Genomic DNA, 72,089 nt, shown 5'->3' with positions numbered 1-72,089 from the left:
ACCTCCACAGCAATACCCACTTTAAAAATTCAAAATAAAACCTAACACATAGAAGGCTGGATGTCACTCACAGTCACAAGTCCCCAGGTTCAGTAGCTGGGAACACATACTCAGGGAAAAATTCTGGTTCTGGAGCAGATTTTCCTACCTTCCTTCATCCCCTCCTTTCCCACACTACACGAACTCCTCTCTGTTCCTTTCTTCTTACACAGGAAATCTGTTCATGCCTTCTACTGATATGCATACACGCCTGCATGTGGTACTTGGCACCCGTGCAAAAGTCTTTGTCATCAAAGCCCTAACCTCACTCAACATACACTTTTTCGAACACTGTCTTCAGTGAATAAACTATAGAAATTATGTGATTAGTACTTTTACCTCTGCTCTAAAACATGAATTATATGTACATATAAATACTCTACTTTAAGGGATTTAAAAATGTGGGTTTAAAAGGCACATTCTCATGAATATTGTCCTTTATAACATTACTTTGGCCTCCCTCATTTCAACTAGAAACGTGTCATCTAATCATCATCATTATAAGAGCTTATTTACCTGTTATTCATTTATTGTAAGGGTCTGGATATAATAAAGGAGTTTTATTATGGTTGAAGAGGATGCCAACAATGATTTTGATTACAGGCAATATTAAATGGTGGTTTGTAAATTTTATGTAACTTGTAAATACACTTTAATGACTTTATTGTGTGGAAGTAGCTGGTAATTTTGGAAAATACCATCAGTAAAATGAAGCCCAGAGTAGACAGTACAACTGGTGTCTAAAATCTCACACTTCAAATTTAAAGGCATTTATGATAAGCAGATATCTTAGATGTCCACTTTCCTGTACCTTGGACAACAAACCCATCAAACTCAATGGAAAGAAGTAGGGTTTAGGTTGCCTCAATCTTTCAGTTCCTGTTCTCCTTGTTCCAGGTTTGGAGTGGCATGACAAGGTGGGAATGGAGGAAAAGCAACTCAAACCATGGCAGCCAGAAACAAGATGTGGAACTAGGACAGACAGGAATACACATTTCTAGGCCATGACCCTGTTAAGCCATCTCGAAAGCCTCCACCTGCTAGGAGCACATTCTGATACTGAACTCAACTGTCACTGCATCCACTAAGACAGAGCCCACACAAACCATTCAGTTTTCACACTTAGGAGACATTTAGGTATGCAGTAGATATAAATGATAATATTTAGTGTGATGCTGGGAGAAAAACTGACACAGAACACAGCCCACTCTCACCCACGCAGAAACTTCACCCAAGTCGGGTGTCTCCCCTCAACCCTTCTGCCCACTGCAAACATTGTGAGAGGAGGCACTGCAGGCAGTGACCTGGAAAACTCAGGGCTCTAGCCTCAGTAAAATCACTTCTCTCATACAAGACAAGGTGCTGAGTCCCTGGGAAAAGCCTCAGCCCCATCCTGAGGGTCAGAAAAGACCTAACATGCACCAGAGAGTGTAGATTCAGTGTGGCCCAAATCTTGCCAAAGCTGGTCTGCTCATTTTCCACAAGAGCATATGGATCCAACAGACCCATACTATTGTCTCTGACCATTTGGTCCTGCACAATCACCTGCTTGGGGACTGAGGTCTGCTATTTCCTTTCATGCAACACATCAGTAGGAGCCACAGAGTGAGCCAGCATGCTTCAGTTTGGGAGTTGCTCAGTAACACTTCGTGAGCTCTTGACTTAGCTCTGTATAAAGGAAGATTCTACTCTCTGTCAGCAGATCTGAGCTGACCCTTCATTCAACCTAAACTCTTCTTCCCTGCTGCAAGGCTGCCCACGTTCTGCCCACTGAGCCAGAGTGACAACAAAGCTTAATACACTATCTGCCTGAGTATAGCCCTGATGACAGACTGAAAACAAAACTCTTCTAAGTTAAGGGTACTTCCCATGATACGGACCTGAAGTAACCCACTGGATCACTGATTTGAAGCAAGATTTGTTTTGAGGTTTGTATGTTTGTTTCTGCTTCTTTTCTGTACTCTGTGGGCTCTGTTGTCAGTGATGATGGGATCCACACCTGTCACTGCATGTTCAGATGGAATGATACATAGGGACAAACACCTAACCTGATGAAGATGCTAGGTCCATTCAATGGTAGAACTTCTAGGAACAGAAGGAAATCACGAAGGCTGTTAGAGGGCAGCAAACTGAATGAGACACTTGGCTTCATGGCAGAGACTTTCTAACCCATTATATCTCAATCATAGCATTTACCCTAAGGAAGATAAAAGCAGGCTAGATGACAATTTGGTATAGAAAAAAGAACAAATGACTATAGTTTCCAAAATTATGTAAAGTAATTAAGATGAATTTAAAATTTTCCAGTGCCTCAGAAGGCAACTATTTCAACCAAAGTCATTAGGAAATTCAGAATTCTAACAACTAATAGCAGGAAAGCCAGAATGACAGCTGCAATGCAGCCTGACCCTGCATCACTTCTCTGTAATGAGGCAGGGACCACTTTTTCCATGATACTCTCCTTCTACCCCTGTGTGAATGGTTTTCCATTTTGACATATTAATTTCTCCAAAGTAATATTCCTACCTTGAGTCAAGTGATGGTCAGACTTACGCTGCCACATTTGTTAGTTTGAGAGATGCCTAGGATATTCAGAAAGCTCATGTCTGAGTGTGTCCAAGTGAGGCAAATGTAATGGTCAATACCAGAAACTATTTTTACATCTTCTGGAGCTTGGTACCTTCCTCTCAGGGTCTTTACCTGCTGATGAATCTTCATTGAAAGGATGAACAATTGATGCTGGAAGCCTGAAATAAAAACTTGACACCAAAATCCCAAAGCAATGGCAAACACCGGGATCACCCACAGAAAAATGGGGAGGATCCTTTTATTCCATTGAGGGTACAAGTTTATTGGTTATAAGTGACATACAGAGTGGGCCATCTCTCCTGAGCTTGTGCCTACAAGCCAGTCACCCACAAAAAAACACCAAGCTTTACAAATGGGATAAGTTGTTCTCATTTACCAATGGGCTGCAGCACAATTCATGTTCACAGACACAGAATAAGGCTTTTTCAATCAAAATATGCCCTTCATATTCTTCATAGGTAATATTTATTTCCTGATTCCATTAAACCCTGTTAGATGAAAACTATTTTCTAGAAAGAGCCCTATGGCTCAAAGTCGTAATCACATTCTCAGAAAGAAAAAACACATAAAATAGTCACTATGTGAAACAGCTTGCTTTCCTACACTCTGCAGCTTGTTATAGTCAAAGAGTACTTTATGCTGCACATGCCCTAAGGTCACATGCTCCTGGGGTGTGATTGCATCGTTCAATTTAAGTTATCTATTTGAAGCTGTGTAACAGGGCATGTGGTGATGGTTTAGGTCAATAGTAGTGACTTTTCTTTATTATCTGTCAAGTGACAGAAGGTAGGAAAACATACAAAGAATATTAAATTACTGGATCATAGCCTAGAGACTGTGACCTATAAACTTCTAAGACACTTGAGATCTCTCTAGGGAAAATCCTGTTGAGAGGACAGTATAACTGACATGCACAAAGACAAAGAAATGTTTAAAAGTGAAATGTTAAAACCATTAAGTGTGTAGCTATTCAGATCATCCCACTTGATGTGTGTAAGGGGAAAAAGAGAACTGACAATAACTTAAACACAAAGAGTTCATTAAATTTGTAATAAACAGAGACTTTATCAAAAATCCTTAAACAATGTTTTACCCAAAACTTTCGAGTTGCTTAATCCTGATAGCCACAAATATTTGGAGATTTCCAGACAGAAAAACTGAGATCTAAACTGTTCTTCAAGAAATACATTCAAAAATGCAAAAACATCGATTCCTATGACTCATTCCAGCAATTCCAATAAAAAAACAAGAGGGTAGATTGTGAGAATGTCTCTTTGGCCATGCTGGGTAAAGGAAGATGATAGAGGAACACAAATTTGAGTAGTCTAAGATCTAAACAAGTTCTAGTAGAATTGCACAAGCACAACTATGATCTCAGAACGTACCTTGAGATGTCAGAATTCAGCGGAATTATTAGAGCTTTAGTTCCAAGCTGAAATGCTTGTTTCAGTAGGCACAGAAAGAAATTGCAGTACACATTTGCGGGACATGCTATGAGTAAAATCAGTGCTATTCATCTCTCCTTGTGTGTGAAATTTTGCAGTTTACCAGAGTTCAGGCCAAATATACCACCACACTACAAATTTCTGGGTCTGCCCCAAAACCTGTGATCCTCAGAGTGCGTATTTTAATCAGCTAGGACAAACTGAATACAAAGAGACATCTGGTCATGAAGTTGTACTTAACCTCACTGCTGTATACACCTGCTAAATTTTTCACAATATGTATGTCAACTGACGGGAACTTTATCAGTACCAGTGACACTTGTAGTTATACTAAATGAGTCCATAAGGATTACCTGCAAGATTATCTAGATGTTCAAAAGAGCACATTATCCAAAAGAATAAATTACCTCTGAAAGAGTTGACATTGTAATATTAAACAAATTCCAACTGAATAATTTGGTTTTCAAATTGGAATTTTTTGTCTTCTGAGCTCTGGAGGCTTCTCACTGCATCCTTTATTTCTTCAACCTTCCTAAGCCAGCCCATGAAGACTCTTTGGCTCTTTGAACACAGTGCTCTTGGTGAATGCACCAGAATTCATTCTTTCTGACCAGCAATAAGCAATGGGCACAGACTGCCAATGAGGACATATGATAAGTAAAGGAGTCACAGTGTCCCTGTAGAATGGACAGCACGTTACAGGAACCCAGTTCTGTACCTGAGGTGTGTCTCAGGTGTGTCTTTTGTCCCATTTTAGCTGTGCGAAATGAGAATTTTTATTACATTTCTCTATTGGGTGATTCACCAAGAGTACCATTCAAATACAAGTGGAGCTCATGAGGTCATTATGAATATCTAGCGCACAATATGTCCTGCACATGAGAACTGCATTCTTTCTAAGGGTAGGACAACAGACCACAGATACAGGCTTGGAAGTAAACTGCTTGCAGGAGGAATAATTCCAGTATTGGAAGGCAGATGATAATGAAGTTTAAAACAGTAAAAAAGAGTGCTTATAATCAGCATAAATTAAAAGTGGAAATGGAAATGTTTTCCCTTCAACCTTGCATGTGCTTTGTGTCGTGCTTTAACTACTCAGCCCTATAACTTTCATTGAAAATTTCCATCCTATCCCATTGTCCTACTGATGTAATCCAAAGAATGTGACTCCAAGTGAGGCAGCTCTTTATAAAATGAGAAAGGAAAAAAAAAAAAAAAAAAAAAAAAAAAAAGAAAGGAAGAAAGCAAATCAAAGCAAAGCAAAGAAAAAACATAAAGCAAAGCATATTTCCCCCTTTCCAATTATTCTCTTTTCCTAATTTGGTGGCTCAGGATAAATGATTAATGAACATTCAAAACAAGAAACAGCCTGATGAATGTCATGCTCAACTGTACACTATACAAAGAGTTACAAGGATGCTTTTACAGATGCTACTTGACTTAGAAAGGGGAAATATTTTCATCAACCTAAAGGCAACTGAAAATAAAATGTACTGAAAAGGTACAGAATATAAGCAAACATCAGTGTTAAACCTTGGATCTTTTAAAACCTGTCTTGATGATCATTTGGGGAATGTTATGTAACAGAAAGCAATATTGATAATAAAACACTATATATCTCATGCGTGTTATTTCACAGAGTACACTTCTGTTTCTGATTAAGCAAGACTCATTACTGCTATCCACCACCAAGAGGGAGTACTATAGTATGTACCACTAGTTTGAACAGTGAGTATACAGCAACATTAAAAGTAAGATTGGCACTAAATATTTTTCATTTGCCCTGCATCACTGGAGACGTCACTCGGGTTTCTCACACATTATACCAGTTTAGAGTTGAGGCACACCCCCAAAACATTCCATTTTGAAAAATGGTCTTGGTCACTTATTCAGCTTGGTGAGTTCATACTCTTGTCTAAGTTTCCCAGGCAGCTGGAATTAAAGGTGTGCACTACCAGGCCTACTGATGTTTACTGAGATCTAGGCTAAATCATGGTGATTTAAGAACATCAGCCTCAAACTAGCAAGGTGACACATGTCTGTGCTCCCAACAGGAAAGGAGGTGTAAACTATTAAAATGTCTTGCAAACCTTGGCAGCTTAATAAGATCTGGACGCCCCCCCCCAAAAAAAAAAACACAAAAAACGAAAACAAAAAAAGGAAAAGGAGAAGAACGACTTGGTGGGGATACAGCTCAGGTAAAACTATTGAGCTCACTTTGTACAATGAAAAAGCTCAAACACACATTGCAAGCTTTTACATCCAAAAGAATACCCTTCTCATTCTACATCAGTGATGATGTCTACCGCTGCCCTTTTTTTTTGCTATTGGGGATAGAACTCCTGACCTTGCATTTGCCAGGCAGATGCTTATACCACTGAGCTAAATCCCCAGCCCTGTTTACCCTATTTTAAAAAGTATAACAAGACTAATTCACTAATTTCTAATTTTGCCTCAAAAATGATTAGGAGGGTTGAATAGTAGCCACAGAAGAAATATTTACCTGTTTCTAAACTGTTTTTTTAAGCCTCTGACCTTTGACCTAATCTTAGAACAGAAAAACCCTTCATTTATTATCACTCTGAGAATAATGTCACTTCTGAGAAATATACAGTTGTAAAGCTGCTCATTTTGCCACCTTTGCAAATTCCCACTCTCCCAATTCTGTTTCACGTTTATTTGCTATTGCCTATTCAAAAAACTTTCATTCTAGTAATTAAAATGCCAACAGATTAAACTACATGAATTTACCCCTACTTCAGTAATTGTGTGTGTGTGTGTGTGCGTGTGTGTGTTTAAAACAAGGTTTCATTACTCAGCTCAGGCTGGCCTTGAAGTCACTCTGTAGCCCAGGCTGGCCTGGAACTCAGACATCCTCATATCTCAGCTTCCCAAGTGATGGAATTATAAGGCATAGGCCACAGCTGACCAAGTACTTCTTTTATATAAATACCTGATTTGGTGTTTCAAATTTTAAAAGTGTCTACAAACAGCCCTCAGACTATGAAGCAGGTGTTTCAGACTTGACTTTCCCCTTTCCCTTTCCCATCATACCAAGGTCACAATTGCACATTCCTGTAGATGCCTCAGTTCAAAGCATTTCTCAGTGTGAGTCTAAGGGGCAGCCCCTTTCAGAAGTTCTTAGCAGAAATATTTGCCATTCTCTTGGAAGGAGAGTAACATCTTTGTCTTCATGCTAAACTCTATGAAAAGTCTCATTTAAATAGTATACATGTGAAGAAATTGTTTTATTAACATATAAATAAGGCATCCCGCAAGAGAAGGCCCTGAGATACAATTGGGAAATTAGCTATTTTGCAACGAGTTAAAAAGAGAATAGAATGTTGAACCAACAGTGAACTAGCTGCCTAACAAGGAATGCAGATCCTCTACTAAAAGGAGTTGCAGCCATGCCTTATTAAGCTCCTGAGTTTCCAGGAACTAAAAATGCAAAATAACCAGTGTTTCCCTAAAACCTGTTTCTTTTCACAGTGCATGCTGAGTTACATCGCCCGAGTTTAAACCTGTTGCTTTAAATCCAGCGAGGCATGTGTGACAGGTGCCCACTAAACAACTGAAAATGTATTTATAATGCTATACTTATCTATAGGAATCTCTAGATAGCATGGCTATCTAGAGATAGGGCCACTCAAGAAAATTTCGAAAATCAAGGAGCTTCCTACTTATTTCCAATAAGATCTCTCCTAACATCTTTTTCTTTTTGTTCACATCATTCCAGAACGTTGTTAGACCACGAGCTCTGTTTATGCAACAATCACAAATGCAAATAGAGGTCTCACGTAAAAACATTTCATTGCTGAGTATGAAAATCCTTGTCTTCCCAAAACTGCGGCACTCTGCAGTGTGGTGGAGACACAGCGGTGTCCAAGACAGACCAAGAAGGCAGGGTCGCTTGTGGCAGCGCACGCCTGTCATCACAGCAGTTGGAAGGCTGAGGCAGGAAGAGTACTGCGAGTTCAAGCCTAGTTTGGTAATGTAACGAGTTCAGAACCAGCCTGAACTACACAGCGAGCCCCTGTTTTAAAATACTGATAAATAAAGAAACTGCACAGTCACTGTACACTTCCTTATGCTGGAGACTCAGAACTCTCTCTGCCTGAACAGACAACAACGGCACACAGGAACACGCAGCCCCAAAGACGAGGAAGACCCCGTGTCGGACGGAGTTCAGCAGGGAGGCTGCAGGCTGCCACAGCTCTTTCTGACACTTCCATCCGGAAAGCACCCCATCCCATCCCACCCCCAGCGCCCGTCCCACAGCATCACCATTGCGTGGCTTGAAGGTCTCCCGGGATCCTTCTGTGCACGCTGCAGCCAGAACAAGAGACGGCAGTTCAGAACGTCAAAAATAAACTAATAGAAAAGACGGTCCACACAACTGTGGTCTCTCAGCAACGAACTCACAGAACTCACTGCAGCGCCATGACACAGGAAGTGCCCGCCCCCTAGCCCCACCTGATTGGGTACTTCGCAGAGCCCGCCTCCATCGCTGATTGCTTATTGCCAATCAGCGGGGCTGAGAGTGAGGGGAGAAATAAACTTCTGAGAGCAGGGTAGACTTAACTGATAGCTCCTAGCCCCGGAAACTCAGGACCAGTCGTTTTCCTTAGATTCCCCTGTCACCTTGTGTGAGCAATGCTTGCCTTTAAGGGCTTTGCTCTTGGCTTTTCAGAGCGCCCTGGTTTTCGTAATGGACTCAGTGGACTCTTCTGGAAAATGGGTCATAAATGTTCTCAGAAGCTTCCAGGGTCAATGTCCTATGGGAGAATCCCACCCCTGATGACCAATAATATCATGAAGGTAGGCCAGGATTAAATGGAACAGAGGGAGGCCTTGCTGTTAGGAATGAGGCAGTCAATTTCGTTGGCAAGAGTTCCACCCTGTCTCTCAATCTACTCATTTTCATCCAGGAAAATGTATATATGGCCCTGGAGAGGACATCGCATAAATAAAGAAATTAGAGTGGCATGATAGCAAGACTCTGCAAGAGTAAAAATGAAAGAGTAGCAAGCATTCCACCTTCCTCAGACAACATTCACAGTTATCCATGTTTGTAAAAAGTACTTCACTTCTGAAGATAAACCTAATTCCCAGCATGAAGGTCAACAAGATTGGAGAAACAGCCTCACATTTGATCCATGTGATCACTGCCTGGTGATGAGACTGGTTTACAAAAAGGACTTTTAGTGGTAAGCTCCCCATTCTGTGTCGTGGGGCATGAGGTTGAAATTCTCTACCTTGTAACAGTCGTATTTCTCGAACAAAAATACATGGAGTCAGGATACAGTTGTGTGACTAGCTTATTTTACTTGACAGATACATGATATATCAGTAAAGCACACTTCTTGAGGGTCTGGCTGAGGCATGATAGTGTGACCTAAGGGACCAAATGTAGACTCTGGGCCCTCCCTCTCTGTCTGTTTCCCTTCTCTCTGGATCTTGGGTCTCTGAAAAGCCAGTATCTTTGTGCTTTATGTCTATTTACTGTGACATTTCAGGAATAGAAGATTGTTGTCTTAGAAATAATGAAACAATAAAAATTTTCATTTGCTTGTCCTTATTGTTGTTTTTCTCCTCCTCCTCCTCCTCCTCCTCCTCCTCCTCCTGGTCCTTTTCCTCTCTTTTTTTTGGAACTGTGTTGGGGTTTTTTGGTACAGAAATCAAACTCATGATTGCCAGGCTAGTGCTGCAATGCTGAGCTATATCCCTGGTGTCATTTGAGAGTCAGGAAGTTTTCCTTGTGACAAGAGTAACAATGACAAAAATTTAATAAAACTCCTATTAGGTATTTGTTATCAACTAACTTTCTAATACATCAATTTTTTCTTCAGAAAAGCATACAAGTCAATGTTTCTATGTGAATATTGTAAACCAATTTCTTTCATGTGCACATATTTTTTGTTTGAATGCTTCAATTCTTTGCATATCACAGTGACTTTGTCCCTGTACTATCTACCTAAAAAAAAAAAAAAAACTCCCTACATACAGACATCTGGCCCTAAACACATGCTTAATACCAACACATGGCTTCAGACACCTCGTATTTTATTGCAGATCATTATGCATGACTCTTATTGCAAAGCATTATGCATGACTATATGTATTTTTCTTTAAGGAATATTGACGTTAAAAGATGGGGAATTTAAACTTCTGATGAGTCATAGTAGGGCACTGGTAGCTTACAGTTAAAAGTCCTTTTGTATCTCAGTCTCATCACCAGGAAGTATTCAAGTAGATCAAATGTGGGGATATTTCTGCAATCTTTCTGGCCCTCATGCTGGGAAATAGGTTTATCTCCAGAACTGAAGTATTTTTTGTGAGCATGGATAACTGTGAATATTGTCTGAGGGAGCTGGAATGCTTGCTTTTCTTTTTTCTTTCATTTTTACATTTTGCAGAGCATTGCTACCAAGCAACTCTAATTTTTCTTTCTTTTTGTTTATTTATTTATTTTTTTTTGTATTTTGGTATTAGGGATTGAACTCACTGATAGAACTGTGGGGGATAGGCGGCAGCTGAAAAGATTAGAAGTATGAAACATAAATGACCTTTATTTTGAGAATGCGGGGAGAGCCACCAATCCCCTGGGGCGTGGCATCTGTACCCTTGGGTCAGCGATCTTTCTGTGAAACACATGGAGTGAGACACATAAGTAGCTTCGGTTTGGGGTGGAAGCTAAGAGGGCATTAGTGATGCACAGGTAGCCCATTGGTCTTTGTTTGGCGGCATATGTAAATTCCTAGGGGTGGGGGAGATAGAAGCTCCTTGGTTGCACCTGAGGCTTTTCCAGCTACAGTGTCCAGCCTGGGCTCAAACTCTTTCACTCACCACTTTTGGTTACAAATCAGGCACTTGTGACTCTGAGCTAAATCCCTGGCCCTCTTATGTATTTATTTACACCATGATTGCATTCTTCTCAGTGGCCATATATTCATTTTCATGGATGAAAATGAGTAGATTGAGAGACAGTGTGAAAGTCTTGCCAATGACATTGACTGCCTCGTTTCTAACAGCAGGACCTCACTGTGTTCCATGCTATCCTGGCCTGGCCGCCTATATTTTCAATCATCAGGGTCGGGATTCTTCCATACGACATTGACCCTGGAACATTCTGAGAACATTTGTAATCCATTTTCTGGAAGAGTCCACTGAGTCCATTAGGAAAATGAGTGCAGCTCTTAAAAGTCAAGCAAGAAGCCCTTAAATGCAAGGATTCCTCAGGCCAGGTGAGGTTGTCATCTAGGAAAGCCACCTGTCCAGAATTTCCTGGGTTACAAGCTAACAGTGGAGGCCACCCCTGGTCCTGTTGTGTGATTTCTACTGGCTGCGTGGTGAACTCCAAGGATCCTTGGAAACTGTCAAGCCAAGCAATTGTGACCTTGTGGGATGGTGGTGGGGGTGTGTTCCAGATGCATGCAGTTGGAAACAGCCCTGGAGATCTTTAGCCTCCCTGCTGAGCTCCGGACACTGGGGCTTGTGATTCTCTGTTCCTTCATCTTCATCTGTAATGTGTTCACCTCTGCTCAAGAGCGGAGAGCTCTGGGTCTCCAGCAAACAGTGTCCTGTGACATTACTATTCTTACTGGTTGACTTACTTTGGTTTGTTTTGAGACAAGGTCTTACTGTGTAGTTTAGAGTGATTCTAAACTCACTATGTAAGGTAGGCTGGCCTTGAACTTGCAGTAATCCTCCTGCCTCAACCTCCCAACAGCTGTGATTTGAATAATGTGGCTCCATACCCTTCCAATCCAGAATACATTCTTCCTGGTTCCCCAGATACAATTGGATGTCCAGCGGTCTACAGAGAGCAGGCACTTGGGAAAAGAAGTGATTTCATACTCAGTTGCGAATAAGTCATCACTGTAGTTTCTTAAATGAGACCTCTACTTGCAGTTGAGATTACTGCATGAACAGAGCTCGTGCTCTAACAACATCTTGGAATGATTTCCTGAACCAAAAAATGAGTTAGGTTTTTAGGCGCAGTTGAGAGACAAAGAGAGATAAGGAAAAGCCTTTATTGCCTGCATGGGAAGGCTGCAGGAGATGGTAAGGACCCTCGGAGAGCGAAAGCTGGGAGTCTCCTTTTAGGGAGTTGGGCTCAGGGTAGTGACTGTGTCTTAGTGTCAGGAGAGGACTGGAGGATCTTTGGCGCCTGCGGAAGAAGAGCAGGAGATTCATGTTTGGATGAGAAGGGAACCAGGGGCTTAGGGTTAGGGTTAGCATTAGGGTTAGGGTTAGCTGGACTTGAGGTTGGAGGCCTCCTTTTGAATCACCACAGTGATGGTTCAGGCAGAGTCTCATCCATGCGGAATCCTTATAAAATGATGTTAAGAGAGATTTTATTGGCAAGAAGGATAGCCTGTTGATTTTGGGAAGTGTCCCAAGTGAGTAGCTCCATAGCCATGGTACCACAGTTAACTACCGGTAAGTGGAGCATAAGAAAAAAAATACTCTGTTGTTTAGTAGGCACCTATCACAGGTGTCTCTGTGGATTTAAAACAACTGCTTTAAACAGAGACAGTGTGAAACATTTCAGCACACATCGTTTAAAAGAAAAAGATATCAAATGAAAACTGATTATTTTGCACTTAAATTCCTGGAAACTCAGGAGTTTAGGATGAAAGGGCCAAAACTCCCTGTAGTTGGAAAGGGTCTGCATTCTTGGTTAGGCAGAAAGTTCACAATTGGTCCAACAGTCTAGTCATTTTAACTCTTACCAAAATGGTTCACAAAAACAATTGAATCTCAGGTCCTACCCTTGCTAGATGCGTTATTTATATGCTAAAAATTAGTGAAATAGGGATAAATTCTCATAGTTGTCAGCAGGCAATTGAATGAATAGAATAAAAATATTTTTTGAATAGGCAAAAACACATGGGTGTGAAATGAAAAGGCCAGAGGGAGCATTTGGAAAAGTGGCAGAAGTCGGCATCCACAGAATTAAATTTCTCCAGAAATCAAATTGTTCTCAGTGTGATGATGAATGCAGAATTCTTTGATGGCTTGTTCTGAGATTAGATCAGAGGTCACAGGTCTAAAGAAAGGCAGAGATCTTGGTAACTAAATATTTCTTCTGTGATTACTTATCAGGTTACCTAATGACTTTTGAGGCAAAATGAGCAGCTAGGAAACTTGTCTTAAGTTTAAAAATGGGGCAGACATTATTACTGATGTACAGTGGGAAGGCGTTTCTCTTGGCAACAAAAGATTTCAAGGTGTGTTTGAGCTGTTTCATTGTATAAAGAGTGAACTCAGGAATTTTACCCTGAGCTACCTTCCTTCCTTCCTTCCTTCCTTCCTTCCTTCCTTCCTTCCTTCCTTCCTTTCTCTTTCTTTCTTTCTTTCTTTCTTTCTTTCTTTCTTTCTTTCTTTCTTTCTTTCTTTCTTTCTTTCTTTCTTTTCTTTCTCTTTCTCTCTTTCCTTACTCCCTCCCTCCATTCTTTCCTTCCTTCCTTTCTTCCTTCCTTCCTGCCTTCTCGCCTTCCTTTCTCTCTGCCTTCCTTTCTTCCTTCCTTAAATTTTTGAGTCAACATCTTTTTAAGTTACCCAGGCTCTGGAGGAATTTTAATGGTTTACACACATCTCATTGACTATTGGGAACAGACATGTGTCACTTTGCTAGGCTAAGATTGTGCTTCTTTAGTCAGCATGATTCAGCAAGATCCCAGTATTTGGGGCAAGTAAACATCACTAGGCAAGGTGGTACACACCTTTAATGCCAGCTGCTTGGGAAACTTAAGAGGGTAAATCACCAAGGCCAGTCTGGATACCTGTGCAAGACCCATTTTCAATATGAAATGTGGGGGTATAACTCGAGACTAAAGTAACTTGTTTAATATACATGAAATGCTGAATGAACTGTCCAATAATGAAGGGAAAATGAAAAATACTGCCAATCCTACCTTTAATTTTGCTGTATATTCATTGTTCAGAAAATGGTACAGGGTACAATACTTCCTCATGGTGGTGGGTAGCAGTAGTGAGTCCCTGTTCAATCAGAAGCAGGACACTGAGTGTGCAGAAGCAGTTATTTACAATGTACACCGTTAAATAACACATGAGGCATATAGTGTGTTATTACCAATTTTTCTTTCTGTTATAATGTCCCCAAATGAATATGAAGATGTAGTGATTGCCAGGTTTAAAAGATCCAAGGCTTAGCAGTGACATTTGCTTATACTGTGTACCTTTTCAGTACATTTTATTTTCAATTACCTTTGGGGTGAGGAATATATTTTCCCTTTTGAACTCAAGTATCCTCTGTAGAGGTGTTGATGGAACTCTTCATATAGTCCTCTGTTGAACATGACACTCATCAGGGAGTTTCTTGTTTTGAATGCTTATTACTTATTTATCCTGAGCAACCAAATTAGAACAGTATAAGAATTGAAAAAGGGGAAAAACAGTCTGCTTTTTTTTTGCTTTCTTGTTTTTCTTATAAGGCGCCGTCTCACTTTGGTCACATTCTTTGGATTACATCACCATCACAAGGAGTTAGGATGCAAATTTTCAATGAAAGTTTATAGCACTGAGAAGTTAGAACAAAAGACACCAAGCATGTGCAGGTTTAAAGGGTAAACATTTCCATTTCCACTTTTAATTTATGCTGATTATGAAAACTCTTCTTGCTATTTCGAACTTTGTTATCATCTGCTTTCCAACACTGGAATTATTCCTCCTGCATGCAGTTTAAGTTTGAATCCTGAATTATAGTCTATTGTCTTAACCTTAGAAAGTTTAGAAAGAATGTAGTTCTTATGTGCAGGACATATTGTGCACTGGATACTTTTATTTTCATAATGACCTCATTAGTTCAACTTGTACTTGAATTGGTACTCTTGTTGAATCACCTGATAGAGAAATGTAATAAACATTCTCATATCACAAGCTAAAATGGAACAAAACACACACATATGCCTTCACATACAGGACTGGATTCCTGCAGTGTGCTGTCCACTCTACTAGGACACTGTGGCTTCTTTATTTATCATATGTCTTCATTGGCAATCTGTGCCCGGTACTTACTGTTGGTCAGGAGGACTGAATTTTGGTGCACTTACCAAAAGTGGTGTGGCAAAGAGCCATGTGTTCATGGGTTGGCTTAGGAAGTGTGAAGAAATAAAGGATGCAGTGAGAAACCAGTGCTTAGAAGACAAGAAATTCCAATATGAAGACTAAATGTTTTTAATATATTCAGGTGGAATCTGTGTAACATTACGCTGTGTAAACATTTTTAGAGATAATTTTTTTGGATGTAGTGCTCTATGGAATATGTACATAATCTTTCAGGTAATCCTAATGCACTCAATTGGTTCTATGCCTACAACTGTCATAGGTAAGTTCCCATTAGTTTAGATACATACTGTGAAAATTTAGCAGGTGTGTGCAGCAGTGATGTTATGTTTGACTTCATAACCAGATGTCTAATCATACAGAGTTTTTCTTAGCTGTTTAAAAAGCACACTCCAAGGGACAGAGGATTTGGGGAGACCCACAAATTTGTTCAGCATGGTATGTTCAGCCTGAACTCAGGTGAATTGCCAAATTTGGGACTAATATGGAATCAAGCATGGACAGTGTAAGGAGAGAGAATAGCAATGATTTTACTCAACATTTCCAGAAAATTTGTATTGGACATGAGTTCTATGATTACAGCAGCCTCTTCAGCTTTGGAGATAGGAACTATGTCTCTATTAATTCCATTGCATTCTCACCTGATCTCGGTTACAGTCTGAGATCACAGGTGTGCTTGTGCAGTTCTACCAGAACCTTTTAGATCTTAGGTTAGTTAACTTTGTGTTCTTATATTACCTTCTTTTACCCAGCATGGCCAAAGAGACATTCTCACAATCTACCTTCCTATTTTTTTGTTCTACTGTCTTGAATGAATCATAGGACTCAGGGCAACAGTGAAATTTGTTTTGCATATTTCAAGGTATAGTTGAAGAATATTTTGAATCTCTAATATTGTATCTAGAAATCTCAAAATCTTTATGGCTCTCAGAAGAGAGCAACTTTATAAAGTTTTTGTTAAAACATTGTTTAGAGATTTTTGAAGAGTTTGTCACAAACTGAATTAAATCTTTGTCTTTAATTAACTTGTCAGTTTTCTTTTTCCCTTTTCATAGGTCAATTGCAATGATTGGATAACCACAAAAGAAATTGCTTTTAACATTTCACCTTTTAAACATTTCTTTGACTTTTTGCATGTCAATTATAAGCCATCCAGAAGTTCGAGAGTTACCCAACCTCTGAGCATACTATTAGGATACAAAACAGAATTGTTTCTTGGGATCTGAAGCACTTTAGAAGTTGGTAAGTCACAGTCTTTAGAGTGTGATCCAGTAATTTTATGTTTTATATATATATATATATATATATATATATATATATATGTGTGTGTGTGTGTGTGTGTGTGTGTGTGTGTGTGTGTGTGTATTTTTTAATAGTTTCTGTTGCATGACAACCCATAAAGAAATGTTACAAAAATGTCACCAGTATGCAGTGGGGGGTTACCTCAGCCGCACAAGTGCCTACTTGGCAAGCATAAAGTCCTCAGTTAGATCGCCAATATAAAAAAACCCAACCAAACAAAATAAAAAACTAAAAACAAAAGTCATTAGTGTGGATTTCAATCATCACCACATGCTCTGTTACACAGTTTCACACAGGTAACTTAAATTGAAAGAAGCAATCACTTAGGAGCATACAACATTACAACAATTCCAATTTTGAAAAGTAGAAGAAATTCTAAAATGCTAAGCATTTTTCAAAGACATGACTAAATAGGTCAGATTAGTGTGAAGGAGTCAAGATACAGTTTTTAAAAAGGTAAACCAAACATGTAAAATCCTAGGCAGAGCATCTTGTCACAAGACTGAACTCGAATGGTGAGAGAATCGCCAATACATAGGTGATGGATAACTGATTATTTGATCAATATATTTTCTCAGTTGAAAGAAGCTTTCTGGCATTTTTGTTTCCTTTTTTTAATTCCAGTATGAGGGAGAGTTGATTCCAGGGCTTCATGCACGCCCGGCAAGCACTGTCCTATGGTGCTGCCATCCCCAGTTCTCTTTTCTGATACCTCACAATGTGTTCTCCTTCATGTGTGAACTCAGGAGCAAAGCAATGTTACCACTTCCTTGCAGATTTGGATGGATAATCTTTGTGTCATTCAACTTAGGAATGTTGGCTTGATACAGGTGAATATCATGGGCTTAGAAACAGGAACTTCAGGCTGGTGACTGTAGAAAGAAGTCCATTTTGAAAAGCAAATGTATGGCAATGTACTTGTTGTCACATCCTGGGCCGCAGACCATCCTTGTTGTACTCTCTGTGCACAGAACAGCTCTAGAAGGACCGCTATCTGTAAGACACTGGAGAGTGATGGGAAGAAGGAATCTCATGTGCAGATGGTTTGAGGCTTTTGCTTTGCTAATATGTTGGTCATCTCTCAAGCCACTCAAGCCTGCATGGCAAGTGTAAGGTTCTGAGTCCTGTTCCCTGTAACAAAGTACACAAAATAAAAGGAAAAAAAATAAAGAAAAGACTATTCAAGGTTTGTGTTGAACAGCCTAGTAGATGTAGAATCATTTTGAAGTTAGTATTTCAGACACATCACTCCCCTACTCCACTGCCTCTGGGCTTGTGTTATTTCAAATTGGTTTCTGTTATTTATTACCTATCAGATATTTAAAAATATTAATGGTGATTTTCTGTGCAATGGACAGTGAAGTAGTTTTGCTAGAAGAAAAATACTCATGAGCAGGTAATAATAAATTCAACATTTGTACAAATATTCATATATAAACGCAAACAAACTTAAGCAAGTTAATATGCACATTATTGGTAATTTGTTATTTATATATTGTGTGTCAAATTTATTCTCAAATTTTGCTGAGGTTTAATGTTAACAACCAGATAAATATCCTTGGTGTGCTCAAAACACTTCATCATTGTGTAGTGGGCAGTGGATAACAGTTTATATGTGATAAATTCCCTACTTGAGTCAGTCTTTTTTTGTCTTATTTTTGACCACTCTCAGACTTTGGCAATGTTTCCTCAGTTTACCTTGTGTGATTTTTACATGAGTTGTGTTGTTTTCGTTTCCCTCTATATATTTTTGATGAAATATTATAGAAGATGCACAGGGATATACTTGGGAAATTCTTTATCTCATTCACAAATCTTGATGTCTGGATGAAAGGAAAAATGTTTACTCAACTGCATTGATCATGAGAGTCAACATTTTTCAAGTTTACTTAACATTAATCATGTGTCTAGAAGTGCAATAGCACAGTGCATTCTCTTGACACTGGAAAGAAGTTACTGGTCTGTTAATTTTAGCAAACTCTAAAAAGGAGATGACTGTGGAGAGTACCACTCAGATGCTTCTCCCTCCTTGTGTAACTCTCAGTTTTTCTTTCGCGCCTCAGTGTTCTTTGATTTTTCGCAATAACTGGCATTTTATATTCAATGTTTCTTTTAAGTCAGATATAGTTTATATATTTTAGATATTTCCGTTCATTGGTCTTTACACTGTATGCAATATCTTTGACTCGTGTACACAGCAAATATTTTAGTTTTGTTTATTTCCCATAGCTTTCATAGATTTCATTTTCTCTTTGAAATCTGCTGGCTACTTGTATCTTCTGAGAAATTCTTTTTTGTTATTTAATTATATAATACTAAAGTTTCAAATTTATCTTTCCCTTTTCAATATGCAACTTTGGAGATAAAATAGAGTATATTTCATCTATATATTCAATTGCATACCTATTTGTCTCTTAACAAAAATGAAACATATCTGATTTCTTTAAAATGTTTTTAACATGAGCTGCAGCATGATTTACTGTTGTATGTACAAGTAGAATTGTAAAAGCTGCCTTTCTTTTCCGGTATCCCTTTGTCATTCCTGTATGGGTCACAAACTGGAACAAAGATATAACATGAATGTGTTTTATGAGCAGTGCAGTGTGCACTTATCACCTTGATCACAAAGTGGTGAAAGCTGTCAGTCTTCTGTTACCCTGCACTGTTGTCATTTTTTGAGCAGATCAAAGGAGTGACTTGTAAGTGGCACAGTATTTTCTTTCAGGTTTCCTTTACTGGGGTTTGTCCCTCTCAGGGTCTCACTTTGAAATCTTTACTGGCCTTGAACGTACCTCGAAACTTCAGCAGGACTTTGAACTCCTGGCGGTCTTCAGACTCATGGAAATCCTTGCACAGCAGGCACTCAAGTGCTGGGAATGCAGGCAGTTATAATCACACCTGGCTGAAGTTTTCTTTTTGTATTTACTGCCTATTCACTTTGTGATATCTTCATTTTTAATGTGTTTCATATATATTCTACATATGCTTCCCCTCACTACATCAGACAGTGGTAGGGTTTCTTTTATGTGATAGAAGGGTGATCATTTGGCTTCTCTGTGCTATAAGCTAATCAGCCACTTGGCTCCTATTTGATTATCCATAGACTTGCTCCAAGTATACTGGTTTTCTATTGGTATTTTAATATTATTCATAAACCTCTTTTTTTTTTACTGCTACATACTGATAACATTCATCTTGGGAGTTTGTACATGGTATATCTAGCTGCTTCTTTTTCTTCCACCCTCTTTGCTTCCCTTCAGACTCTCTTCCCCTCTATGTTTATAAAACATTTCTTTTTTGTCTTCCTATGCCATTTACTTGTCCCTGCTTTCTTCCCCTACAACCTCATGGTTCCCTTATCATTTACATATTTTGTCAGGCATCTCAAAACACAAAATCTTGAAGGTCCAATCATGCACTTAATCCCTTTCTTTGTCTTTTCACAAAAGAATTAAAAGCATCACACCACACTGATATATACACACTCATGTTTATACAGGAACAGTTTGAAATAGATAAACCTTGAAAGCAGTCCATAGGTTCATACACTGTTGAATGGATGAAGAAAATATGTTTTCATTTTTTTTTAAGAATGGAAGACTATTGTGCCACAAAGGATGATTTGAGAAATTACTTGTTAGACGTTTATACCTTGAGATGACACTGTAAAGCGAAGTAGACACACATGTGGAAATATCACTTGGTTAGTCTAGTATGAGAATCCAAGAGTAAATAAGAAAAGCCATGTGTGCTGGTGCTCACCTGTAATCCCAGCCCTTAGAAGGCTAAAGCAGAATTGTTACATGTTCAAGACCAGCCCAGGCTACAAAATGAGTTCACGGCCAGCTCAAACTGTGTAAGAAGTCCCTGTCTCAAAACACAAACACACACACACACACAAATCAAATGTGAAATGTGTGTATTTTACATAATGTCCAGTTAAGATTTTTCCAAAGAAAGAAATTCAGTTTTCAGAAAGCTGCTTATGTGCAGTATAAGAAAGAATGTCTCAATTACATGAAAAATCAGATTTACAAAAAGATGTCATGTATTGTCTGTCACAGCCTTTCATTAGATACTTTTCTGCCTCCTTGTTTTGGAAATTATGATTTGTAAGATACTTCTATGAGCTTGACTTTAGAAACATTCTGCAAGTACAACTTCTGTGACTCGGCAACAAGTGCTTCTGTTTTGTTGGGGCTGTAGCAGATAGAAGCAACCTAGACATGGAGTGTTTATTTGAAGGAATAAATGCAATTTAGCCTTTACACGAGGAGTTCAAGTTCTCAGGGTACGAGTGTGAACTTTCTTCAGGAAATACGTATGTGGTATTTTAGGAGACAGTGATTGGGGGATGTAATTATGAACTTCACCATGGAGGAGTGGGCTCTGCTGAATCCATCTGAGAAGAAGCTCTACAGAGATGTGATCAGGGAAACACTGATGAATATAAATGCTTTAGGTAAGGATGACATCATATGCTCATATAGTCAGTGGAGAATTATAGTTCATTATGATGTGTACAAATTCATTAGAACAGGAAAACATTTTGAACAATATCTCGGTTTTGTTAACACTATACAATGAATCTAACTGCTAGCTGCTAATTTTTATATAATGATACGGTGACTGTTTGTATTTGTTTGGCTACAATTCAGGAAGGACTTAGGACAGCCTGCAAATGGAAGAAGGGTTAAGAAATTGTTCAAGAAGGCTGAGGTAAGCGGCATTCATAAGGAAAAGCAGTACTTCTCAAGAGGGTGTGTGATCAAACATATTACAAGAAATCTTTACACATAAGGTCATATTTTTTTTTGAAAGAGTGTCTCATTATGCAGTTTAGGGTATTCTTGAGCTCACTTTGTAGCCCAGGCTGGTCTTGAACTTGCAACAATGCTCCAGCCTCCACCTCCCAAGTGCTGAGATTACAGGCGTGTTCCAATGCACCTGGATCTTCAATTTCTTTAATACTATATACTTTATTGATACAAACACAGGTTAAATTTGTGTAACCTGATAATTGAATACAAAGATATTCCATATCAGGAAACTAAATTAGTAGTGATGTGCAACAAGAGACAGTATCTCATACATTTGTATAAAGTGTTCTTTCATGATCAACATCATAAAAATATATTAAATGGCATTTAGATATTATATATAGGCATATATGAAAAGAATAAATCTTAACTTAGGAAGGAACTCATATATACACATATATATAAATATTAGATATACATTATGTAAACAATTGCTTACCTGAAAGCAACGTACAAAATGCACACGAATGGTAGTGTATTAATAGAAGCTGAAAACAAACTTCAGAGGACTGTGATCACTCATGTTTTAAAATTCTTACAAACGCCCTTATGCGTCACTGGTAGGAATATAAAACAGAACCAATTTTATATTCAGTATATACATAGCAAAAAGTAAACCTGAAAGTTTGTATCTCATCCAGTCAAAACTCCTTGCACATATCCTGAAAGCATTTCAATGTATGATATCTTAATTATACATATGTACATACATACATACATACATACATACTTGTGTTCAAAGCAGGATCTACATGTGTATTCACAGTAGGTGACTTCTGCAAATAATTCACAATGTATAAACTCTGGTAAGAATCTAGGTGTCAGTCACTGTGTTCTTTGAAAGTGAAGAGGTGCAATAGGCTCAAGGTGCCTTCTTATACTCCGAGCACTCTGCTGAGCTGGAAGGGTGACTACATAAAGTTCACCTAGATTGTCAGATGAGTGATCAATGAAAATTTCTCTCAAAATAATAAGTGAAAAACATAGAAATGTATTTCATTTCAGACCTTTTATCCTCCACACTAAAGAAATTTTATGCTATATGTACTATGTACTCATTGAAACAAGAAACATAACTTTGGGGGGGGGAATTCCACCGAACAAAGTTAAGTGCAAAAAAAAATAAAAGGACAAACAAAGTCAATTATCAAATATTTCTTGGCATATCAGATAGTAAAACATAAATTAGGGTGCAAAATTTAGAAGTGATAGAAGGGCATAGAATTGGGGTAAGGCCTCCAAAATGAACAATATGTTATACACAGATGAATCAACAACTTAAATGAAACTCGATCTTATTTATTGCAAAACCACACCAATTTTGTATGCCCAAAGAATATCATCTGTTGGGAAGGGTGCAGCTCTCCAGGGTTTTCAGCCAGGTTTTCCAGAAAATTTCTGAGCAGGCATCAATCCAGAACTTGTGCTGCTAAATTATTGATATGGAGAGATTCTTTTATCATGATTAATGTTTTGTTTCTTTACAGAAATGAAGAGGTACCAACATGGTATCAATGCAAAACTTCCATTGAACTTAAAAACATATAACTTTGGACTTCAGAAGTGAATGTGGACATGAGTCAATCTGCTTTAGAGCCAGTCCGAAGTCTCGTTTGTAGAGAGCCCTTTCTTGGGCACTCATCATTAAATGGGCCCAACTTATCTAATCGTGGAGAGAAGCCACATGAGTATTGGAGATCTGATGACAAGCTAAGTAAATGTAATGAACATGGAAAACCCTGCAGTGATGTTCAGGCCTTTCAGAAGCATGCAAGGATAGAGAATGGAGAGAACCCTATCAACATGAGCAATGCATGAAATCCTACTCTGAATTTATTGAAAGAGCTCACTCTGAAAAGAAGACCATTGTTGATCAGGAAAAAGTGAAGGCCTCCAGCACCCACAATGTTTTTCAAATCCATGAAACTTCTCACACTGGGAAGACACGATATGATAGTGAGCAATATGAAAAAAGCTTCAAAACAGAAAGTTTTAAAGTTTTAAAGAATTCATGTGGAGGAGAAATGTTATGTGTGCAAGCAATGTAGGAAGACATTCACTACAAAACAATCTTGTGAGGTACATGAAAGAAGTCACACTGGGGAGAGCCTTATCTCTGCAACTAATGTGGAGAAGCATTCACTAGAAAGAGTTGTTCAAAAATTCATGAAAGAAGAATTCACACAGTACTGAAACCTTATGTGTGCAAACAATGTCTGAAGCCATTCACTACACATTACGCTTGTCAACAACATGAAAGAAATCACACTGGAGTGAAATGTTATATGTGCAAACAGTGTGGAAAGGCATTCACTGAAAACAAAGATTGTCAAAGACATGAAAGAACTCACACTGGGGAGAAATTTTATAAGTGTACACAATGTGGGAAGACATTCATTACACAGTGGTATTGTCAAGAGCATGAAAGAACTCACTGGGGAGAAACCTTATGTGTGCAAGCAGTGTGGACAAGCATTCACTATTAGGAAAGCTTAAAAAAACACAAAAAAATCACACATGGGAGAAACCTTTTATGTGCAAGAAATGTGGAAAGGCATCCATTAAAAACACTAATTGTCAAAGGCACTAAAGAATTTACATTGAGGAGAAACCTTATGTGTGCAAGCAATGTGGGAAACAATTCGCTACACATGAGTCTTGTCAAGTACATGAAAGAACTCACACAGGAGAATAACCTTACGTGTGAATGCAGGGTGGAAATGCCCTCACTAAATCTTGCCAATAAAATATGAATATTATGAATAATTTTTAAGTGGGATTTCCTACTAGCTTTGATTTTAATTTTCTTGGTGTGCACACTTCATATTATGTATACAAAAATAACTTTAATATGTTGGCAAATATGTGAATGTATGGGTATTCAGAGGTGCAAGCATGTTTTGTGTGTGTGTGTGTACCAGGGATAAAACTCAGGAGCTTGTGCCTGTCAGGCACTAATACTGCAGAGCCAAATTGCTGACCAATTAAGCACTTATTGGTAAAAATTTGTTCTTTTACACACAACTTGTGGATCACCAAATGTTGTATTTTTCATGTCCTAGACACCTGCTTATATCCCCATTATATAAAGCATATCATTTCACCTCCTCTGCTTTCATGCTGAAATCAGTATCATGATTTACAGAAAAACTTTTCTTACCATCAACATTTTACATTTCATGTTTGTATTATATAACTTGAATTTGGTGGTTATTTTACCATAATTTATACAGCAAATGATACTGCTGTATTTTTCTGCTTGAAACACATGAGTTGGACTGCACCCTGTGTCATAACGGATGTCATGAACTGTAATAGTTTGTCAGTCATTGCTTCTTAGAGAAGCAGTTTTAATGCGAGATATACCATCATATAAGCATGTACAAGATTCTCTTGCAATGTCAGCACACACACTCAGATGTGGAAGGGTGCAATCTGTCTGTGCAATGGATATCCAAACAATCTGGTTCCGGTCCTGAAGCCCAAGGTTGTGCCTCCAGAGATCAAAGTGTCTGTGCCATAAGTCTGTATGGTGTGGCGTACATGCTGAAAAGTCAGTGCTGGAAGCCGTGAGATGGCTTCCAATGTGACAGTGAACACTGGAGGTCCTCCACAAAGACACATGGGAAGTCTTCGTTGTCTTTTTGTGACTGTCAACAATCTTTTCTAGCGTAGGTCTTCCCCATCCATGATTTGCTGGGCAAATTTAGTTCTCCATGTGGTACATAGCTTGGCAGTCAGTGAACTGACACTATCCATCCCCACCCCCGTAATCATCACAACTACACACATTTCTTCAGAGTTGTCTCTAGACAGCAAGAGGAGTTCACAATTATACTTTACATACTTTCGTGTCTACAAGTGGAAATGCACTAGCTCTTCTGCCCAGAATAGGGCAATTTTCTGTGAATGTTTCTTCTGACATTTCATAATTTGAACACTATAACACAGTTAATAAGAAACAACTAATGTAAAAGACTGTCAACGTATTACATCGTAAGTATGTTAGGAAACAACTGTCCCAGTACTCATTCCTGTAGCTGATCATGGTGCCATTATTTGTATTTAGAACTGCTCATAACATGCATTCTATATTCCTTTTCTTTGAAAAACAACTCAGTTGGTCTTGGTTCTTTCCCTGATATGGGGACTCTTCTCTTCATTCCTGAAGTCTGTGAACCATTTGATCTTCTGCCTGGATTGGATAGTTATACTTTCCCATGGACTTTAATAACAGCATGACAATCTGAGGTGATATACTAAGAAACTTCTTTCACTCGAAGTATCTTTTTTCTTTCCTCCATTCTGGAGAAATAGGCCAGATATGCAACTATATCAGTTGAATGATCTGATCTATTCTGTACGTTGTAGTCAACTTCTTAATTTGTGTGCCCAATGGGCTGACGAACAGCGTGGGCATTTTGATAGGAATGGAGGTTATTTGTGCTCAGTGACATGGACGCCCACTCACCAAGGTCACTCTGGTGACAGTCACTGCTCTAGGACCCATATGCAAGCAACATAGATCATCTTTTTCCACCACATGGCATCATTCCTTGTGGTGATCAGCATTCAACCTGGTGAGAGTTTGATTATATTCAACTGCTTCCAGTTGAAAGGATGTTTTGTTCTTACTGAAACAGATACTTTTACTGGAGGTAAATATACCTTTCCTGTATGCCATACTTCTTGAAAAAATGCCACCCATGGATTCAAATAATGTGGTTTCCACAATTAAGAAATTCTACACAGTATTGTCTCAGACATTAAGAAATACATTTGATGCCCAAAGAAGTGGTGTGATGGGTGTCACGCTCATGGAATTCATTGTTCTTACCATGTTTCTTGTCATCCAGAAGAAGCTGCATTAATTGAAAGTTTTGAAGGGCTTCTACAGACACAGTTGCAGCATGAGTTAGTTAGTAGTAGCTTTCAGGGATGGGCAAGGATCTTCAAAAGCAGTGTTTATGCTTTCAGTCAGCAACCTATCTTTAAAAATTTTTTTCATTTTAAAGAGGGTACAATTAACCATGACAAAACAGAACAAAAGACATCCTAAGAAAGCAACTTAAGAAACACAGATTTCAAAGCAAGACCACCAGAGATCTTCACAGTCTATCATATTGTCTCGTTTTCTTCCAAATAGTTATCCATATCTTCACACACAGTGAGTACATACTGAATAATAATATAGTACTAAACTGATCAGAAAAGCATGATTGAGGCCTTTTAGGTCTTCAAGGCCAGGCTATAGGGGAGTCAACAATGGCTGCCATAATGTCTCTCAGTCTCTTCAAAATAGCTGTGCACATCTTTATGAATGTTGACATTAAACAAAAGAAAATAGACTAATATCACTCTGACCACAGAATAATAGTATTGCTAGTATTAGCTTTGGGTATCTTAGTGTGTCTTCTTCTTCAGTGTATCTGTTCATTACATTGTGCATTATATAATCTATTCTCGTAAACCATTTAGAAGTTATACACATGTGAATCTCTACATGTATACCTATCCTTTCAGTATTATAGGGAGAAACAGATCAAAACAAGACAACAAAACAAATTCCTAGAAAAATATGAAATGAAAAAGACATAAAACCACAATACTAGGTGATCTACAGAGTTACTATAATATCTCTTGTTATTTTCAATAGAATTGTCTATTTCATCAGGCATAATATTATTGAACATAGCACTATATAGCAATATTAATAAAAACAACATGGGAGATATTGTAGGACTTCAAAAGCAGATAATAATCAAAATGGAATGGGTGTCATATTGCATCTTGTCATCTTCAGAGTAGTTGTCTGTATTCTTAGACTTGATTCTATCAAGCATACCAAATTCGAATAAAATCAGTCAAGGCAAAATGGTGATCTAACAAACCACATTCAAATAAGTTCAGTCAGCATGCCCAGTGACCTTCTTTCAAACTGGGAAACTCAGCTGGAGGCTGGGATGAGTCCGCATGCCACCTGGGCTATGGGATACTTTAAGATCATCACTCTCAGAGCTCAAGGACCCACCCAGAGCCCAGCCACACTAGGCTGCACTGGGTAGGTTTCAGGCCTGCTCAGGCCATGCCCAGTGACCTTCTTTCAAACCGGGAAACTCAGCTGGCAGCTGGGGTGAGTGTGCGCACAATCCAGAGCCCTGGGAGACTTTAAGATCATCATTCCCAGTGCTTAAGGACCTGCCCAAATTCCACCCACACTTGACTAGTCTTGGGAGGTTTTGTGGACTGACTATATTATGCCCAGCACCCTTCTTCAATCACGGGAGTTGAGAGAAGGTGAAGTGAGTTTCAGAGCATTGGTCTTTGCCCAGGGAGAGCTTTATTCCATCATCTACAGTGGTTAGATGCCAGCTCAGCTACCTGGAACACTGAAGGTGGCATGGGAGGGCCTGTGGGCCTGACTGGACCATGCTCAGCAACCTTCATTCAATTCCAGGATCCCAGAGAATAGGAGACGATTTCCAATACATCCAGGGGAAGCCTTGGAACAACACTTGAAATACCGAAATATAGGAAAATGACAAAACAAAAGACCAAAAAGCAATCTCAAACCTGCAGCCCATCCCAAGAAAGCCTAGGAGCCATGTACATAGAGGAAAATATATTCCAAATACCTGAAATACCTGTAATAATAGCAACTGAAAGGAAGAAGCAATTCCAGGAAGCTTTAAAGGAATTAAATCTAGAAATAATCTCCCAGCAAAAGAAGAAATGATAAAAGTAATGAAAGAGATGATGAACATACCTAAAGAAGACACAGTTAAAAATTAGAGGAACAAAACAAAAATATAGAATCCCTGGGGGAACAATTTAAGAAACAAACAGAATGCATGAAGCAGATTCAAAAAGATATACAAGAAATCAAAAATTCCATGGAAAGCTGTCAAAACCATCTCAATGAAAGTGAAGATAGAATTTCAGACCTTGAAGACAAGATTGCAGTGAACAGGAAAGATCTTTTACAAATAACAAGGAATCAGGAAATAACATTTCAACAGTGTCAAGATGATACAGAATAAAACAACATAAGACTGATAGGGATAAATGAAAAAGAAAGAGACAACACAAATGACATCAAGAGGCTATTTACAGAAGTAATACCTGAAAATATCCCAAACATGAGAATTGAAACTGACATTGGATTAGTGAAGCATATAGAACTCCAAACAGCAATAACCAAAATAAAACTACACCCAGATATATAATAATCACCATCCCAGAAATCCAACATAAGAATAAAATACTAAAAGCTTTCAGAGAGAAAAGACAGATCACCTATAAAAGAAAGCCTTTCAGAATCACAGAGACATCTCAATGCAAACAATGAAGTAAGAAGAGCATGGGGTGAAATATTTCCGATCCTAAAGGAAACTGGTTTTCAACCTAGACTGCTGTACTTTGCAAAACTGTCCTTTAAAATGGATGGATAAGTAAGATACTTCTATGACAAATAACAGCTGAAGAACATCATGAACACCAAGCCAACCCTGCAAAGAATACTGAAAGACAGTCTACATACACATAGGAAAAAACCACTAAGCAAGGTAGACAACTAAAGAGAATGGAAAGATAAAGATGCAATAACAGAAAGGTACCATGTCAACAATAAGCCAATATATAACAGTTATAACCATTAATGTAAATTGTCTCAATTCACCAAGTAAATGAAACAGACTGGCAGAATGGATTAAGAAACAACATCCAACCATATGCTGCCTACAAGAAACCCATCTAACGCAAAAGGAAATTCACAGACTGAAAGTCAAAGGATGGAAAACAATATTTCATGCAACAAGAACCCAAAAAAAGTGGGGGTAGCTAATCTGTTTGCAGATAATGTGAACTTCAAACCAAGAATGATCCTAAGAGAGAAAGAAAGTCACTACATACTGGTTAGGGGAAAATTTCAAGAGGAAGAGATGACTATCTTAAATATATATGCACCAAATTACAGAGCACCCAGTTATACAAAGCAAGTCTTAATAGAAATGAAAAATCAACTTAGCAATAATACAATTTTAACAGGAGACCTTAACACACCATTGACACCAAAGGACAGATCAGCCAGACAGAAAATCAGGAAAGAAATAACAGAACTAAATCACACCTATGGACAAGTGGACTTGATAGACATATACAGAGTGTTCCATCCAACATCAGAATGCACATTCTTCTCAGCAGTACAGGGGTCATTCTCTAAAATAGACCATATATTACCTCACAGAACATATTTAAATAAATGCAAAAGAGTTCAAATTTTCCCTTGCATGTTATTGGATCATAGTGCCATGAAATTAGAAATTAATGAGAAAAGATACTGCAAAAGCCCACAAACACATGGAAACTGAATAACACACTCTTGAGTAATCAGTGGGTCACAGGGGAAATTAAAGAAGAAATTAAACAACACCTATAAACAAATGAAAATACAAATACAACTTACTGGAATCTGTGGGATGTAATGAAAACTGTCCTCAGAGGAAAATTTATTGCACTGAGTTCCCATATCAGGAAAACAGAACGAATACACATAAGCCACCTGAGGGTACACTTCAAACATCTAGAAAAAGAAGAGCAAGTCAGGCCCAAAGCCAAAAGAAGAGAGGAAATTATAAAAATCAGAGCAGAAATGAATGCAACAGAGACTAAGAAAAGAATCAATGAATCAAAGAATTGGTTCTTTGAAAATTGATAAAATTTTGAAAAGGGAAGAAAACGCTCAAATTCATACAATAAAGAATAAAAACGGTGAAATCACTACACTCTGTAGAAATACAGAAGATCATCAACACCAATTTCAAAAACCTCTACTCTCATAGGATCGATAACAAAAGAAATCAACAGATTCCTAGAAACATATGAAGCACCAAAGCTGGGTCAAGAAGATGTAAAACTGGGGGATGGGGATTTAGCTCAGCGGCATAAGCGCCTGCCTTGCAAGCAGGCAGTTGTGAGTTCGATCCCTGGTACCGATAAAAAGGAAAAACAAACACACACAAAAAAAGATATAAAACTGCTGAATAACCCAATTTCTATTAATGGAATTGAAAATGTAATTAAGTCCCTACCTACAAAGAAGGGCCCAGGCCCAGACGGATCCACTATTGAATTCTACAAGAAATACAAACAAGACTTCATGCCAGCACTCCTCAAACTCTTTAATGAAATCGAAAAGGAAGCAATTCTTCCTAGTCATTCCTGGAAGCAAACATTACTCTAGTACCAAAACCTGAGCAAGACCCAACTAAAAAAAGAGAACTACAGGCTAATCCCCCTAATGAACACAGATGCAAAAATCCTCAATAAAATATTGGCAAATAGGATGCAGCAAATCATCAAGAAGATTATACACAATGACCAAGTCAGGTTCATCCCAGGCATGCAAGGGTGGTTCAACATACGTAAGTCAATAAATGTAATCCACCATATCAATAAAACAAAAGTAAGAATCACATGATCATCTCTATAGATGCAGAAAAAGCTTTTGATAAGGTCCAACACTCATTCATGCTATGAACCTTACAGAAAATTGGAATAGATGGTCTTTATGTGAATATGATAAAGGCCATCTATGACAAACCAACAGCCAGCATCATATTAAATGCACAAAATCTGAGAGCCTTTTCGTTAAAATCAGGCACAAGACAAGGATGTCACTTATCACCGCTCCCATTCAACATAGTACTGGAAATACTAGCCAGAGCCATAAAACAAGACAGAGAAATAAAAGGGGTAAAGAGAGGAAAAGAGGAAGTCAAATTATCATTATTTGTGGATGACATGATACTCTACATAGAAGACCCCGAAAACTCCATTGAAAGACTCCTAGATATAATAAATACTGCAGTGTAGCTGGATACAAAATCAGTACTCAAAAATCAATAGCATTCCTATACACTAACAACAAAATCACTGACAGAGAAATAAAAGAAGCCATACCCTTCACACTGACATCCAAAAAATGAAATACTTAGGAATTAATCTGACAAAAGAAGTAAAAGATCTATACAGGGAAAATTATAATATCCTGAAAAAAGAAATTGAAGACTATTTCAGAAAGTGGAAAGACATCCCTTGTTCATGGATAGGAAGAACAAATAATGTGAAAATGGCCATTCTCCCAAAACTGCTATACAGAGTCAATTGAATCCCAATGAAAAATACCATCAACATACCTCATACATCTAGAGAAATCAATCCTAAACTTCATCTGGAATCAGAAGAGACCTAGAATGGCAAAGGCAATTCTAAGCAGCAAAGGCAAGGCAGGAGGCATCACAATCCCTGAGTTGAAGTTATACTACAAAGCAACTGTAATAAAAACAAATCTGAAGATCAATGGAATAGATTAGAAGATACAACCACAACTACCAACACACTCAACCACCTTATCTTTGATAAAGGGGCCAAATATATTCACTGGAAGAGTAGTCTCTTTAATAAATAGTGCTGGAAAAACTTGCTCTCCACATGCCGAAAACTAAAAGTAGACCCATGCATATCAGTATATACTAAACTAAAATCTAAATAGATCGAAGATCTGAATATTAAAACAGAAACACTAAATCTGTTGGAAGACAAAGTAGGTAAAAATCTTGAAGACACAGGTAGGTAGAGAATTCATGAACAGGAATCACACCACACGGGAAATACTTACCAGAATCAATAGCTGGGATCTCGTCTTATTAAAAAGTTTCTGCATGTCAAAAGAAATCTCCAGTATAGTGAAAAGAAAACCCACAAATTGGGAAAAAAATTTGTGAACTGTCCCTCAGTTCTGTCTAAAACATATAAAGAATTAAAAAAATCAGACCCCCGAAATTCAAAGAACCAAAACAAAAATGGGCATCTGAGATGAATACACAGTTCTCAGATCAAGAAATACAAATGGAGAATAAATACATGACAAAAAGTTTATCATCATTACTCATTAGAGAATTGCAAATTAAAATCACACTGAGATTTCATTTCACTGCTGAAAGAATGGCCAGGATCAAGAAAACTACCAAAAACAAATCCTGGAGAGCCTGTGGGGAAAAAGGAACTTTCCTGCACTGTTGGTGGGAATGTAGACTGGTACAACCATTGTGGATGTCAGTCTGGAGATTTCTCAAAAAGCTGGGATTGGAAGTCCCATTTGTACCAGCTATTCCACTTCTAGGCATATTCCCAGAAGAACTAAAAGTGTCATACCACAGTGATATATGTGCACCTATGTTTATAGCAGCACAATTTGTAATAGCCAGATCTTGGAAACAATCTAAGTGTCCATCAAATTAGGAATGGATAAAAAAAGTTGTCGTATTTTTGTATAATGGAGTACTACTCAGCTATAAAGAATGATCACATTGAGATATTTTTAAATAAATGGACACAACGTGAAACCATACTCATAAGCAAAACAAATCAAACTCACATGTACAGATACTGTATAGTCTCCCTAGTGTAAAAAATGGTAAGAGTACATAAGCGTTTATAGTAATCATGATTCCCCATTACATTGCTTTGAAGCCTTATAAGGTCTGCATTCATTAGTTGGAATGGTTTTATTGTAGTTTGTTTGATTTTATTATCTGTGATAGTATGAACAACTATTTTGAAGAAAACAACACATAAGAATACCCAATGCTGATTTAGTATCATGTTACTCTGAAGTCCTACTATGTTTTTGGTTTTCTGTTTCCGTTGGTTCTTTCATGTTATATCTTATTGGATAGTATTATGTGTGATAATATAAACAAATTTTCTATGGAAAATAGGATAAGATAGTAGCCATTGTTTGTTCTCTGCTATTTGTTTCTGAAAGCCCTGTAATGCTCTCATTCTCTTGAATGGTTTTATACTGTTTTGTTATGTTTGATACTATTGTATATGAAGCTATGCTCAACTATTTCAAAGAAAGAGACATTATGGTAGTTACTGTTAATTATGGGTTGTCTTGTAGTAAAGTGGTGTATTGCTTGCATTGTACTGATCTGATCTGCTTTGTTGTGTCCTCTTTTGTCTTAATCTCCTTAAAATAAAAATAAAAAATAAGATCAGTTATAGTAAGACAATGTAAGTAATATAGGGCTTCAGTTTAAGTTAATAGGAAATTAAGGATAGTTATCATAGTATATCCTGCTATTTTGGGGATAGCTGTCTGTGTCTTCAAATCTAGTACAAGTAGACAGACTGGAACAGAATAAAATCAAACTAAACAGAGTGATAAGACTAATTGGCTTTTAAATCCTGATACACTATTAACAATGTCCTCTGCCTTCTTTCTTTAGACAGTTCCTCCCCTTTTCCTTTCTCAGGGTGCTTTGTACATTTTGGGTCCCACAACTCCTTTAGTTTTTAGTTGGGGGGGGGCAACGCACCATCTACTTAAGGGGTACTGAACCTCTTTACCCCTCAGCTTGATCTTTAGCTGTATTCCATTACCTACTAAAGCCTTAAGGTTTTCTTTCCTTATAGCTGAGTAATTTTCCAATGCACGAAAGTGTCAATTTTCCAACCTATCTGCAGCTGCTGGATGAGCTGTCCCTATTTCTCTCTGGTTCCCTGTCACATAGTGCACTGTTTTCTGATCTCTGACTTTTGGTTTATTAACCCTCTTTCAGGTTGAGAATATTTCCTATCCATCGCATCTCGATGGACCCTATCTCCTGATCTACTCTGCCTGTGTTTCTTTTTGTTAGTGTATCAAGGCTATCTATATTAGAGATTATAGCCAACCTTCTCTGCCTTACCTCTGTATGCATTTTTCTGCTATTGATTGTCTACTTTTCTCCTTTATTCCACTGTCTGTCCCATTCACTGAGGCCTCTTTGTCACTGTTGCTGGCATTCTGGTATTTTTTTTCTTTGTCTAGAATGTCCTTCAGTATTTTTTGTAGGACTGGATTGGTGGTCATGAACTCCCACAGTTCCTCTTTGTCATGGAAACACCTTGTTTCTTCCTTAATTTTTTTTTGTCTTTTTCCTTTTTATTGGTAGCGGGGATCAAACTCATGACTGCCTGTTTGCAAGGCAGGCGCTTATGCTGCTGAGCTAAATTCCCAGCCCCTTCTTCCTTAATTTTGAGAGACGGTTTTGCAGGGTACATCAATCGTGGTTGGAGGTTATTTTCTTTCAGGGCTTAGAATACTTCATTCAAAGCTCTTCTTGATTTGATAGTTTGTGTGTCAAGAAGTCTGTCATGATTTTGATGGGTTTTCCTTTATAGGTGATCTGTTTCTTTTCTCTGATGCCTTATAATATTCTGTTCTTGTGATGAATTTCTGGGATCTTGATTATTATATGTCTGGGTGTAGATCTGTTTTGGTTGTAGCTGGCTGGAGTTCTATATGCCTCATTTATCTGGATATCATTCCTTTTCCTATGCTTTGGAAGTTTTCCTTAATCATTTCTGTGAATAGCCTTTGAAATTCACTCGTGTTTACTCCTGCTTCTTCACTCATGTTTTTTATTTTTAAGTTATAGATTCTCTTGTCATCTTCTAGCCTTTGTATTGTGACTTCCTGGTTCCTTGTTATTTTTAAGAGATCTTTTCTTCTATCATCACACATTGTAAATCTATCTTCAGGCTTTGAAAGTGTAACTTTAATTTCTGTCAGGGAATTTTACCAGCTTTCAATGGAGTTTTTTTAATTTTCTGGTAATCTCATTGGATTTGTTTCATGTATTCTAGATTTTCTTCATATTTTTCATCAAGCGTTTGTCTTCTTTTTCCACTCTTTCATCTCCATCTTCTTCAGAGGTGCTCAGCATTCCTTTTAATAATCTTTTTATATCTTGCCTCAGTTGAATTAGAATTTCAATTTTAAGTTTGTCTATGAGGTCATGAAGGTATTTCTTTATGTCTGCTGATGCTGTGGCTGATATTGTATGTTTGCTGCCCTTGATCTCTTCTGTATTTACCTCTTCTGGACTTATTTTCTCTGGGTCAGCTGCTGGAGGCTATTTCACTTTCTTCTCTTGTCATGTTTCTGGTTTCTTTCAGACAGGTGTATGGTGGAGATCTGAGACCATTTCCATATTGCTTACAGTTTTTCTGAGGCGTGCTGTCTGGGGAATTGTTCCCTTCTCCAGTTTACTATCTGAGGTACACACAGGGATGATGTGGGCTGGCCCCTCTACTCTGAGCGAGTCAACAGGTGAGTGTCTTCAGCACATTATTCTGTGCTGTGCAGAAGTCACAGGTTCGGGGCAGTTTCATCCCTATCTATTGGGTCCCGACTGGGGGCGTGTCCCCAATGAAGCACATCCCACCAGTCCTCTTTGGGCCAGGGACGGCTGGCTGATGCCACTGTGGTTCTGGGTTCAGGCCAGTTCTGCCAAACTCCAATAGGTCATCCAGACTGTCACCCACCTCCATGGGACATAATTGCTAGCACTCACCATGGATTAATGCAGCTCTCCACATTGGTTCCGGTCTCCATTGTGTTGAATCCTCCCACCAAGGGCTCTGGATTTGCCAACTCCCGATTTTGGTGGTGTAATTTCAGCATGACTCTGAGTCGTCGGACTCCAAGGTATGTGCCCAGCACAGCATGGGACCGGCCCTAATGAGAGCATCTGGTTCCAGCCTTTTCTGTTATTTTTCTTTTTTCTCATTTTCTTTTGGGGTCGTGACAATTTATCTCCTTTCATCTGGTCTTCTCCATGGTGTTAAATTCTAGCATCTGAGTTGTTTTTCTCACAAAGACTCTCTACCCTGCTACCTATCAAGCGGCTGTCCTCAGACCCTTTCCCAGCAACCATTATGTACTACCATGTCTCCCAAATCCAGGATTCATGGCTCTAGAAATGAAAGAGGGGGACTGAGAATGGTACCACTCACTGTTACCTATAATGGTATATTAGCAAAAATTTGCATCGTGTTCTCATGACCATAAGTTCTGGATGCTCAGAAAGAAGTCTTACTTCTAGAAGTGGGAGGATTTGCACCAGGAAGAACAGTGATACCTATGAGCTGGAAGTGAAGTTATCCCTGGTTGCTTTGGTCTCATGAATTGAGGAAAGAAACTAAAATGGGAGTGACACTGTTGAAAGTAGTGACTGACCCAGACTGTCAAGGGAAAATTAGACTATTACTTCAGAATGGAGAAAAGAAAAAAGATACTTGGGGTGAAAGAAGTTTCTTAGTATATCACGTCAGACTGTCATGCTGTTATTAAAGTCAATGGGAAAGTATAATTATCCAATCCAGGCAGAAGGTCAAAAGGTTCACAGATTTCAGGAATGAAGGGAAGGTCCCTGTATCAGGGAAAGAACCAAGACCAACTGAGTTGTTTTTCAAAGAAAAGGAATATAGAATGCATCTTACGAGCAGTTCTAAATACAAGTTATGGCACCATGATCAGCTACAGAAATGAGGACTGGGCAGTTGTTTTCTAACATCCTTACAATGTAATATGTTGACAGTCTTTAACATTGGTTGTTTCTTATTAACTGAAATGTTAGAACAAACACTCACAGAAAATTGCCCTATTCTGGGCAGAGGAGTTAGTGCATTTCCACTTGTAGACAGGACAGTATGTATAGTATAATTATGAACTCATTTTTGTGTCTAGAGACAACTCCTAAAGAAATGTGTGTAGTTGTGGTGTTTACGGGGGGTGGATAGTGCCAGTTCAGACTGCCAAACTGTGGAGAACTAAATTTGCCCAGCAAATTATGGACAGGGAAGACCTACACTAGAAAAAAGATTCTTGACAGAGTGTCACAAAAAAACAACAAAGACTTCCCATATGTTTTTGTGGAGGAACTCCAGGGTTCACTATCACATTGGAAGCCACGTCCCAACTTCTAGACTTTGGTACAACACATCATTCTGTTTTATGGCATAGACATTTTGATCTCTGGGGGCACAATAGTGGGCTTCAGGACTGGAATGTGATTGTTTGGATATCCAGTGCAGACACACTGTTTGCTTTCATCCACATCTGAGTGTGTGTGCTGACACTGAAAGACACTCTTGTACATGCTTATGTAATGATATATCTCACATTAAAACTGCTTCTCTAAGAAACAATGACTGACAATCTATTACAGTTCATGATATCTTTATTACAAGGGCACAGTTCATCCCATGTGTCTCAATTAGAAACACACAGCAGTATCATTTGCTGTATAAATTGTGGTAAACTAACAATCAAATTCAAGTTATACAACATAAACATGAATATAAAATATTGATGGTAAGAAAAAATTTCCTGTAAATCATGACATTGTTTTCAGTATGAAAGCAGAATAGGTGAAATGATATGCTTTATATAATTATGTTGGAATGTAAGCAGGTATCTAATTAGGACATTAAAGATACAACATTTGGTGATCCACAAGTTGTGTGCAAAAAAATGAGTTTTTAAAAATAAATTCTTCATTGGTTGGTATTTGGCTCAGTGGTATAAGCACATGCCTGAGAAGTGCAAGTTCCCAAGTTTGATCCCCAGTATATACACACATACAAAAAATGCTTGCATATCTAAATTCCCAGACATTTACATATATATCAATGAATTTAGGTTTCTAGTTAGGTCATGAAATATACATTTGGTGATCTGCAAGTTGTGTGGAAATATATGAAGTTTTAAAAATATATGTACATATCTCTAAATATGCATATTTACATATATATCAGGAAGTTAAAGCTATCATTGTGTATACAGAATATGAATTGTACACAAGAAATTTAAATTAAAACTAGTAGGACATCCCAGTTGAAAACTATTAATAAAATGGATGGGAGACCTCCTGGGAATACCGGGTGCTGTAGGCTTAAAAAAAAAACTATTAATAAAGTTTATTTTTTTATCAGAGTATACCTCACCATACTAAAAAAAAAATTCAAAACTGCTTATATAGTAATTCCACTTGGAAATGACAAATATTTCATTTCAACTCATCTCATTAGAAAATACTATATACTAGCATGGAAGACTGGCTTACACAAAAATATTGTTTTATTTTAATTTTAATTTTTTAAAATCAGTACCTGGATAGAACTCACGACCGTGTGCTTGTAAGGCAGGTTATGCCAGTGACCTAAACCCCCTGCCCTGGATATTGTTTATTTTGTTAATTGGGTTATTCTTTGAGAGGAGGGGTTACCAGGGATCAACTATTGATTGCATGCTTGCCAGGCAGGCACTTGTGTCACTAAGCTACATCTCCTGTCCACCAAATTATATTATATGAATGTTGTTTGTAGTAATGACTATAGATAAATATTTCAGTTTTAAAGTGATTTTTCTGAAAAACAGACAGAATACTTTCCAGGACATGTGTATCTAGCAATGTATTTTCTGTAAAGACCATGAAAATATACTGACATCAAATTTTATATTTCAATGTGTACAAGTCTCACTATAGGAGGAATTTTCGCCCTTTTTTCCACATAGGTTTACATAGATAGGGTCAGTTTCCAGTGAATTCTTTCATGTAGCTGATCAAAAATGTGTTCACGGAATTCTTTCCTCACATTGTTGATATACATAAGGTTCCTTCTCAGAGTGAGTTATGTATATGAATTGAAGAACTACTAGCAAATCTTTTTCTGAAAGAGCTCACATGCATATGGTCCCATCTGTGAGTTCTTTCATGGATTTGACAAGATGTGTGTGTAGTAAATTTCTCCATATTGCTCTAACAGATAAGATTTTATCCTAGTGTGAGTACATTCATGTCTTTTACAGCTATACTTTCAGTGAATGCCTTCCTGCATTGCTTGCACACAAGGTTTCTCTCCAGTGTGAATTCTTTCATTTGTTTGCCTCTTACTGTGTTTAAGTAGTGCCTTCCCACACTGCTTGCACACATTAGGTTTCTCCCGAGTGATTTCTTTCATGACGCTGACAATGACTGTTTGAAATGAATGCCTTTGCACAGTACTTGCATACATTAGGTTTTTCCCCCAGTATGAAATCTTTCATGTACGTTACAAGAATTCATGGTAGCGAATCCTTTTCCACATTGCTTACACACATAAGGTTTCACCCCAGTGTGAGTGAGTTCGTGTCTTTGACAAGAGTGGTGTGTAGTGAATGCTTTCCCACACTGCTTGCACTCATAAGGTTTTTCCCCAGTGTGAGTTCTTCCATGTACTTGACACTCATTCCGAGTAGAGAATGCCTTCCCACATTGTTTGCATACATAAGGTTTCACCCCACTGTGAAGTCTTTCGTGTTTTTGACAATAATTGTGTGTACTGAATGCCTTTCCACAGTGCTTGCATGCATAAGGTTTCATTCCTGTGTGAATTCTTTCATGTATCTTGCAATAACCCTTTCTAGTGAATGCTTTTCCACTGGTCACACACATAAGGTTTCTCAACAGTGTGAGTTCTTACATGTGTTTGTCTTTTACAGGGTGTAAGGAATGTCTTCCCACACTTCTTGCACATATAAGTTTTCTCCTGAGTGTGAGTTCTTTCATGACTTTGCCAATTACTGTTCATAGTGAATACCATTGCACAGTACTTACATACATAAAGGTTTTCCCAAGTATGAAATCTTTCGTGTATGTTACAAGAACTCTTGGTAGTGAATCTTTTTCCACATTGCCTGCATACATAAGGTTTCACCCCAGTGTGACTACGTTCATGTCTTTTGTAAGAGTAGTGTGCATTGAATGCCTTTCCACAGTGCTTGCATGCATAAGGTTTCAGTCCTGTGTGAATTCTTTCATGTACCTTGGAATAACTCTTTGAAGTGAATGTTTTTCCACATTGCTTGCACACATAAGGTTTCATTCCCATGTGATTTCTTTCATGTACTTGACAAGATTTGTGGGTAGTGAATGTCTTCCCACACTGCTTGTACACACAATGTTTCTCTTCCATGTGACTCTTTTCAAGAATTTTATACCTTTGAGCGTGGAAGGAATTTTCATATTGCTTGCTTTCATATGGTTTCTTTCCAGCGTGAATTCTTTCAGCAATTTGAAGACCAGTGGGGGTGCTGGAAGCTTTCACATTTTCCTGATCAACAACCATCTTCTCTTCAAAATGAGTTCTTTCACTAAATTCAGAGTAGGATTTCATGCACTGCTCATGTTGATAGGGTTTCTCTCCATTCTTTGTCCTTGTATGCTTCTGAAAGTACTGGAAATTACTGCAGGGTTTTCCATGTTCATTACATTTATTCAGCTTGTCTTCAAATCCCAAATACTCACGTGGCTTTCCTCCAGGGTGAGGTAAGATGGGCATATTCAATGATAAATGAACAATCATGGGCTCTCCACAAACGAAACTTTCAGCTGGCTTTAAAGCGGATTTTGTCTTGTCTGCATTAACATCTGAAGGCCAAAGGTACATGTTTTTATGTTGATTGTAAGTTTTATGTTCATACCACATTGCTTCCTTATCATTTCTGTACAGAAACAAAACATTAATCGTGCTAAAAATATCTCCGTATCAATAATGTAGCAGCCCAAGTTCCGGCTCACTGCCTTCTAAGAAATTTTCAGAAAAATTTGGCTGATAACCCTGGAGAATGATTGCACAACACACACTTCCCAAGGATGATATTCATTGGGAAATTTAAATGGGTTTTGCAATAAGTGAGATAAAGTTTCATTTAAGTCACTGATTCATATGTGTATAACAAATTGCTTATTTTTAAAAAAATTTTTTTGGTCTTTTTTTCCTTTTTATTGGTACCAGGGATCGAACTCACGACTGCCTGCTTGCAAGGCAGGCGCTTATGCCGCTGAGATAAATCCCCAGCCCCACAAATTGCTCATTTTTGAAGCCTTATCGCAACACTCTCCCCTTTCTATCTCTTCTTAATTTTACTCCCTATTTTATAGTTTAGTATTCTATATAATAGTGTCCATCAAATGAGGAATGGATTAAAAAAGTTGTCGTATTTTTGTATAATGGAGTACTACTCCGCTATAAAGAATGATCACATTGAGATATTTTTAATTAAATGGACACAACGTGAAACCATACTCATAAGCAAAAGAAATCAAACTCACATGTACAGATACTGTATAGTCTCCCTAGTGTAAAAAATGGTAAGAGTACATAAGCGTTTATAGTAATCATGATTCCCCATTACATTGTTTTGAAGCCTTATAAGGTCTGCATTCATTAGTTGGAATGGTTTTATTGTAGTTTATTTGATTTTATTATCTGTGATAGTATGAACAGCTATTTTGAAGAAAACAACACATAAGAATACCCAATGCTGATTTAGTATTGTGTTACTCTGAAGTTCTACTATGGTTTTGCTTTTCTGTTTCCTTTGGTTCTTTCATGTTGTATCTAATTGGATATTATTATGTGTGATAATATAAACAGATTTTCTATGGAAAATAGGATAAGATAGTAGCCATTGTTCATTCTCTGCTATTTGTTTCTGAAAGCCCTGTAATGCTCTCATTCTCTTGAATGGTATTATACCCTTTTGTTATGTTTGATAGTCTCGTATATGAGCTATGCTCAACTATTTCAAAGAAAGAGACATTATGGTAGTTACTGTTAATTATGGGTTGTCTTGTGGTAAAGTGGTGTATTGCTTGCATTGTACTGATCTGATCTGCTTTGTTATGTCCTCTTTTGTCTTAATCTTTTTAAAATAAAAATAAAAAAATAAGATCAGTTATAGTAAGACATTGTAAGTAATATAGGGCTTCCGTTTAAGTTAATAGGATATTAAGGATAGTTATCATAGTATATCCTGCTTTTGTACAACACATCATTCTGTCTTATGGCACAGACATTTTGATCTCTGGGGGCACAATAGTGGGCTTCACGACTGGAACTGGATTGTTTGCATATCCAGTGCAGACAGACTGTTTTCATTCTTCCACATCTGAGTGTGTGTGTTGACACTGAAAGACACTCTTGTACGTGCTTATGTAATGGTGTATCTCACATTAAAACTGCTTCTCTAAGAAGCAATGACTGACAAACTATTACAGTTCATGATATCCTTTATTACAAGGGTACAGTTCATCCCATGTGTCTCAGTCAGAAACACACAGCAGTATCGTTTGCTATATAAATTGTGGTAAAATAACCATCAAATTCAAGTTATAAAACATAAACATGAATATAAAATATTGATGGTAAGAAAACATTTTCTGTAAATCATGACGTTGTTTTCAGTATGAAAGCAGAATAGGTGAAATGATATGCTTTATATAATTATGTTGGAATGTAAGCAGGTATCTAATTAGGATAGGAAAAATACAACATTTGGTGACCCACAAGTTATGTGTAAAAAAATGAGTTTTTGGGGGTGTGGGTTTAGCTCAGCGACATAAGTGCCTGCCTTAAAAGCAGGCAGTCGTGAGTTCGATTCCCGGTACTGATAAAAAGGAAAAAGACAAAAAAAATTTTTAAAGAAATGAGTTTTAAAAAATAAATTCTTCATTGGTTGGTATTTGGCTCAGTGGTATAAGCATATGCCTGAGAAGTGCAAGGTCCCGAGTTTGATTCCCAGTATACACACACACACACAAAATGCTTGCATATCTAAATTCCCAGACATTTACATATATATCAATAAATTTAGGTTTCTAGTTACGTCATGAAATATACATTTGGTGATCTGCAAGTTGTGTGGAAATATATGAAGTTTTAAAAATATATGTACATATCTCTAAATATGCATATTTACATATATATCAGGAAGTTAAAGCTATCATTGTGTATACAGAATATGAATTCAGGAAGTTAAAGCTATGTGTATACAGAATATGAATTGTACACAAGCTATGTGTATACAGAATTTGAATTGTACACAAGAAATTTAAATTAAGGCTAGTAGGACTTCCCAGTTCAAAACTATTAATAAAATGGATGGGAGACTGCTTGGGAGTACTGGGTGCTGTAGGCATAAAAAAAAATACTATTAGGGGGAGAACCAGCAACATCTCCTGAGATCCACGCCATGTTGGAAATTAGGACCCTGGGAAGCCAAGCAAGCACCTCCCCTCCGTGGTAAGCAGAGGCAGTGTGGCAGACTGCAGCCCTTCCAGGGGGAAAATCAGCAGTGTCTCCTGATATCTGTGCTATGTTGGAACTTAGGTCTCTGGGAAGCGAAGCAAGCACCTCTTCTCCCTGGTAAGCGGGGGCAGACTGCAGCCCTTCCAGGGGGAGAATCAACAGTGTCTTCTGAGATCCATGCCATGTTGGAACTTAGGACCCTGGGAAGCCAAGCAAGCACCTCCCCTCCCTGATAAGAGGAGGCAGTAGGGCAGACTGCAGTGCTTCCAGGGGGAGAATCAACAGTGTCTTCTGAGATCCACGCCATGTTGGTGCTTAGGACCCTGGGAAGCCAAGCAAGCACCTCCCCTCCCTGGTAAGAGGAGGCAGTGGGGCAGACTGCAGCACTTCCAGGGGGAGAATCAGCAGTGTCTCCTGAGATCTACACCATGTTGGAACTTAGGACCCTGGGAAGCCAAACAAGCACCTCCCCTCCCTGGTAAGCAGAGACAGTGGGGCAGACTGTAGCCCTTCCAGGGGGAGATCTGCGCCATGTTGGAACTTAGGACTCTGGGAAGCCAACTTGATAATTCACATTCTATGTCTGACTTACTGCATTTAACATTGTGAGGTGGAGTCTCATTTTGTGTGTGTGTGTTTGCATGCACTGAGTAATGAAAAGTCTAAGCAATAAAATGCATATCTAGATTTTTATTTCATTTTCGATGCACACAGTGATGGGCAACTAGGTTCTTACCAGAGCTTACACACTGTGACTTATTTCCAGAAGTCATCTACTGTGAATACCCCTGTAGATTCAGATTTGAGCATAAGCACACATGTATAATTAAGACATTATACACTGAAATGCTTTTGGAATATGTGTGGGGAGTTTTGGCTGGATAATAAGTAAACTTTCAGTTTTACTCTTTGATACTTACATTGAATACAAAAATGGTTGTTTTATATTCCTACACCTAACACATTAGGATGTTTAGAAAAATTTTAAAAATGACGGATCACAATCCTCTGGAAGATGTTTCCAGAATCTATTAACACACTAGCATTCATGTGCATTTTGAACGTTGCTTCTAGTAAGCAATTCTTTACATAATGTACATCTGATTATATATATATATATATCCCTGCCAAACTTAAGATATATTCTTCTCATATATGTCTACATAATATCTAAATGCAACTTCATAATTCATGACGTTGGTCATGAAAGAATGTTTTTATACAGTATCTCTTGTTACATATCACTACTTTCCTAATATGGAATATCTTTTTATTCAATGATCAGATTATATATAATCAACCTATATGTGCATAAGTAATATATGATATTAAATAAATTGAAATATAACTTATTTGTAAAGATTCTTGGAATATTTCTGATCATACATTGTCTTGAAAAGTACAGCTTTTCCATTCTTATGAATGCCAATTACCTGAGCTTTGTAGAGCTTCTTCTGGGATGGATTCAGCAGAACCCCTCCTCGTTGGAGAAGTTCACGGTTACATCCTCCAAGGTCACTGCCTCCTAAAGAATCACATGTATTTTTCCTGAAAGAAGGTTCACACTCATACCCTGAGAACTTGAGCTACTTCAAATAAAAATTCCATGTCTACATTGCTTCTGTGTGCTACAGATAAATCAAATTAGGAAGCAATGATTGCCTGGGAGGGTTACTGAAATTATATCGTGGACTATTTCCAAAGTGAAGCTCATAGAAGTAGCCTCCAAATCACAATTTCCAGAAAAAAGCAGGCAGAAAAGTATCGAATGGAGGGTTGTAACAGGTAACAGATTACACCTCTTTTGACATCAGGCTTTTCATATGATTGAGACATTCTTATGTTGCACATAAGTAGCATTTTGAAAACTGAAGGTGTTTTTTTTTTGAAAAACATTAACTGAACATTACACGAAATAAACACATTGCATTCCTTATTTCCTTTTGCATTTTCAAACCACAGAAATCAAGTGATATTTACACTTGTGTGTCCACTTCGCTTCACTTGACAGTGTTGTCTAGGTATAAATATTTAGCAAGTAGTTTCTCAAATTATCCTTCTTCATGGCAGAGTAGTTTTCCATCATTCAAAAACCATCATATCTTTTTTTATCCATTCAACAGTGGATGAACATTTGGGCTAGTTTCAAGATGTATCTATTATAAACTGTGCTTGTAAAAACATGAGTGTGTATATATATCACTGTGATGTGATGCTCTTATTCTTTTACGGAGCGATCAAGAAAGGAAATAAGTGGATGAAATGGATCTTCAAGATTTTGTGTTTTGAAGTGTCTGACAAAATATTTAAACAAATACGGGAACCATGTGGTTTTGGGGAATACGGAGGGACAAGAAAAAATGTTTTATAAATTAAAAGAAGACGGTCTCAATGAAAGTAAGGAGTATACAAGAAAAGCAGCAAGATATAACAGGAAAGGAAAGATCTTTTGAAAATAACAAGGAATCAGGAAACAACAATTCAACAAATGCAAGATGATGCAAAGAAGAATAACATAAGAATGATAGGGATTAATTAAAGAGAGGGAGACAACATGAAGGATGTCAGTAGGATATTTAGAGAAGTAATAGCTCAAAATTTCCCAAGCATGAGATCAGAAACTGACATCAGGATCAGTGAAGCATATAGAACTCCAAACAGTCATAACCAAAATAAAACTACACCCAGACATACAATAATCACCATCCCAGAAATCCAACACAAGAATAGATTATTAAAAGCTGTCAGAGAGAAAAGACAGATCACTTATAAAGGAAAACCTATCAGAATCACAGCAGACTTCTCAGCACAAACGATAAAGTCAAGAAGAGCATGGAGTGAAGTATTCCAGATCCTAATGCAAAATGATTTCCAACCAAGACTGATATATCCTGCAAAACTATCATTCAAAATAGATGGTGCAATACGATACTTCCATGACAAAGAAAAGCAGAAGAACTTCATGAACACCAAACCAACCCTGCAAAAAATATTGAAAGACAGTTTAGATACACAAAGGAAAAAACCACTAAGCAAAGCAAACAATTAAACAGAACAGAAAGATAAAGATGCAACAGCAAAGAGATAACATTCCTACAATTAACCAGCATTTAACAGTAACAACCATTAATGTAAATGGTCTCAATGCACCAATCAAAAGAAACAGACTAGCAGAATGGATCAAGAAACAAAATCCAACCATATGCTGTTTACAGGAAACCCATCTAACCCAGAAGGATACTCACAGACTGAAAGTCAAAGGATGGAAAACAATTCTTCATGCAGCAGGAATCCAAAAAAAGGCAGGAATAGCCATTCTGTTCGCAGACAACGTGAACTTTAAACCAACAATGACCATAAAGGACAAAGAAGGTCACTACATACTCGTAAGGGGAAAACTCCAAGAGGAAGAGATAACTATCTTAAATATATACGCACCAAACTCCAGAGCACACAGTGATATACAACAACTATTAACAGAAATGAAAACTCAAATGATCAGTAACACAGTTTTAACAGGAGACCTTAATACACCACTGACACCAAGGGACAGATCAACCGGACAGAAAATGAGCAAAGAAATAACAGAACTGAATCACACCTGTGAACAAATGGGTTTGATAGACATATACAGAATGTTCCACCCAACAACATCAGAATACACATTCTTCTCAGCAGTACATGGATCATTTTCTAAAATAGACCATATATTAGCTCACAGAACATATTTAAGCAAATGCAAAAGAGTTGAAATCATCCCGTGCATATTATCGGATCATAGCGCTCTGAAATTAGAAATTAATGACAAAAGATACTGCAAAAATTCCGCAAACACATGGAAACTGAATAACACACTCTTGAGTAATCAGTGGGTCACAGAAGAAATTAAAGAAGAAATTAAAGAATACCTAAAAGAAAATGAAAATGCAGATACAACTTACCGGAATCCGTGGGATGCAATGAAAGCCGTTCTGAGAGGAAAATTTATTGCACTGAGTTCCCACATCAGGAAAACAGAACGAATACAAATAAATAACTTGATGCTACACCTCAAACAGCTAGAAAAAGAAGAGCAAATCAAGCCCAAAGCCAAAAGAAGAGAGGAAATTATAAAAATCAGAGCACAAATCAATGCAATAGAGACTAAGAAAACAATCCAAAGAATCAACGAATCAAAGAGTTGGTTCTTTGAAAGAATAAATAAAATTGATAAGCCCCTAGCCAACCTTATTTTAAAAAGGGAAGAAAAAGCTCAAATTCATGCAATAAGAAATGAAAAAGGAGAAATCACTACAGACCCAATAGAAATACAGAAGATCATCAACACCTATTTCGAAAAACTCTACTCTCAAAAGTTTGATAACACAGAAGAAATAGACAGATTCTTAGAAGCATATGAAGTACCAAAGCTAGATCAAGAGGATATAAAACTGTTGAATAACCCAATCTCTGCTAATGAAATTGAGAATGTAATTAAGGCCTTACCCACCAAGAAGAGCCCAGGCCCAGATGGATTCACTGCAGAATTCTACAAGAAATATAAAGAAGACCTAATGCCGACACTCCTTAAACTATTCAATGAAATTGAAAGGGAAGCAATCCTTCCTAAGTCATTCCTGGAAGCAAATATTACTCTAGTAACAAAACCTGAGAAAGACCCAACTATAAAAGAGAACTATAGACCGATCTCCCTAATGAACACAGATGCAAAAATCCTCAATAAAATACTGGCAAATGGGATCCAGCAAATCATCAAGAAGATTATACACCATGACCAAGTGGGATTCATCCCAGGAATGCAAGGATGGTTCAACATATGCAAATCAATAAATGTAATCCACCATATCAATAAAGCCAAAAATAAGAATCACATGATCATTTCTATAGATGCAGAAAAAGCCTTCGATAAGGTCCAACACTTATTCATGATAAGAACTTTACAGAAAATTGGAATAAATGGTCTTTACCTCAATATAATAAAGGCCATTTATGACAAACCAACAGCCAGCATCATACTAAATGGCCAAAAATTGAAAGCCTTTACTTTAAAATCGGGCACAAGACAAGGATGTCCTTTATCACCACTCCTATTTAATATAGTACTGGAAGTACTAGCCAGAGCAATTAGGCAAGAAAGAGAAATAAAAGGGGTAAAGATAGGAAAAGAAGAAGTTAAATTATCATTGTTTGCAGATGACATGATACTCTACATAGAAGACCCCCTAAACTCCATTGAAAGACTCTTAGATACAATAAATAAATTCAGTAATGTGGCTGGATACAAAATCAATACTCAGAAATCAATAGCATTCCTATATACGAACAACAAAATCACAGAGAGGGAAATAAGAGAAACTGGACTATTCACATTAGCAAGCAAAAAAATGAAATATTTAGGAATTACTCTTACGAAAGAAGTGAAAGACTTATACAGTGAAAATTATAATACACTGAAAAAGGAAATTGAAGATGATCTCAGAAAATGGAAAGACATCCCTTGCTCATGGATAGGAAGAACAAACATTGTGAAAATGGCCATTCTCCCAAAACTGTTATACAGATTCAATGCAATCCCAATAGAAATACCATCAACATACCTTATAGATCTAGAGAAATCACTCCTAAATTTCATCTGGAACCAGAAGAGACCTAGAATCGCAAAGGCAATTCTAAGCAGCAAAGACAAAGCAGGAGGCATCACAATCCCTGACTTGAAGTTATACTACAAAGCAACAGTAGTAAAATCAACATGGTATTGGAATCAAAACAGAGCCGAAGATCAGTGGAATAGATTAGAAGATACAACCACAACTACGAACACACTCAACCACCTTATCTTTGATAAAGGAGCCAAGCAGGTTCACTGGAAGAACGACAGTCTCTTTAATAAATGGTGCTGGAAAAACTGGCTCTCCATTTGCCGAAAACTAAAGCTAGACCCATGTCGATCACCATGTACTAAATTAAAATCTAAATGGGTCAAAGATCTGAATATTAAACAGAAACACTAAATCTATTGGAAGACAAATTAGGTAGAAACCTTGGAGACATAGGAGTAGGTAAAGAATTCATGAACAGGACTCAAACCGCATGGGAAATACTTCCCAGAATCAATAACTGGGACCACTTCTTATTAAAAAGTTTCTCCATGTCAAAAGAAATCTCCAGCATAGTGAAAAGAAAACCCACAAACTGGGAAAAGATTTTAGTGAACTCTCTCTCAGACAAGGGCCTCTTGTCTAAAACATATAAATAATTAAAGACACTCAGACCTCCAAAATTCAAAGATCCAATCCAAAAATGGGCATCTGAGATGAATACGCAATTCTCAGATGAAGAAATGCAAATGGAAAATAAATACATGAAAAAATGCTCATCATCATTGGTCATTAGAGAAATGCAAATTAGAACCACACTGAGATACCATCTCACTCCTGAAAGAATGGCCAGGATCAAGAAAACCGACAACAAATGCTGGAGAGGCTCTGGGGAAAAAGGAACTCTCCTGCACTGCTGGTGGGATTGTAGACTGGTACAGCCTTTGTGGAGATCTGTCTGGAGATTTCTCAAAAAGTTGGGACTGGAAATCCCATTTATTCTAGCTATTCCACTTCTAGGCATATTCCCAGAAGAACTGAAAGCATCATACCACAGTGATATATGTGCATCTATGTTTATAGCAGCACAATTTGTAATCGCCAGATCTTGGAAACAACCCAAGTGTCCATCAACTGAGGAATGGATAAAAAAGTTGTGGTATTTCTATACAATGGAGTATTATTCAGCTATAAAGAAGGATCACATTGAGATATTTATCAATAAATGGGTGCAGCTTGAGACCATACTCATAAGTGAAATAAATCAATCTCGCATGTGTGAATACCGAATAGTTTCCCTAATGTAAGTAATGATTCAAATATATAAAAATATGAGGTAATCATGATTCCCCATTAGGTGGCCTTGGAGCCTTATAAAGTTTTCACTCATTAATTAGAAAGGTTTTATTCTGGGCTTCTTGATATGAAAATATTTGAAGCTAGAGCATATGAAGTTTTATCCAAATATTTCAAGGAAAAAGACACTATGGTAACTACTATTAAGTCAGGTTATATGGTGATGAAGTAGTAGGTTGTTGAAACAGTCATGCTGTGACCTCTATTGTTATATTGTTATGTCCTGTTTTATCCCAATCTCCCCCTTATTGTTTTAAAAAAATTATTTAGTCATTTCTTATGTTTGTCTTAATTAAAGAAAAAATTCAAAAAATTAGGATATATAAATAGTAACTCTTTTTGATTTCCTATTAACTTGTTTTGAAGTCCTGTAGTACTCCCACGATCTTGTTTTGACTGATTAGACTCTGTTCCATTCTATATGATAGTATCAAGTTTGAAGACATAGGCAACTACTTTGAAGACAATAAGATTCACTAAGATAACCATTCTGGTTTGACTATTGTCTTCTTTGGAAGTCCTGTAATGTTTACAATGCCTAAGTTTTATTGGTCTTGTTCTCTACTGTTTTGTCCAACTTTATAATATCTAACAAGATAGACAATTCTTTTTAAGGAAACAAGGGACAACGTTGATAACCATTGTTGATAAACTTGTACTCTGTTCTATACCATGTGCTATGTCTATCCTTGGTATTGACTGACAGCTTTGTTTTGCCATATTTGACTGTATTCTCCCCCCCCCAAAAGTAATAAGCACTAAGGAGTAATAAAATCCAAAATGTGTAAATTTTGTTGTAAAAAAGAGAGGGAAAAAAAAAAGAAAAAGAGCTCTAACGGATATAACAGCAAGTGTGTTTAGGGGTGTTAAATAGCTGACTATATCAATGTTTTTGGATCATTGAACACAGCTGTTTGCAGTCTCCCTGTTTGAATGTCCACCTTGTATTCTTTGATACTGTGATTTGAGGAACTATTTTCAAGATGATAATATGTAATCTACTAACAGGTGATTTCTTACTGTTATTTTTTTTTGTTTGTTTTGTTTTTTTTTGTTTTGTTTTGTTTTTTTTTTGTAGTTCTGTATTACGTGTACCCTTACACCGCTTTGGTTTGTTTTGTGTTTTTCTCTTTTTCCTCTTAAATAAAAAAAAAAAAAGATATACCATGTACAGGCACATATTTCCAAGATGAATATTATCACTATGTAGCAGTAAAAAAAGTGAATAAAGAGGTTTATGAATAATATTAAAATACCAATGGAACACCAGGATTGGAGCAGTCTATGGATAGTAATATAGGGGTTGAGTGGCTTATTAACTTAGAGCTTAGAGATGCCAAACGATCACTCTGCAAATCACATAAAAGAAACCATACTTCTGTCTAAGTGAGTTAATGAGGGGAAGGATATGTAGAATATATATGAAACACATTAAAAATGAGGATCTCACAAAGTGAATAGGCACTATTTACAAAAGGAAAAACTGCTGCCTGCACTGCCAGCACTTGGGTGCCTACTGTGCAAGGATTTCCATGAGTCTGATGACTGCCAGGAGTTCAAAGTCCTGCCCCAGCTTGGAGGTAACTTCAAGGCCAGTCAAGATTTCAAAGTGAGACCCCAAGAGAGACAAACCCCACTAAAGGTAACCTGAAAGAAAATACTGTGCCCCTTACAAGTCATTCCTTCACTTGGTTAAAAAAATGACAACTGTGTAGTGCAACACAAGACTGACAGCTTTCACCACCTTGTGAGCAAGGTGATACCTGCAAACTGCACTGTACATAAAACACATTCATGTTACACTTTTGTCCCAGTTTGTGAATCATACGGAGAATGACAAATTGATCTCAGGAAAGAAAGGCAGCCTTCTTTGGTTCTACTTGTACATACAACAGTGACTCATGCTGCAGCTTGTGTTAAAAATATCTGAAAGAAATTGCAAAATGTTTTATGTTCAGAGACAAATACGTATGCATTTGGATATATAGATGGTATATTTATCTACAAAAACTGTATATTGAAAAGGGAAAGATAAACTTGAAACCTTAGCATTATATAGTGAAATAACTAAAAAGGAGTTTTCTCTGAGGAAACAGGTAGCTAGCACAATTTGAAGGAAAAACTGAAGTTTATGAAAGCTTGGGAAATAAATTAAACAGGACTAAAATAATTAGATTTTGTATAGACAGTAAGTAAAGACCAATGTACACAAATCTCTAAAACATAGAAAACACATCTAACGAAAAATAAACAGTGAATATAGAAGAACACCAAGTCCTGAGAAAAATCAAGGAAAACTGAGGTGTGGAAGAACACAGATTTATGCAAAGAGGGAGAATCCAATACTCTCTCCACACTCATCTCCTTTCCTTTAGAGTTTGCTAAAATCAACAGATCAGTAACTTCTTTCTAATGTCCTGAGAATGCATTGTGCTATTATACTTCTAGACTCATGATTAATTATTAAGTAAACTTGCAAAATCCTAAACTTCATGACTAACAGAATTGATAAAGTACTTTTCCCTTCATTCAGACATCAGCAATTGTGAAGAGATGAAGAATTCCCACAATAGATCCCTGTGCCATTTCTATAACACTTTGTGAAAACTGCACGGGGAACACCACTATCCATGGAAAAGTACACATGGTAAACTGAGAAAACATTGCCAAAGAATGAGAGGGCAAAATAAGACAAAAAAAAAAATGACTGAGTCCTATTGGGAGTTTATCATGTATATACTCTTATCCACTGACCTGTGAACCAAGGTATTTAAGTTATTATTGTCATCATTAAATATTACCAAAATTTGAGAATAAATGTGATATAAAATATTTAAATAGCTGGTAATTTAGCTCAGCAGCATAAGTGCCTGCTGGACAAATGCGAAGTTGTAAGTTCGAACCTAAGTACCAAACAAAACAAAACAAAACAAAACAAAAAACTAAATGGCAAATTATCAATAATGATGTTCATATTGATTTGCTTATGTTTGTTTGCCTTTATATATGAACATCTGCACAAATGTTGAATTTATCATGGGGACATCAGTAGTTTACATATCCTAGGGAAATTAGTAATTCATTATTAGTTTTACAAAAAATCACCACTAATACTTTTTAAACACCCGATAGATAACAAATAACAGAAACTGATTTGAACACTAGCCCAGAGGTCATGAAGTAGGTCAGTGAAGTATCTGAAATATTAACTTCTCAACAATACTATGTCCACTAGGCTGTCAACACAAACCTCAAATAGTCTTCTTTCTTTCTTTCTTTCTTTCTTTCTTTCTTTCTTTCTTTCTTTCTTTCTTTCTTTCTGTGTGGGTATATATTTTGTTACAGGGAATGGAACTCAGAACCTTACACTTGGCAGGGAGGTACTGTGCTGCTAACCTATGTCCCCAACTTGAAAAGACTTTTCATCATAATACTGGGAATACATTAATTCAATATTCAATTCTAATTCCAAATGTTGAAAACAAGATTTTGCTTGATTAAAATTTTAAGGACCAAAACCCTCCCAAACTGAAGCTTCTTCATTTGAGGTTAGCCATCTTTAAAGTATAAAACTGCTCTGTTGTCTAAGGTCTCAGTACTGAGCAGAGCCAAACACACTCAGTAAGTTCAAGTTTGACCAATGGTTTTTTGAATTTATGTGTGTACTGTCCATTGAACACAAACAATATCTACAACAAAACATTGTGTGCCCAAAATCAAAATAGTCAAAACACTGACAAATGCAAAGCACAGACCCAGTAAACTGTTTCAAGTGAAGACTGGTGTCCAAGTCAGGTGATATTTCCCATTATAAGCCATCATTCTGAAGTTCGGATAAGGGGCACACTGAGTCACATTATTAACAGAAAAAAAAATAGTGTTTCAAAGTAGCTCTTGATAAAAACAGAGCCCTTGGTGCAGAAAACTATGGTAGTCATAGATTCTGTCCTTTGGACTCCAGGCAGAATTTCACTTAAAAATTATACCACACAGAGGACTAATCCCAAATTCATAGATACTTGTCTAGGGCATCACCATGATTCCAAGGAAGTCTTTCAGAATGACCCCAACACATTGTCAACGAACAACATCTTCAACATTTCTGACATTAAAATGAGTAACTGATGCTGTTTAACATAACCAAGCACTGTGATCCTGCTTTATAGTGCCTGGTGACCCACACCTTTGAGGGTAGAGGACACAGTGTTAAGCTCAGCCTGACCGCCACAGCAATACCCACTTTGAAAATTCAAAATAATAAAACCTAACATATAGAACGCTGGATGTCATTCATAGTCAAAAGTCCCCAGGTTCAGTACCTGGGAACACATACTCAGGGAAAAACTCTGGTTCCAGAGCAGATTTTCCTTCCTTCCTTCATCTCCTCCATTCCCACACTACACGAACTCCTCTCTGTTCCTTCCTTTCTTCACAGGAAACCTGTTCATGCCTTCCACTGATACGCATACATGCCTGCACTTTGTACTTGGCACCAAATGCAAAAATCTTTGTCATCAAAGCCCAAACCTCATTCAGTATGCACTTTTTTGAACACTGTCTTCAAGCAGTCAATAAACTATAGTAATTAGGTGAGCAGTGCTTTTACCTCTGCTCTAAAACATGAATTATATGTACATATAAATACACTACATTAAGAAACTTAAAAATGTGGTTTAAAAGGTACATTTCATGAATATTGGCCTTTATGACATTACTTTGACCTCCCTCATTTCTACTAGAAACATATTATCTAATTATCGGCATTATAAGAGCTTATGTACTTGTTAGTTTATTCATTTATTGCAATGCTCTGGATATAATAAAGGAGTTTTAGTATGGTTGGCAGGACGCCAACAATGATTTTGATTACAGGCAATATTAAATGGTGGTTTATAAATTTTATATAATTTATACATACACTGTAATGACTTTATTGTGTGGAAGTAGCAGGTAATTTTGGAAAATACCATCAGTAAAATGAAGCTCAGAGTAGACAATACAACTGGTGTCTAAGATCTCACACTTCAAATTTTAAGGAATTTATGATAAGCAGATGTCTTAGCCATTTTCCTGTACCTTGGACAACAAACCCATCAAACTCAATGGAAAGAAGTAGGGTTTAGGTTGCCTCAATCTTTCAGTTCCTGTTCTCCTTGTTCCAGGTTTAGAGTGGCATGACAAGGTGGGAATGGAGGAAAAGCAACTCAAACCATGGCAGCCAGAAACAAGATGTGGAACTAGGACAGACAGGAATACACATTTCTAGGCCATGACCCTGTTAAGCCATCTCAAAAGCCTCCACCTGCTAGGAGCACATTCTGATACTGAACTCAACTGTCACTGCATCCACTAAGACAGAGCCCACACAAACCATTCAGTTTTCACACTTAGGAGACATTTAGGGATGTAATAATAAAACTATAATATTCAATGTGATGCTGGGAGAAAAACTGACACAGAACACAGCCCAATCTCACCCACACAGAAACTTCACCCAAGTTGGGTGTCTCCCCTCAACCCTTCTGCCTACTGCAAGCATGGTGAGAGGAGGCACTTCAGGCAGTGACCTGGGAAACTCAGGGCTCTAGCCTCAGTAAAATCACTTCTCTCATACAAGACAGGGTGCTGAGTCCCTGGGAGAAGCCTCAGCCCCATCCTGAGGGTCAGAAAAGACCTAACATGTACCAGAGAGTGTAGATGCAGTGTGGCCCAAATCTTGCCAAAGCTGGTCTGCTCATTTTCCACAAGAGCATATGGATCCAATAGACCCATACTATTGTCTCTGACCATTTGGTCCTGCACAATCACCTGCTTGGGGACTAAGGTCCGCTATTTCCTTCTGTGCAACCGATCAGTAGGAGCCACAGAGTGAGCCAGCATGCTTCAGTTTGGGAGTTGCTCAGTAACACTTCGTGAGCTCTTTTTTTTTTTGTCTTTTTCCTTTTTATCGGTACCAGGGATTGAACTCACGACTGTCTGCTTGCAAGGCAGGCGCTTATGCCGCTGAGCTAAATCTCCAGCCCGCTTCGTGAGCTCTTGACTTAGCTCTCTGTAAAAGAGGATTCTAGTCTTTGTCAGCAGGTCTGAGCTGACCCTTTATTCAACCCAAACTCCTCTTCACTGCTGCAAGGCTGCCCACATTTTGCCCACAACAACAAAGATTAAAACACTATCTGCCTGAGTATAGCCCTGATGACAGACTGAAAACAAAGCTCTTTTACGCTCAGGATACTTCCCATGATACGGACCTACGTAATCCACCGGATCACTGATTAGAAGCAAGATTTGCTTACCTGTTTTTGTTTCTTTTCTGTACTCTATGGGCTCTGTTTGTTGTCAGTGATGATGGGATCCACATCTGTCACTGCATGTTCAGACTGAAGTACACATAGGGACAACAACCTAACCTGATGAAGATTCTAGGTCCATTCAATGGTAGAACTTCTAGGAATAGAAGGAAAGCACGAAGGCTGTTAGAGGGCAGCAAACTGAACGAGACATTTGGCTTCATGGCAGAGACTTTCTTATCTCAATCATAGCATTTACCCTTAAGAGAATAAAAGCATGCCAGTTGACAATTTGGTATTGAAAAAAGAACAAATGACTGTAGTCTCCAAAATTGTGTAAAGTAATCAAGATGAAATTAAAATTTTCCAGTGCCTCAGACAGGCAACTACTTCAACCAAAGTCATTAGGAATTCAGAATTCTAACAACTAATAGCAGGAACGCCAGAATGACAGCTGCAATGCAGCCTGACTCTGCATCACTTCTCTGTAATGAGGCAGGGAATACTTTTTCCATGATATCCTCCTTCTACCCCTGTGTGAATGGTTTTCCATTTTGGCATATTAATTTCCCCAAAGTAATGTTCCTACCTTGAGTCAAGAGTCAGTCAGACTTAGGCTGTCACATTTGTTAGTTGAGAGATGCCTAGGATATTCAGAAAGCTCATGTCTGAGTGTGTCCAAGTGAGGCAAATGTAATTGCAAATACCAGAAAGTATGATATTACATCTTCTGGAGCTTGGTTCCTTCCTCTCAGGGTCTTTACTTGCTGATGAATCTTCATTGAAAGGATGAACAATTGATGCTGGAAGCCTGAAATAACTTGATACCAACACCCAAAAGCAATGGCAAACACCAGGATCACCCACAGAAAAATGGGGATAATCCTTTTATTCCACCGAGGGTACAAGTTTATTGGTTATTAGTGACATACAGGGTGGGCCATCCCTCCTGAGTTTGTGCCTACAAGCCAGTCACCCACAAAAAAACACCAAGCTTTACAAATGGGCTAAGTTGTTCTCATTTACCAATGGGCCGCAGCACAATTCATGTTCACAGACACAGAATAAGGCTTTTTCAATCAAAATATTTCCTTCATATTCTTCATAGGTAATATTTATTTCCTGATTCCATTAAACCCTGTTAGATGAAAAGTATTTTCCAGCAAAATTCCTATGGCTCAAAGTTGTAATCATATTCTCAAAAAGAAAAAACACATAAGAGAGTCACTCTGTGAGACACCTTGCTTTCCTACACTCTGCAGCTTTGTTATACTCAAGAGTAGTTTATGCTGCGCATGCCCTAAGGTCACATGCTCCTGAGTTGTGATTGCATCTTTCAATTTAAGTTACTCATATGAACCTGGGTAACACGGCATGTGGTGATGATTTAGGTCAATACTTGTGACTTTATTGTGACTTTTCTTTATGATCTGTCAAGTGACAGAAGGTAAGAAAACATACAAAGAATATTGAATTACTAGATTACAGCCTAGAGACTGTGACCTATAAACTTCTAAGATGCTTGAGATCTCTCTAGAGAAAATCCTGTTTTATATCCTAATAATATGCTCAGAGGACAGTATAACTGACATGCACAAAGACAAAGAAATGTTTAAAAGGTGAAATGTTAAAACCACTTTATTGTGTAGCTATTCAGATCTTCCCACTTGACCTGTGTAAGGGGAAAAAGAGAATTGACAATGACAACTCTTAAACACAAAGAGTTCATTAAATTTGTAATAAACAGAGACTTTATCAAAAATCCTTAAACAATGTTTTACCCAAAACTTTCAAGTTGCTTAATCCTGATAGACACAAATATTTTGAGATTTCCAGACAGAAAAACTGAGATCTACACTTTTCTTCAACTGTACATTCAAATATGCAAAAAAATTGAGTCCTATGATTCATTCACAATTAGAATAAAAAAAATTAGAATTAGAATAAAAGCAATTAGAATAAAAAAAAACAAGGGGGTAGATTGTAAGAATGTCTCTTTGGCCATGCTGGGTAAGTAGTGATACAGGAACACATATCTGACAAGTCTAATATCTAAATGAATTCTAGTGGAGCTGCATAAGCACACCTGTGATCTCAGACTGTAACTTGAGATGTCAGAATTCAGTGATACTATTAGAGCTGTTGTTCCTGTCTCCAAAGCTCAAGAACTTATTGTAGGCACAGAAAGAAACTACAGTACACATTTGCTGGAAATGTTAGGAGTAAAATCAGTGCTATTCATCTCTCCTTGTGTGTGTGTGACAATTCGTACTGTCTATGCTTAATTCCACGTTAGTCCCAAATCTGGCAACTCACCAGAGTTCAGGCTGAGCACACCACCACTCTACAAATTTCTGGGTCTCCCCCAAAATCTGTGTCCTTCAGAGCAGCTTGGACAAACTGTATACAATGAGACATCTGGTCATGAAGTTGTTCTTTTTTTTTTTTTTTTTTTTTAATTTAAGAGGAAAAAGAGAAAAACACAAAACAAACCAAAGCGGCGTAAGGGTACACGCAATACAGAACTACAAAACAAAACAAAACAAAAAAACATAACAGTAAGAAATTACCTGCTAGTAGATTACACACTATCTTCTTGAAAATAGTTCCTCAAATCACAGTATCAAAGGACACAAGGTGGACATTCAAACAGGGAGACTGCAAACAGCTGTGTTCAATGTTCCAAAAACATTGATAAAGTCAGCTATTTAACACCCCCAAACACACTTGCTGTTATATCCGTTAGAGCTCTTTTTCTTTCGTTTTTTTTTCCCTCTCTTTTTTACAACAAAATTTACACATCTTGGATTTTATTACTCCTTAGTGCTTATTACTTTCTTTGGGGGGGGGGGAAGAATACAGTCAAATATGGCAAAACAAAGCTGTCAGTCAATACCAAGGATAGACATAGCACATGGTGTAGAACAGAGTACAAGTTTATCAACAATGGTTATCAACGTTGTCCCTTGTTTCCTTAAAAAGAATTGTCTATCTTGTTAGATATTATAAAGTTGGACAAAACAGTAGAGAACAAGACCAATAAAACTTAGGCATTGTAAACATTACAGGACTTCCAAAGAAGACAATAGTCAAACCAGAATGGTTATCTTAGTGAATCTTATTGTCTTCAAAGTAGTTGCCTATGTCTTCAAACTTGATACTATCATATAGAATGGAACAGAGTCTAATCAGTCAAAACAAGATCGTGGGAGTACTACAGGACTTCAAAACAAGTTAATAGGAAATCAAAAAGAGTTACTATTTATATATCCTAATTTTTTGAATTTTTTCTTTAATTAAGACAAACATAAGAAATGACTAAATAATTTCTTTTTGAAACAATAAGGGGGAGATTGAGATAAAACAGGACATAACAATATAACAATAGAGGTCACAGCATGACTGTTTCAACAACCTAGTACTTCACCACCTTATAACCTGACTTAATAGTAGTTACCATAGTGTCTTTTTCCTTGAAATATTTGGATAAAACTTCATATACTCTAGCTTCAAATATTTTCATATCAAGAAGCCCAGAATAAAGCCTCTCTAATTAATGAGTGAAAACTTTATAAGGCTTCAAGGCCACCTAATGGGGAATCATGATTACCACATATTTTTATATATTTGAATCATTATTTACATTAGGGAAACTATTTGGTATTCACACATGCGAGATTGATTTATTTCACTTATGAGTATGGTCTCAAGCTGCGCCCATTTATTGATAAATATCTCAATGTGATCCTTCTTTATAGCTGAATAATACTCCATTGTATAGAAATACCACAACTTTTTTATCCATTCCTCAGTTGATGGGCACTTGGGTTGTTTCCAAGATCTGGCGATTACAAATTGTGCTGCTATAAACATAGATGCACATATATCACTGTGGTATGATGCTTTCAGTTCTTCTGGGAATATGCCTAGAAGTGGAATAGCTGGAATAAATGGGATTTCCAGTCCCAACTTTTTGAGAAATCTCCAGACAGATCTCCACAAAGGCTGTACCAGTCTACAATCCCACCAGCAGTGCAGGAGAGTTCCTTTTTCCCCACAGCCTCTCCAGCATTTGTTGTCGGTTTTCTTGATCCTGGCCATTCTTTCAGGAGTGAGATGGTATCTCAGTGTGGTTTTAATTTGCATTTCTCTAATGACCAATGATGATGAGCATTTTTTCATGTATTTATTTGCCATTTGCATTTCTTCATCTGAGAATTGCGTATTCATCTCAGATGCCCATTTTTGGATTGGATCTTTGAATTTTGGAGGTCTGAGTTTTTTAAAATTCTTTATATGTTTTAGACAAGAGTCCCTTGTCTGAGAGAGAGTTCACTAAAATCTTTTCCCAGTTTGTGGGTTTTCTTTTCACTATGCTGGAGATTTCTTTTGACATGGAAAAACTTTTTAATAAGAAGTGGTCCCAGTTATTGATTCTGGGAAGTATTTCCCGTGCGGTTTGAGTCCTGTTCATGAATTTTCTACCTACTCCTATGTCTCCAAGGTTTCTACCTAACTTGTCTTCCAATAGATTTAGTGTTTCTGTTTTAATATTCAGATCTTTGACCCATTTAGATTTTAATTTACTACATGGTGATAGACATGGGTCTAGCTTTAGTTTTCGGCAAATGGAGAGCCAGTTTTTCCAGCACCATTTATTAAAGAGACTGTCGTTCTTCCAGTGAACCTGCTTGGCTCCTTTATCAAAGATAAGGTGGTTGAGTGTGTTTGTAGTTGTGGTTGTATCTTCTAATCTATTCCATTGATCTTCAGCTCTGTTTTGATTCCAATACCATGTTGATTTTACTACTGTTGCTTTGTAGTATAATTTCAAGTCAGGGATTGTGATGCCTCCTGCTTTGTCTTTGCTGCTTAGAATTGCCTTTGCGATTCTAGGTCTCTTCTGGTTCCAGATGAAATTTAGGAGTGATTTCTCTAGATCTATAAGGTATGTTGATGGTATTTCTATTGGGATTGCATTGAATCTGTATAAGAGTTTTGGGAGAATGGCCATCTTCACAATGTTTGTTCTTCCTATCCATGAGCAAGGGATGTCTTTCCATTTTCTGAGATCATCTTCAATTTCCTTTTTCAGTGTATTATAATTTTCACTGTATAAGTCTTTCACTTCTTTCGTAAGAGTAATTCCTAAATATTTCATTTTTTTGCTTGCTAATGTGAATAGTCCAGTTTCTCTTATTTCCCTCTCTGTAATTTTGTTGTTCGTGTATAGGAATGCTATTGATTTCTGAGTATTGATTTTGTATCCAGCCACATTACTGAATTTATTTATTGTATCTAAGAATATTTCAATGGAGTTTAGGGGGTCTTCTATGTAGAGTATCATGTCATCTGCAAACAATGATAATTTAACTTCTTCTTTTCCTATCTTTACCCCTTTTATTTCTCTTTCTTGCCTAATTGCTCTGGCTAGTACTTCCAGTACTATATTAAATAGGAGTGGTGATAAAGGACATCCTTGTCTTGTACCCAATTTTAAAGTAAAGGCTTTCAATTTTTGGCCATTTAGTATGATGCTGGCTGTTGGTTTGTCATAAATGGCCTTTATTATATTGAGGTAAAGACCATTTATTCCAATTTTCTGTAAAGTTCTTATCATGAATAAGTGTTGGACCTTATCGAAGGCTTTTTCTGCATCTATAGAGATGATCATGTGATTCTTATTTTTGGCTTTATTGATATGGTGGATTACATTTATTGATTTGCGTATGTTGAACCATCCTTGCATTCCTGGGATGAATCCCACTTGGTCATGGTGTATAATCTTCTTGATGATTTGCTGGATCCTATTTGCCAATATTTTATTGAGGATTTTTGCATCTGTGTTCATTAGGGAGATCGGTCTATAGTTCTCTTTTATAGTTGGGTCTTTCTCAGGTTTTGGTACTAGAGTAATATTTGCTTCCAGGAATGACTTAGGAAGGATTGCTTCCCTTTCAATTTCATTGACTAGTTTGAGGAGTGTCGGCATTAGGTCTTCTTTATATTTCTTGTAGAATTCTGCATTGAATCCATCTGGGCCTGGGCTCTTCTTGGTGGGCAAGGACCCAATTACATTCTCAATTTCATTAGCAGAGATTGGGTTATTCAACAGTTTTATATCCTCTTGATCTAGCTTTGGTACTTCATATGCTTCTAAGAATCTGTCTATTTCTTCTGTGTTATCAAACTTTTGAGAGTAGAGGTTTTCGAAATAGGTGTTGATGATCCTCTGTATTTCTATTGGGTCTGTAGTGATTTCTCCTTTTTCATTTCTTATTGCATGAATTTGAGCTTTTTCTTTCCTTTTTTTAATAAGGTTGGCTAGGGGCTTATCGATTTTATTTATTCTTTCAAAGAACCAACTCTTTGATTCGTTGATTCTTTGGATTGTTTTCTTAGTCTCTATTGCATTGATTTCTGCTCTGATTTTTATAATTTCCTCTCTTCTTTTGGCTTTGGGCTTGACTTGCTCTTCTTTTTCTAGCTGTTTGAGGTGTAGCATCAAGTTATTTATTTGTATTCGTTCTGTTTTCCTGATGTGGGAACTCAGTGCAATAAATTTTCCTCTCAGAACGGCTTTCATTGCATCCCACAGATTCCGGTAAGTTGTATCTGCATTTTCATTTTCTTTTAGGTATTGTTTAATTTCTTCTGTGACCCACTGATTACTCAAGAGTGTGTTATTTAGTTTCCATGTGTTTGCGGAATTTTTGCAGTATCCTTTGTCATTAATTTCTAATTTCAGAGCGCTATGATCCGATAATATGCAAGGGATGATTTCAACTCTTTTGCATTTGCTTAAATATGTTCTGTGAGCTAATATATGGTCTATTTTAGAGAATGATCCATGTACTGCTGAGAAGAATGTGTATTCTGATGTTGTTGGGTGGAACATTCTGTGTATGTCTATCAAACCCATTTGTTCACAGGTGTGATTCAGTTCTGTTATTTCTTTGCTCATTTTCTGTCTGGTTGATCTGTCCCTTGGTGTCAGTGGTGTATTAAGGTCTCCTGTTACAATGGTGTTACTGATAATTTGACTTTTCATTTCTGTTAATAATTGTTTTATATAACTGGGTGCTCTGGAGTTTGGTGCGTATATATTTAAGATAGTTATCTCTTCCTCTTGGAGTTTTCCCCTTACGAGTATGTAGTGACCTTCTTTGTCCTTTATGGTCATTGTTGGTTTAAAGTTCACGTTGTCTGCAAACAAAATGGCTACTCCTGCCTTTTTTTGGATTCCTGCTGCATGAAGAATTGTTTTCCATCCTTTGACTTTCAGTCTGTGAGTATCTTTCTGGGTTAGATGGGTTTCCTGTAAACAGCATATGGTTGGATTTTGTTTCTTGATCCATTCTGCTAGTCTGTTTCTTTTGATTGGTGCATTGAGACCATTTACATTAATGGTTATTACTGTTAAATGCTGGTTAATTGTAGGAATGTTATCTCTCTGCTGTTGCATCTTTATCTTTCTGTTCTGTTTAATTGTTTGCTTTGCTTAGTGGTTTTTTCCTTTGTGTATCTAAACTGTCTTTCAATATTTTTTGCAGGGTTGGTTTGGTGTTCATGAAGTTCTTCTGCTTTTCTTTGTCATGGAAGTATCGTATTGCACCATCTATTTTGAATGATAGTTTTGCAGGATATATCAGTCTTGGTTGGAAATCATTTTGCTTTAGGATCTGGAATACTTCAGTCCATGCTCTTCTTGACTTTATCGTTTGTGATGAGAAGTCTGCTGTGATTCTGATAGGTTTTCCTTTATAAGTGATTTGTCTTTTCTCTCTGACAGCTTTTAATAATCTATTCTTGTGTTGGATTTCTGGGATGGTGATTATTATATGTCTGGGTGTAGTTTTATTTTGGTTATGACTGTTTGGAGTTCTATATGCTTCACTGATCCTGATGTCAGTTTCTGATCTCATGCTTGGGAAATTTTCAGCTATTACTTCTCTAAATATCCTCCTGACATCCTTCATGTTGTCTCCCTCTCTTTCATTAATCCCTATCATTCTTATGTTATTCTTCTTTGCATCGTCTTGCAGTTATTGAATTGTTGTTTCCTGGTTCCTTGTTATTTTCAAAAGATCTTTCCTTTCCTGTTCACTAGCTGCAATCCTGTCTTCAAGGTCTGAAATTCTATCTTCACTTTCATTAAGGCGGTTTTTACAACTTTCAGTTGAGTTTTTTATTTCCTGTATATCTCTGTGCATCTGCATTATGTATTCTGTTTGTTTCTTATATTGCTCGTCTAGGGATTCTATCTTTTTGTTTAGTTCCTCCAATTTTTTATCTGTGTTTTCTTTAGATATATTTAGAATCTCTTTCTTTTCTTTTATCATTTCTTCTTTTATCTGGGAGATTATTTCGAGTTTGAATTTCTTTAAAGCTTGCTGGAGTTGCTTGTCAATTTCAGTGGCTATTGTGTCCGATATATGAGGTGGATGGGATATATTTTCTTCTATATACATCGCTCCTAGGGTTTCTTGAGATGGGCTGGAGGTTTGAGGTTGTAATTTGATCTTTTGTTTTGTCATTTTCCTATATTTCTGTGTTTCAAGTGTTATTTGAAAGCTTCCTCAGGATCTGTTGAAAATCCCCTTCTATGTTTGGAGCTACTGAGACTCTGGCGCTGTGCTACCCCAAGCCATTAGGCCTACAGAACCAGTGGCCCTCCTCTGCCTGCTCAGAACTCCGCAGTTCCAGACAAGCTGGGCCTCAGGGACACTGTGCGCCCACCTACCCCTTGGAAGCTCCACAGTTCTTCAATCGCAGCCGGGTTAGGGTACTCACCACAGGCCGCAGTGCTTCAGGAACCTGTGGACCCTCCCCGGTTGCAGAGATATCCACAGTCCTCCAGACACATGGAGAGGCCGATGCAGGCACCCCAAATCTGCCCAGCTCCTCCTCTGCAGACCAATGGCCAGGCGCGGCAGCTAAACAGGCTGGGCTAGGCTGGTAGTGTGGGCCAGCCCACCTATCGGGAGCTCAGCAGGTCTCCAAATGAAGCCGGAATGGGGAGGCTGATGTGGAAGCCTCAAACCCACCTCTCCCCTTCACTGCACCTGGAAGCCTGAGGGAACTCCAGCAGTCTGGATGCAGATATCCAGAGTCCTCCAGACACGCAGAGAGGCTGGTGAGGGCACCCCAGATCTGCCCAGCTCCTCCTCTGCAGGCCTATGGCCAGGCGCAGCAGCTAAACAGGCTGGGCTAGGCTGGTAGTGTGGGCCAGCCCACCTATGGGGAGCTCAGCAGGTCTCCAAGTGAAGCCGGGAATGGGGAGGCTGATGTGGAAGCCTCAAACCCACCTCTCCCCTTCACTGCACCTGGAAGCCTGAGGGAACTCCAGCAGTCTGGGTGCAGATATCCAGAGTCCTCCAGACACGCAGAGAGGCCGGTGAGGGCACCCCAGATCTGCCCAGCTCCTCCTCTGCAGACCTATGGCCAGGCGCGGCAGCTAAACAGGCTGGGCTAGGCTGGTAGTGTGGGCCAGTCCACCTATGGGGAGCTCAGCAGGTCTCCAAATGAAGCCGGGAATGGGGAGGCTGATGTGGAAGCCTCAAACCCACCTCTCCCCTTCACTGCACCTGGAAGCCTGAGGGAACTCCAGCAGTCTAGGCGCAGATATCCAGAGTCCTCCAGACACACAGAGAGGCCAGTGAGGGCACCCCAGATCTGCCCAGCTCCTCCTCTGCAGACCTATGGCCAGGCGCGGCAGCTAAACAGGCTGGGCTAGGCTGGTAGTGTGGGCCAGCCCACCTATGGGGAGCTCAGCAGGTCCCCAAATGAAGCCGGGAATGGGGAGGCTGATGTGGAAGCCTCAAACCCACCTCTCTCCTTCACTGCACCTGGAAGCCTGAGGGAACTCCAGCAGTCTGGGCGCAGATATCCAGAGTCCTCCAGACACGCAGAGAGGCCAGTGAGGGCACCCCAGATCTGCCCAGCTCCTCCTCTGCAGACCTATGGCCAGGTGTGGCAGCTAAACAGGCTGGGCTAGGCTGGTCCATGAAGTTGTTCTTAACCACACTGCTGTACACATCTGCTAAATTTTTCACAATGTGTATGTCAACTGACAGGAACTTTATCAAGTACCAATGACACTTGTAGGTACAGAACCAAATGAGTAGGGCTGGGGATTTAGCTCAGCGGCATAAGTGCCTGTCTTGCAAGCACGCAGTCGTGAGTTTGATCCCCAATACCACCAAAACAAACAAACAAAAAAACCAAATGAGTTCTAAGGATTACCTGCAAGATTATCTACATGTTCAGAAGAGCACATTATCCAAAAGAATAAATTACCTCTGAAAGAGTTGACACTGTAATATTACACCAATTCCATCTGAATATATTTAAAACATTTGGTCTTCATATTGCAATTTGTTGTCTTCTAAGCTCTGGAGGCTTCTCATTGCAGTCTTTATTTCTTCAAACTTCGTAAGCCAGCCCATGAAGACATGGCTCTTTGCACATACTGCTGTTGGTGAGTGCACCAGAATTCATTCTTCTTGACCAGCAATAAGCAATGGGCACAGACTGCCAATGAGCACATATGATAAATAAAGGAGCTACAGTATCCCTGTAGAGTGGACAGCACATTACAGGAACCCAGTTCTGTATCTGAGGACACATGTGTGTCTTTTGTCCCATTTTAGCTGTGTGAAATGAGAATGTTTATTGTATTTCTCTATCGGATGATTCACCAAGAGTAACAATTGAAACACAAGTGGAGCTCATGAGGTCATTACGAAGCATTATGAATCTAGTGCACAATATGTCCTGCATATAAGAACTGCATTCTTTCTAAGTATAGGACAATAGACTATAGATACAGGCTTGGAACTTAAACTGCTTGCAAGAGGTATAATTCCACTGTTGAAAGGCAGATGATAATAAGGTTTAAAACAGTAAGAAGAACTATCATAATCAGCATAAATTAACGGTGGAAATGGAAATCTTTTCCTTTAAAATTTGTATGTGCTTGGTGTCTTGTGTTTTTGACCAAAGTGGAACAGTGCATTATTAAGAAAAGAGAACAAAACAAAGAAAAAAAAAAAACCACAGAGAAGCTTCCCCCTTTCCAATTAGTGTTCTAATTTGGTTGCTCAGTATAAACGATTAATAAACATTCAAAACAAGAAACATCCTGACAAGTGTCATGTTCAACAGAGGACGATATGAAGAGTTCAAGGAATCAAAGTACAGATGCAACTTGCTTTGACAAAAAAAAAAAAAAAAAAAAAAAAAAGGGAAAAGGTACTCATCAACCCAAAGGTAACTGGAAATAAAATGTACTAAAAAGGTATAGAATATAAGCAAACACAATGGCTAAGACTTGGATCTTTTAAACCTGGTCAATCCCTATGTCTTGAAGTTCATTTGGAGAATTTTATGTAACAGAAAGTAAAATTGATACTAAAACACTAAATATCTCAAGTGTATTATTTAATAAGAGTACACTACAAATAACTGGTTGTTCACACTCAGTGTTCTATTTCTGATAGAGCAGGGACTCATTTCTGCTACCTACCACCATGAGGAAGCATTATACCCTATACCACTAGTGTGAACAATGAGTACACAGCAAAATTAAAAGATTGGCACTTGTTATTTTTCATTTGCCCTTCACTACTCGAGACTTCACTCAGGGTTTCCCACACTTTGAACAAGGTACTTTAGAGTTGAGGCACACCCCAAAACATTTCATATTGAAAAATGGTCTTGCTCAGTTATCCAGCTCGGTGAGTTCACACTCTTGTCTAAGTTTCCCAAGCAGCTGGGATTAAAGGTGTGCACTACCCGGTCTCCTGATATTTACTTTACCCAAGCACTGAAATCTAGCTAAATCATGGTGATTTCAGAACACCAGTCTTAAACTAGCAAGGTGATACATGTCTGTGCTGTCATCAGAAAAGGAGGGGTAAATTATTAAAATGTCTCGCAAAACTTGGCAACTTAATAAGATCTAGACTCAAAAAGTTAAATAAAACAAAACAAAACACCAACACACACACACACACACAAAGAGAAGAAGAAGAAGGAAGAGGAGGAAGAGGAGAAGGAGAAGAAGAAACAATAACAACAACTTGGGGAATGTAGCTCAGGGTAAAATTCCTGAGTTCATTCTCTGTACAATGAAAAAGCTCAAACACACACTGAAAGCTTTTGTGTCCATGAGAAATCCCTTCCCATTCAGCATCAGTGATGATGTCTACCCTATTTTTAAACCTATGACAAGACTAGTTTGCTAACTCCTAACTTTGCCTCAAAAATGATTAGGTGAGTTGACCAGTAACCACAGAAGAAACATTTACCTGTTTCTAAAATCTCCTCCTTTTTTAAGGCCTCCAACCTTTGACCTAATTATAGAACAAGCCAGCAGAAAATGTTTCATTTATTATCAGACTGAGAACAATCTGACTTTGGGAGAAATTTACTGTGGTAAACATGCTCATTTTTGCTGCCTATCCAAATCTCCACTCTCCCATTTCGGTTTCATACAAATTTGCTCTTGCCTGTTCCAAAAACTCTTTCATCCCATTAATTCAAGTGCCAACAGACAACTATGCCAATTTACCCCTACTTTAGTAATTGTGTGTGTGTGGTGTGTGTGTTTTTGAGACAAGGTTTCACTACTCAGCTCAGGCTGGCCTTGAAGCCATTCTGTAGCCCAGGCTAGCCTGGAACTCAAAGATCCTCATATCTCAGCCTCCAAAGTGATGGAATTACAGGCATGGGCTACACTCGACCAAGTTACTTCTTTTATATAAAAATCTCACTCGGTGTTTCAATTTTTAAACGTGTCTAGAAACAGCCCTCAGTCTATGAAGCAACTGTGTCAGAGATGATTCCTCTTTCCCTTTCCTATCATACCAAAGTCACATTTGCTCATTCCGCCTCAGTTCAAAGCATTTCTCGTGGTGGATTTAAGAGGCAGCCCCTTCTGAAAGTTCTTAGCAGAAACACTTGCCATTCCCTTGGAAGGAGATTAACATCTTTCTCTTCATGCTAAACTCTATAGAAAGTCTCATTTAAATAGTATACGTGTAAAAAACTTGTTTTATTAACATATACATAAGGCATCCAGCAAGAGAAGGACCTGAGAATACAACTGGGAAATTAGCCATTTGGCAAAGAGTTAAAATGAGAATAGAAAGTTGAACCAACAATGAACTTGCTGCCTAACAAGGAATGCAGATCCTCTCTACTTAAAGGAGTTGCAACCATGCCTTACTAAGCTCCTGAGTTTCCAGGAACTAAAAATGCAAATTAACTAGTGTTTCCCTAAAACCTGTTTCTTTTCACAGTGCATGCTGAGGAAATGTGTCATATTGCCCGAGTTTACAGCTGTTGTTTTAAATCCAGAGAGACATGTGTGACAGGTTCCCCCCCCCACTAAACAACTGAAAATGTATTTATAATGCTATACTTATCGATAGGTACCTCTAGATAGCATGGCTAAAGGGTCATTCACTCAAGAAAATTTCGAAAATCAAGGAGCTTCCTACTTATTTCCAATAAAATCTCTCCTAACATCTTTTTCTTTTTGTTCAAGACATCGTTCTAGAACGTTGTTAGACTAAAAGCTCTGTTCACGCAATAATCACAATTGCATACAGAGGTCCCATGTAAAACTTTACAGTGATGATTTTTTCATTGCTGAGTATGAAACTCCTTGTCTTCCCAAAGCGGCGGCTTTTTGCAGAGTGGTGGAGACACAGCGGTGTCCAGGACAGACCAATAAGGTATTGGCCGCGTGTGGCGGTGCACGCCTGTCATCACAGCAGTTGAAAGGCTGAGGCAGAAAGACTGATGCGAGTTCAAGGCTAGTTTGGGTAACATAGCGAGTTCAGAACCAGCCTCAACTACATAGCGAGCCACTGTTTAAAAAAAAACTGATAAATAAACAAACTGCACTGTCACAGTACACTGCCTTATGCTGGAGACTCAGAACTCTCCCTGCCTGAGCACACGTTACACAAGACCACGCAGCCCCAAAGACGAGGAAGACCTCGTGTCGGAGTTCACAGGGAGGCTGCAGGTTGTTACAGCTCTTTCTGACACTTCCATCCGGAACACACATCCCATCCCAGCCCGAACTCCCGTCCCACAGTCACCATTGCGTGGCTTGAGGGTCTCCCAGGATCCTTCGTGTGCACGCTACCGCCAGGACAAATTAGAGAAGGCAGTTCAGAAAGACAAAAATAAACTAAAATAGAAAAGGCGGTCTAGACAACTGGGGTCTCTCAGCAATGAACTCACAGAACTCACTGCAGCGCCATGACACAGGAAGTGCCCGCCCCCTAGGCTCACCTGATTGGGTACTTCGCACAGCCCGCCTCATAGCTCGTAGCCTAGGAAACTCAGGACCAGTCGTTTTCCTTAGATTTCTCTGTCACCTTGTGTGAGGAATGCTTGCCTTTAAGGGCTTTGCTCCTGGCTTTTCAGAGCGCCCTGGTTTGCGTAATGGATTCAGTGGACTCTTGGAAAATGGGTCATAAATGTTCTCAGAAGGTTCTAAGGTCAATGTCCTGTGGAAGAATCCCACCCCTGATGACCAATAATATGAAGGCGGGCCCCGATAAAATGGAACAGAGGGAGGCCCTGCTGTTATTAATGAGGCAGTCAATTTCATTGGCAAGACTTCCACACTGTCTCTCTCTCTCTCTCTCTCTCTCTCTTTTTTTTTTTTTGTCTTTTTCATTTTTATCGGTACCAGGGATCGAACTCACGACCGCCTGCTTGCAAGGCAGGTGCTTATGCCGCTGAGCTAAATCTCTAGCCCCCCACACTGTCTCTCAATCTACTCATTTTCATCCAGGAAAATGTATATGTGGCCCTGGAGAGGAGTACAAACATCGCGTAAAGAAATTAGAGTAGCATGATAGCAATACACTGCAAGAGTAGAAATGAAAGAGCAGCAAGCATTCCAGCTTCCTCAGACAACATTCACAGTTATCCATGTTTGTAAAAAATATTTCAGTTCTGTAGATAAACCTAATTCCCAGCATGAAGGTCAGCAAGATTGGAGAAACAGCCCCACATTTGATCCATCTGGTCACTTCCTGGTGCTGAGACTGGGTTCAAAAAGAATTTTTAACTGTAAGCTCCCCATTCTGTGTCGTGGGGCATGAGGTTGAAATTCTCTACCTTTTAACAGTAGTATACATGGGGTCAGGATACAGTTGTGTGACTAGCTTATTTTGCTTGACAGATACATGATATATCAGTAAAGCACACTTCTTGAGGGTCTGGCTAAGGCATGATAGTGTGATCTAAGGGACCAAATCTAGACTCTGGACCCTTCTTCTCTGTCTGTTTCCCTACTCTCTGGATCCTGGGTCTCTGAAAGTCAGTATCTTTGTCCTTTATGTCTATTTACTGTGATGTTTCAGGAGTAGAAGAGATTGTCATCTCAAAAAAAATATTGTCTCACAAATAATGGGACAATATAAAAATTTTCATTTTCTTGTTCATCGTCTTCTTCTTCTTCTTTTTTTGTACCAGAAATGAAATTTAGGACATGATTGCCAGGGTGGTGCTGCATTGCTGAGCTGTATCCCTGGCATCTTCATTTGCTTTTTTTTTTTTTTTTTT

General features: G+C 38.1%; 2 protein-coding genes across 5 annotated transcripts in view; both read right to left on the bottom strand.

The window, feature by feature from the left end:
• LOC101787915 (zinc finger protein 14-like) overlaps positions 1-8,534 on the bottom strand; it is a 16,538-nt gene extending 8,004 nt beyond the window's left edge. For all 3 annotated transcript variants that reach the window (XM_063254156.1, XM_013149392.3, XM_013149394.3), the window contains exon 1: positions 8,361-8,534. Coding sequence is in view for 1 of the 3 variants with exons in the window: in XM_013149392.3 (XP_013004846.2) it covers positions 8,361-8,363 (3 nt within the window). In the remaining 2 variants the exon portion in view is untranslated. The remainder of the gene's footprint in view (positions 1-8,360) is intronic.
• A 28,810-nt stretch (positions 8,535-37,344) lies between these two features.
• Positions 37,345-70,770, bottom strand: LOC100724181 (putative zinc finger protein 833). 2 transcript variants are annotated; one of them, XM_063254153.1, is made up of 4 exons: positions 70,610-70,770; positions 56,502-56,652; positions 44,689-44,780; positions 37,345-40,667 (listed from the first exon to the last, which is right to left on the bottom strand). In XM_063254153.1, the coding sequence occupies exon 4, from the start codon at positions 40,649-40,651 to the stop codon at positions 39,587-39,589; it is 1,065 nt and encodes a 354-aa protein (XP_063110223.1). In that variant the 5' UTR covers positions 40,652-40,667; positions 44,689-44,780; positions 56,502-56,652; positions 70,610-70,770; the 3' UTR covers positions 37,345-39,586. The 2 variants fall into 2 exon arrangements, with proteins under 2 accessions (XP_063110223.1, XP_063110224.1); XM_063254154.1 differs by lacking the exons at positions 56,502-56,652; positions 70,610-70,770 and having other exon boundaries at positions 44,689-46,316.
• Between the last annotated feature and the right edge of the window lie 1,319 nt (positions 70,771-72,089).

The sequence above is a fragment of the Cavia porcellus genome, unplaced genomic scaffold, assembly GCF_034190915.1.
Source record: "Cavia porcellus strain 051 isolate PalLab524CR breed Dunkin Hartley unplaced genomic scaffold, mCavPor4.1 scaffold_8, whole genome shotgun sequence".
Taxonomy (NCBI): domain Eukaryota; kingdom Metazoa; phylum Chordata; class Mammalia; order Rodentia; family Caviidae; genus Cavia; species Cavia porcellus.
The sequence above is the reverse complement of the archived record's forward strand: the minus strand, read 5'-3'. Positions and strand labels throughout refer to the sequence as shown.

Coding starts and splice junctions, on each gene's coding strand:
- LOC100724181 (XM_063254153.1), bottom strand. CDS start 40,651: ATGTGGTATGAACATAAAACTTACAATCAACATAAAAACATGTACCTT.